Below are 72,089 nucleotides of genomic sequence, written 5' to 3'. Positions count from 1 at the left end.
CTACGAAATGTGACCTTTCCGACAGGAAATCACGAATCCAGTCGCACAACTGAGGCGATACTTCGTAGGCACGCAGTTTGATTACAAGACCCTTGTGAGGAACGGTGTCGAAGGCCTTCTGGAAATTTAAAAATATGGAATCAATTTGACATCCACTGCCGATAGCACTTATTACCTCATGAGTATAAAGAGCTAGTTGTGTTTCACAAGAACGATATTTTCTGAATCCGTGCTGACTGTATGTCAATAAATCGTTTTCTTCGAGGTACTTCATAATGTTCGAATACAGTATATGTTCTAAAACCCTACTGCAAATCGACGTTAGTTATATAGGCCTGTAATTCAGCGGATTACTCCTACTTCCCTTTTTGGATATTGGTGTGACTTTAGCAATTTTCCAGTCTTTAGGTACGTATCTTTCTGTGAGCGAGTGGTTGTATATAATTGCTAAATATGGAGCTATTTTATCAGCATACTCTGAGAGAAACCTGACTGGTATACAATCTCTACCGGAGGCTTTGCCTTTATTAAGTGATTTAAGCTGCTTTGTTACACCGAGGATATCTACTTCTGTTTCTCATCTTGGCAGTTGTTCTTGATTGGAATTCAGGAATATTTACTTCGTCTTCTTTGGTGAAGGAGTTACGGAAAACCGTGTTTAATAACTCTGCTTTAGTGGCACTGTCATCAGTGACTTCAACGTTGTTATCGCGGAGTGAAGGTAATGATTGTGTCTTGCCACTGGTGTGCTTTATGTATGACCAGAATCTCTTTGGGTTTTCTGCCAGAATTCGAGACAGAATTTCGTTGTGGAAATTATTAAAAGTATCTCGCGATGAAGTACGCGACATATTTCGAACTTCTGTAAAACTTTGCCAATCTAGGGGATTTTGCGTTTTAAATTTGGCATGCTTTTTTCGTTGCTTCTGCTACAATCTGACCCGTTTTGTGTACCATGGCGGATCAGTACCATCACTTATTAATTTATGTGGTATATATCTCTCAATTGCTGTTGATAATATCTCTTTGAAAACATTCCACAACTTTTCTACACTTACATGATCATATCGGAAGGAGTGAAGACTGTCTCTTAAAAAGGCGTTAAGAGCATTTTTATCAGCTTTTTTAAATAGATATACTTTTCTTTTCTTTTTGATGATTGTAGGTGTTACGGTATTCAGCCTAGCAGCAACTGCCTAGTGGTCGCTAATCCCTGTATTCGTCACAACACTTACTATTTGTCCAGGATTATTTGTTGCTAAAAGGTCAAGTATGCTTTCGCAACCATTTACACTTCGAGTGGGTTCATGAACTAATTGTTCAAAATAATTTTCTGAGAAAACATTCAGTACAATTTCGGATGATGTCTTATGCCTTCCGCCGGCTTTAAGCGCATAATTTTTGCAGCATATCGAGGATAGATTGAAGTCACCACCGACTATAATCGTATGAGCGGGGTACTTATTTGAAATGAGACTTAAGTTTTCTTTGAACTGTTCAGCAACTATGTCTTCTGAGTGGGGGTTCGGTAAAACGATCCAATTAATAGTTTAGTCCGATTGTCAGGAACAACCTCTACCCATACTATTTCACATGAACTATCTACTTCAATTTCACTACAAGGCAAACTACCTCTGACAGCAATAAATACGCCACCACCAACTTTATTTAATCTATCCTTTCTGAACACTGTTAGATCGTTTGAAAAAATTTCGGCTGAACTTATTTCCGGCTTTAGTCAGCTCTCTGTACCTACAACTACTCGAGCTTCAGTGCTTTCTATTAGGGCTTGGAGCTCTGATTCTTTCCCAACACAGCTACGACAATTTACAGCTACAATACCAATCGTTTCTACAACTACCTTACTGTGTTTTACCTGCCCACGTTCTGACGGACGTCCCTTCTGTGGTTCCCTGAGACCCTCTAACCTAACAAACCGCCCAGTCCCTTCTACATAGCCCCCGCTACCCGTGTAGCCGCTTCTTGTTTGTAGTGGACACCTAACCTATTAAGCGGAACCCAGAAACCCACCACCCGATGGCGCAAGTCAAGGAATCTGCAGCCTACACGGTCACAGAACCGCCTGAGCCTCTGATTCAGACCCTCCACGCGGCTCTGCGCCAAAGGACCACAGTCGGTTCTGTTGACGATGCTGCAGATGGTGAGCTCCGCCTTAATCTCGGAAGCAAGACTGGCAGTGTTTACCATTTCCGCTAGCCGCCCGAAACCAGACAGAATTTGCTCCGATCCAAAGCGACACACGTCATTGGTACCGACATGAGCCACTACCTGCACTTGGCTGCACCCTGTACTCTTGATGGCATCCGGAAGCACCCTTTCCACATCCGGAATGACTCCCGCCGAAATGCACACAGAGTGTACACTGGCTTCCTTCCCCTCCTTGGCAGCCATGTTCACAAGTGGCCCAATTACGCGCCTAACGTTGGAGCTCCCAACTACCAGCAACCCCCCCCCCCCTCCCCTCTGTGAATGCCCAGACCTTGTGGGCCGAGACGCTTCCTCTGGAACGGGGTGGACGACTGCATCCGGCTCAGAGACATCGTCAGCCACAAATAACGCCCGAAAACTGTTCGTCAAACGAACCGGGGAGGCCCTACGATCGGCCCCACGGAAAGTTTTTCGCTGCCTGCCAGACTTTGGAATGATCGCCCACTCGACCACGGGTGAAGGGTCAACTTCAGTGCAGGCAGTACCTGGGGAGGTCACAGCAGTGGACCGATCTGAGGACACGTGGGACGTGCTCAACGTTCCTCGCATCCCCGCATCCTATCCCCCACAGTGATGTCCCTTGGCAGCAGCCTCAAGTTGTGTGACTGAAGCCAACGCAGCCTGAAACTGTGAGCGAAGGGTCGCCAGCTCAGCTCGCATCTGTACACAACAATCACAGTTCCTATCCATTACTGCACTCCTCCTGTTTGAAGCTCGTAAAAATATGGTAGCCTATTTAATTCAGGATATAATCTATCTCCATTCCAAATTTCATCCAAATCCGTCTAGCCGTTTCAGTGCCAAGGAGTAACAAACATACTAACACACGCACTCACAAACTTCCGCATATATATGAGATTACTTTCACATTCTAACTGTTGAATTAAATAGCATAAAAGCTACTAAAATATTTTCTCATTATACGACGTTTCCTCATTTAAGAGTCAGACTCTATTCGAGATAAAGCTGAATTTCCAAAGCCACTGCAACTATCAATAACACGTTCTTCTTTATAAGTCCCTGTCCGTAACAATATTTTCAAAATAATAAGCTGCCTTGTGACAGTCACTTTGCGACAATTAGTTGAGGTGATAGAGCCCGTTTTAGGTTTTCGTACATCTCTACGGGCATATCACTCGGTGTATTATAATTTAATGGAAAATACTTAAAATTAGCTACAAATTCGAAATTTTATGCACTACTTTCTTCTTCTCGGTGCTGGCGACTGTAAACACCGAACTCGTCCAGTTCAGGCTATGCTCGGTATATCTATTTGTTTATAGTATTCATACCAACAGGTTCAGTAGTGAGGTACTCAAATAAAGGTGAAGAAAATATCTCCGAAAAAGTGTGCCCTTCTCTTCCCCTATCCCAAGAACTCCCTCTACCAGATCATACTTCACTGGTTGACCGAAGGGCAGTAATTGACGCCGACCGCACAGAATGGTATCCAACAGCTTCACTACCACAGGCCCTGGAATTTAGCTCTATTTCTATACTGTTGAACATCCGCTAACTACCAGCAAACCTCCATTTCAAACTATCATCCGCACCTGTCTCTCACTGTCCCTAACATTTTGTACAAAAAATGTACGCTTTTCAAATAGACCGGTTATGTCTCTCCCAAACACATGCCTGATTAACACAGTAACAGTACTTTGTGCTCATTCACTTTTATCTAGAAAGTGATAGACTGCTTGAAACCAAAAGAATTCAGTACAATACAACACCACCTAAAAATATATGATACAAACTACTGGAATGGACAAATTCCGTATATGCTTGTGGCTTCAGTAAGCATATCAATCAAAAGTTATTGATATATCTACCAAACCACAATTAAATTCTTGATTTTTATAGGCGTCTGGCTACCTTGCTTCTACTCCAAACCTTTTTCTTCTTCTACGTCTTCTCATTTTCTTACTAACAGTTAATTTTCTTTTCTTAACCCGTTTCTTTCACTTGCCCCATTTAAGTCTCAGTGGACAAACTGATCAGACTTTATGATTCAGCCCCTTAACCATCCGTAATATTTTGCAATGTAGATTAGTTATCACAAATTCTATAGACTCCGCCTCTGCTTCATTAGTTAAACCTACTCCTTCGTTACCTTCTTGACCGTGCGAATATGACCGTTACAACGCACTTTGTTTATGTCTCAAGCTGAGACATAAACAATATCCGCTTATCAACATCTCCCTGAAATAGTTCCATTATAGCTTCATTATGATTCTGTACATTTTCCCCGTGTTTTCCTAAATGAGTTCAGGTACCTTTTTACGTCCTGAACGTGATATTTACCTACTTCTACTTCCTACAATACCACTGTATTACCCTAACCTCATAAAACCTTCATGCAGAGAGATAAAATTCTTTATATGTTTATCCATTAAAGGCGCCTAGCGCCAGCCAAAAACCAAATGTTACATCAGGTGTGCTCGAGTACTTTGCACTAAGTAATCTGACAGACATCTCCTCCATAGGGATTGGTCTGTTTCTTTCTATCTCAATTAGTTTATTAAAAATGTGAGCACCCATCACCAATCTAGTATCATCATTAGGCTTCCTTAATGCAACAACTGAGTTACGATATGGACTACCTGATCTTGTAAAATTATTCTAATTAATCATTCGATTTATCTCCATGTGCACAATCTTTCTCACACACAGTTCAATTGGATAAGGTGATTAAAAATGACATGTACTCTTTAATTTTTAACATACATTCGTAACCCCTGGCCTCTTCCTAAAAACCTGGGTGTGACTCGTCAAAATTTGCTTTAACTTTTTTCCTTCCCTCTCTTTATATCCTAACAATTTACTACATTTAGTTGTAACTTTATCTTCCCATTTGTTTTACAGATCTTCCACAGCACTTCCACACGATTAATCACCACTAAGGGATTCCACGCCTCTTTCCACTTTAATCTTCCAACTGTTGGTATATTCTGTCAGATCTCCCTGAACGTGTCTTTTGTTTAACCTGTCCCAAGTTATTTTACCATTTAGATTCGCATTATTTCTCTTGGTAACTCTAGCAACACATAATAACTGCTCATCCACTCCATAGCCAATAACAGAGATACATTGATATCATTTACTACCAACATAGATCGTTGGAGCGTAATTCCTGATATTTGTTATATCGCCAGCACATCTTCTTCAGCCATTCTACCTTTCCATACAGTCTAACACAGAACTCGTAAATGAATAACAGGGAAGGAAAAACATCTCGAGCCATTTTATTTCATTTCCATTTATTCTTATCTCAGTAGCTAATGTGTTACCTACCGTTAATGCGTCCCTGACCGACACAGTTGGGTTGTGGGGGTATCAAAGACCCAAACAATACACGTCACTGCTCCACGTTCCAGAGGGTCGTTAGCCACTCTGCTCACTCGGCACCTCTCTCATAACCTACAAGTAGAAGGCACAAGTCTCGCAACTTCAACAAAACATTGAAATGACTCCACAGTAAACATTAAATTCATGTTCACACATCTAATAATCTATACAAGTATTTGTTGTTACCATCTCCAACTTCCCACGTTGCTACATCTTGACCGCAAGCTCTGCTATTGTTCCACAAACTGCAAGCATAGTCTCTTGGAATAACATAAATTTCACAAAATAATTCCTCATGCTTTCCCAATAATTTTAGCAACACTTCATATTCATCAGAACCTGATATCTGACGCAGAAATTACATAATTACGTATATAATTAACATTATTCTTCAACTATGTAAAGTTACATCTTACTATGCATGTTCTAAAGTTACTATTCTGTTTTATCATGTCACCAACAGTATTGCCTTTCTCACAATCTGTTTATTTATGTACTCCTCGTCAATGTTACATTTATTTGCCATAATTATGTGACTACTTCCCTTTGTACAACAATTAAATTCATTTTCCCTTACTTCATCACTAACATTACTCTGTTTATATTTTTCAACGCATTTTTCCATATATTGCACCACATTTTTGCCCTTAAATGATTCTGCTCTCATACCTTCATTTACGAAAGTTGCATCTGACATTAATTCACAGTTCTTATTTTGACTTTTCTCCATTCCATTGTCGTATTCCTGGACATTATTTTCACCACAAATAACTTCTCCATACGTTTCTGGTTCAGTATTTTTAACCACAACTGTTTGGTTTGTTTCAAGATTTTCAATATTGCGGTTCCTAAAAATTGACATGTTTTTCCTATCTGCCAGTTCATGTTTCGTTTCCTTATGTGAGTCTTCAAAAACATTGTTTAACTTATCAAGTCATTCAATAGTTGCAATATTAATTTGTTTTAATTGGTAAATCTTCCACAAGTTGTTAACTAAAATGTATAATTCTGTTTGACAAACGTCAAGCCATTATTTACATCCTCATTTCCAGTTACCTTAACTGTGAAATCGCCCTTCAATTCCTGAACTTCACTAATTTCAAGTTTAGCATCACATTTATTATAAATATTTTAACGTTACTATTCAGATAGACATTTCCCTTCATGGGCATCTCGTTCCCGTATTCTCATTGCCTTAGTTAACTCTATAGCAACACTGCATATAAGTCTTCAAATGGCACAGTAAATTATCACAAAATCTCATTAAAAGGCCTTATCTTGAAAAAAAGTCACTCATTTTTTAAAACAGTGTTGTCATACTCTACTTTCTGATCGCAACTTCATGAAATAAATAATCTTTCTCACTGGTAATTAACTCGTTAATACTTTTATCGTAATTGACAGCACTTACCTGAGTGACAATTTCACCACCTGTAATTTTATTAACTGAACTCAGCTTACCTGGTTTTCAGTAGCACTTATTTACAAAACAGAAAATTTATAGGGTCTAACATTGCAAAATTAAATCCCTAAAACAACAAGAATGGCTCGTTTCTTCCATAATCTTGTAAATACTACTTACATTAATTACTGCGAAGTCAAGCACCCTCTCCACGCTGTTACAAAGTTGAAGCCACACGTGTCGAGCTGTTGGCCCGGTCTGTCAGTTGCCGGAAGTCTGCTGCTGCCGCCTACCACACTCAAAAGTCGTGTGTGTAAACCACCCGCTAAGAGCTGCCAGTGGCACCAAATTGACGCTGCGCCACCGGTTTAATTTGTCAGCTGAATCACTGTCAAGGTCATTACGTATGTGATGATCGTTAAATCTGATAGTTTCAACAGTTTTATACGGATTAAAATGAATCGTCTTGAACCGATGGGAATGGTCAGCTGAGAATCTTGGCTGGCCATATTGTCCGTAGTTGCTTTACAGTTATTGAGCGTAATTTAATTCCATATTTGTAACTACAAGAAAATGCGTGTTTTGTCACCAAATGCGTTTGAAATAAAACGTCACCGTTTGTCTGTACTGAAAGATATGCACAGTTCACCGTCACTCGTTAGGGTGAGTGGCACAGTGACGGGTCGATGGGCCCAGCGACACACTGGTGGTCGAAAAGAGTGTTTCTCTCTCTCTCTCTCTCTCTCTCTCTCTCTCTCTCTGTCTGTCTGTCTGTCTCTCTCGCCCACCACCCCCCATTTTTTTATGCGATCTGCCTCTGCCAACCTATCCATCATGTAAGAGAAATGTATTCCAACCTCTGTCTTCCTCTACAGTTTTGACCCTCTACAGCTCCCTCTGGTACTATTTTTTCCTTACAACATGTTGTAAGGAAAGCATGTAAACCGTCTGAAGATGAATCATAACAATTCGAAAGCGGTAATGGTACCCTTTGAATAAAGGAAGTGAAAGTAAATATGTGGCTGGTTGCTGTCCCAACACCATCAACATTTGTCTTCAAATAACAGCCACGGTCTCCAATCATGTCATCATATGACAAAATTGCATATTCCGCTATTGTTCAGAGGCCGGAATTTCCTAGAAATACATTTGATATCTGCAAACCTGAAACACTATATCATTGTCAGCCCAACACCGGCCAAAGCAGAACATTACAAGCAGATGGATCACTTTCTGTACCATCAGTCAGAGGTTGGAACAGACCTGGAAAAGCAGAACCACTACCTACTGGAGGGTTCACCTGCAGAGTGGAAATCGTATATCATTGTGAATCCAATACCGACCTAAACAGAGCCCCTGCAGTGGATGGACCTTTTTGTGTACCATAAGCGACAGGTTAGAACAGGCCTGGGAAACAATTATCACTATCTACTGTGGGAGGAAAGGGAGAAAGGAAGGGAGGTAGGAGGGGAAGTAATATTGATTCTAAGCTTCTTAGTCTGTATCTACACATCAAGGTGAAGGCACATGCACTCTTTTTGTGGAAGATTCTCTTTTTTTGCTTTTTTTTTGCCAGTTCTGTGATATTATTACAGTGTTTTATCTTCCTGTAGGATCAAGGACGGAATGCACTTGAAGCTTAACATTGCCGCTGCTATTGTGTTTTTGTAATATTTGTTAGCTTATAAGAATATTATGTCTTTCTCCTCCTATGACACACTGGTACCAATCAGAAGAAACACACATCTATCAATCATGGAATGTTCATTTAATATTGGTTATCGTGTTGTTGTTTGGTCCTACAACCTTTGTGTTATTGCCGAAATCTTCTGCTCACCGTAGTGTGTGGGACTTGCTAGCTAGATGTGTGTTTCAGGTTGTGCTACAGTGTTAAGTGTTTATTTTATAGTACATTCAAGGCAAGATTAAATGTTCTCGGTTCAATAATCATTGTAGTAATCATAAGCTCATACCACGAGAGTGAGTTTACACTTATTTAACTCTGGAGTCCATTGATTTTAATACTACATGGGGTATCAAAAAGAATCATTCGATTTGGCACAACTATATTTCTGAAACTAATAAACATATAGAATTAATTTTGTTTTTTGATGAACGGGGAACTCAAAAACTTGTTTTCATACCTTTTCATAGGTGTTCACTATGCCCCCTTGAGATGAATGGCATATGTCGATGCAGTATTGAGATTGTTCCCACACTGCAGCGACCATGTCTTCAGTTACAGCTTCCTCAGCTCTTGTTATGCAATGTCTTAGTTCAGTCATTGTTGTTGGTAACAGAGGCACATTAACAGTCTTTTATAAACCCCCACAAGAAATAATCACATACAGTCAGATCCGGTAACCTTGGAGGCCAGTAATGTACGGCTTAATCAGTTGGTCCAGTGCAACCTAATCACCATCCAATAGCCCTTTGATTTAAAAATTTCCACACTTCCAAATGCCAGTGTGGCTATCTGGCGGGATCCATGTAAAACTCGAGAGTTCTTTCTTTCGACAGTTTGTGCACATATTTCAAATAACATAATAGTTTTTTTTTAATCGGATGTTTGTTTTTGAAACCCCTGTACATCTGCTGTTTGAACTGTTGCCATCACAGTGTTTATTTTAAAAGTGTAACACTACATAATATGAGGTGAGGCCTGTCGCAACTGTTTACACTTTCACAGTGTTTGTTTTAAAAGCAGAAGACTATACAATTTACACAGTGCGACGTGAGGTCTGTCAGTACAATATTCGCTGTAGCAAGCATAAGAATCACACCTGGGGAATACATGATGGTAATATTTCATGCACCAAGTGAGTGTTCATATTTATTTAGTCACTTAAAAAAAAGTGCTGACATCACAGCAGTTAGGCTGTTAAGAATGGCAAACTTAAGACAGATATGCAGTGTGTTACTCCCAAAGTCTGTACAGCAGGAATCTCATTCTTCCACAGTATATGAGAACAACACATGCCTCTACTGGACAGCCTTCAGGCAGTTTACCTGTAAACAAAGAAGAAACTAGAGCAATGATGGGTTACAGCTGTATGCAGCAGCAGAGGCTAGTGAATGTGGACACCATTCTCCAGCAGTCGGGGCCAGACCACACAGATCAGCACATAGTGAGACGACTAGCATAAAGATTTGTGTGTATCTCATTTATGAAGGGCATATTATTTCAAAGTTTTTACTACGTGATATTTATTTTACTTAGCTGAGGACCACTTTCAGATAGTGCTGGCACACAGTTCTTCATCTGTGATGGATAGTCAGGTATTTTGCTATTGTTCCAGGGGGGACAGTCCTTGCAAGAAACGCATTTAATGACTTGCAGGAACCGTCCTGTTCTTGAATCTTCTGTCCATCTGTGACACATTTCTGCAGACTGAAAACAGTATATCACTGCCAGCTGGTGGGTGTCTGTGTGTACCATCAGCGATAGGTTAGAACATTCCTGGAAAACAGGTATCCCTATCTGTGGGGAAGGAGAGGGAGGGAGGAGAGAAGGTAGGAGATAAGACTGCTTCTAAACTGCTTAGTATGCATCCATACATTGGGTGAACACATGTGCAGCTGCCACCACACTCTCCTAGCAAGATCTTTTAGGGTCGGTTTTTGTGTTAGTTACAGTGTTACAATGATTTTTCTCAATTCCCAGAGTGTATGCTGCATTATGATCCATAGTTTATGAGTGGCGGTTTTTTCACAACATGTCAGATGTGTATTTAGGCAGTGAAGCATTTTCCATCAGTTGCGATAGTGTGTATTGGCTTTCTACACTTCAGTGATGGTTTGCTGCCCTATCCCTTCTTACCATGTATCTGTGCACAAGTTCCTCAGCAGCTACATGCCTGTAGATTGGTAGGAGACAATTCTTCCAGCAGTGGCTGTGGGATGACTTCCCACCAATTTCGAGTTGTGTTGTGGACTATGGCACACAGCAAGGTGAGCATATACACATGCACAAACGATCGGCAAAAGTGGGGGCAGGGGGTGGTGGGAAGTGAGTGTGGCTGGGGTTGGCTGTAGAACAGTTTCGAGCACCCTCTGGTGATGGTATTGTCGACTAGAGCAGCCGGTCTTTAAACTTTGAGGTGAACATAACCATACACTATCGGAAAAAGTGGGGATGGGAGGCAGCAGAAAGTCGGAGGGGCCGGGGGGAGGGGGGGGGGGGGAAGGAGGGGGCAGCGGAGTGTGGAGAGGCAGCTGTGAGATAATCCTGCAGCAGGATAACATCCTCAAAAATAAATAAAGTAAGAGAGGAGGTGGAGGGACCACCAAGGAAGAGCTGCCATCTTGAATAAATTTGGCAACAATGTGGACTCGACCTTAACGAGGTTTGTTCCCCTAATCATATTTTCCTCCTCCTCCTCCTCCCCTTCCCCCACCATCTACTCTTTTGTAGACTTTCAGCTCCATTGCCACTCTTTCATTTCTCTTAGACATTAAATAAATACATTTTTACATAGTTAAATGGATAAGGAACAAATGACAAACAACAGGAAAAAAGTACCGTTTTAGGTCAAAGAAAAGCTAATGGCAAAGTTGGCAACAGTACACAAAACACACGAAATAACTTTAGCCAGATGGGTACATATAAACAGTGGTAGTACTGCAGCTCATAGCGCTGTTGCCGTCGGTTGACTGTGAAGCGCAAACAGCTGCAGGCGTAAACAGAGCTGTGACAACACTGAGGCGTTTCCATAGAGATGTTTACAAATTTGCGTTCCATTATTGGCCCGCGAGGCTGCCGCTCCTAGTCCACTGCAACTGTCAAGGATCAACTTGTATACCGACTCAGCTATACATTGTGTTGAACATGAAAAAATCCTTAGTTCAGCAAAGCAGTGTGGGATTAAGCCGGAATCAACAGTTCCAAGAGAAGAAATGACCCTAAAACGTGCAAGCAGACGGCGTTGCTAGATGTGAGCAACAAACTAGGCAGGAAATACCGTAAGTAAAGATCAACATCCTGTAACGAACTGTTTTTCGATCTAGGAAGCAATTCGAATTGAAAATATGTTTCATTAAAAATCACTAATGATGTCTTATTTCATTAAAGCGAAATGCTTCAGTTATGTAATATCCTCAATCATTGGCCGACTAAACCGACCAAACAGAAGTAACACGCCTGTGCACGCAGACGCGTCTCTGAATGGTGAGTGTAATCAGCAATCAGAAACACACCTGCCTGCACAGGGCGTGTTATTTCTATTTGGTCAGTTTAATCGGCCAGTTACTGAGTATATTACATAAAATCCTCATTAGAAAGTGAGCTGGATTTTGATGTTACTGAAATCGTGGTTACGTAATTGTCAACGCGGAAAACACCGACAGTTTAGTTGGAGGTGTATGTAAACAATCAAGTAGTTGATATTAATAAAAGAAATTATAGGTTTGCTGCCAAGCCTCACACAGTGAATCACTACATTCCCTGTACACTTCGGCACGACGCAACTCCTGTTTGTATGTCCGTTCTCACATTCCGAGACCATCTGCCGTTTTATGAGATGGGGACTGCTACCGATCTCTTTAACTCACAGGTGCCCTTCCTTTTAGCCTACATGGGCCACAGTGGAAGCAGACGAGTATTTGTGGGGCGCACATAATAAACTTCACTCTACAAGAAACAACCACTGCCCAAAAAACGAGAAAGAGAGAGAATAGTACAGTACGGCGAGAGTTTCAAATTGAAATTGAAAATATTCAATTTAGGTTAACTTTAGATAAACAGATATTTTTTTTTTTTTTTTTTTACCGGTCGTGCGATTTATGCTCACTTCTCGGCCGCATTGATGCCCTCTTCTCGGGCCGCGGTTTGTAACACCCATATCTTAACTGCTCGCTGACGTACAGCAGCATTAAGCTTCCTACAATGTATGATGAAATCTAATAACGTATGGGTCGACATGGGACATAAAGGCACCACCTAAGGGTTCACAATCTGCTCCACTCATAGTGACGGATATCGTACACAGTTCTATGACTATTATCATTTGTGTTTTGTTATCTACGTCTACATCTACATCCATATTCTGAAAATCACATTTAAGTGCCTGGCAGAGGGTTCATCGAACCACCTTCACAATTCTCTATTATTCCAATCTCGTATAGCGTGCGGAAAGAATGAACACCTATATCAACAATGTACTCCACAAGCCAGGGAAGGCAGCTGGACAGCAGAGTGTATTCTCCTACTTCATCCATCTGTATATGTAACATCAAATTCTTGGTACACTCTTAAAACCGAAGAAATAAACTCAAACTCTATCCCAAAAGAGCTTGAAGGTCCAACAGTATCGACCAGCCACCGACTCATCTTGTAGGCGTCACTGGATGCGGATTCTGAAAGTCATGTGGTCTGCAAACCGCTCTCCAGGCCGTTGTCAATTTTCGTAACCGAAGCGGTTATTTCTCGATCCAATAGCTCTTCAACTGGCGCCCAAGGGCTAAGTGCACCCCACTTGCGAACAGCGCTCGGCACACTCGGACGGTCACCCGTCCAAGTGCTAGCCAATTCCGACGGTGCTTAATTAGGTGATCTGACGGTAACCGATGTTGCCATTGGGAAAAACACATCTAAACATTTAACCCGCAGTACGAGATTTCTTGCAGTCTGTGAAGCTTAAAATCACTCCGGGTCTCTTAAGACACCAAAGTGGCAGTTTGTTCCATCCCCAGCTCGTTATTCTGTGGTCTTATGCGTCCAGATCCACAAGACATTCTTAGGGTCTTGAGAGTACACCTCCAGACAATTAACTATAATGCTGGGATAAGCTGAGTCCTGAAGGCACAAAATCAGGTGAGACACCATCGCAGTAGAAAGTTTCTCAACTGTTCTGACTCTCTCACTGCCCTGTAACGTGTACAAGAAGTCTATCCAGCAGAAAAAATTATTCAGACTGTCCAAGATGCCTTACAGCAGATGCAAAACCAATCCAGAGAGGTTGTATTCTGATTGATAACAGGACAAGACTGCATTTAGTGAAATAAATCGCCCAACAAAGCAGCCAACAAAGCTTGAAGAATAGGTTTTCAGGTTCGATGAGCCGCGCCCTTTCCTAGTGTCATTTTATTATACTAGTTAACAAATTTAAACTTTCTTTCTGCACCTGGTTTGTAAATGGCTGGGTTTGCCCCATTTTGGGGTGTCGAGTACACTGGTAAAATCATTTTTTCTCTATGACGTCACATTTCCTAGATACACAGCGGAATAAAAAATGGTAATAGCGAAAATTGACACAATTAAGTCAAACAAAAATATACATTTAGAACGTTTGAAATCAATACTATTTTGTATGTATATATGGGCATGATGATAATAAAAGTTGGAAATTAGTTCACAAGATATTTTCACCTTTCATCGTCTTTAGTTATTGAAAAACGCGACGACGGAGCTCTTCTTTTGTTTGCCGTTTCATCACCCTCCCTAACAAGACCCCAGCAGTAGTCATCCATCATCGAAGGGTTCCAATGGCCTTAGTAACGGTGTTCCATGGTAAGAATGTCTTGGTGAAAGCGTTCACCATGCTCATCGCTTACGGCTCCCAAATTTTCAGGGAAGAAATCAAGGTGAGAATGTAAGAAGTGAATTTTAAGCGACATTCTACACCCTATGTTCTTAGTTGTCCAACAGATCATTCACAATGGTGACATAGTTTTTGTCTTTTCTGTTACCCAAAAAGCCTTTCACAATTCCTTTAAAAGAAGAGCAAGCAGCTTATTGGATATCCGTGAGTTTGGTATCAAACGTTGGACCTTTCAGCAATTTTCTTAGTTGTGGCCCAACAAACATACCCTTTTTCAGCTTTGCCTCACTTAATTTGGGAAACTTTTCTTTTAAGTGATTGATGGCCTCACCTTCTTTGTCCAGAGCTTTTACAAAGTTTTTCATAAGGCCCAACTTGATTGAAGGGGATGCAAAATGATTTTATCGAGCTCAACCAATGGGGTATTTTTCACATTTACGTTTCCAGGAACATATGACTTCCTTATAGGCCATTCCCTGACTGTATAGTGGTTCTTGGTGTCACAGATATTCCAAAGGCACAAAAAGCAGCAGTATTTCATGAATCCAGCCTGTGAACCTGTAAGGAGTGCAACAACTTTTAAATCACAGCAAAGCTGCCATTCATGATCCTTATATTTGATTACCTCTAGGAGCAAAGCCATGGTTTCATAAGTTTCTTTCAAGTCTACTGCGTAATCCAAAGATACCGATGGAAATGCATTGCCATTATGCAATAGCATTGCTTTCAAGCTGGTTTTACTGGAGTCAGTAAATAGTCGCCACTCCAGTGGATTATGCTGTACACCTAACTGCATCATCAGACCATTGAGTCTTCACATAAACACATTGGATTCTGCATATCGAAATATTGAGCGAAGGAATCTCTCTTGATCTGAAACAGTAAATCTTTATCCCTGGAGCTAGAAGGTTCCGTCGTTGCAGTCTCGACCCCAAGAGTTCAGCTTGCTGTTTCGATAGTTTTGGATCGCGAATCAAATCGTTCAATTCCTTTTGACTAGAGAGCTGAAGCGAAGCGTCATGATATTGAGGGCAGTTCTCTTCTATATGTTCAATACTTTCTGATTCACTTGACATGGTGTCTGGATCCGTTGCTTTCAAGTTACAGACAGGAACAGGTAACCCCTCATCATGGGGTACAGGCAAATGCACTGAAGATACTTTTGGATACTTTATTTTATGTCTAGCTTTGCTTGAATGTCCCGAAATATTTGTAAGACAGAAGTAACAGTCTGAATAATGGACATTAGGCTCACACCACACCATCGAAAGAGAAAATGGCATGGCTCGGCGTTTTCCTTTCAACCACTCGGTTAAGGTTGTAGTACAGGCTACGCAGGCAATATGAGGTGCAAAATTTTTATCTTGATCACCAACAGGATCATGAAAATAGAATTTATATTCCTTCTTACCCAAATCAGTGATTGGTTTTCTTTGGGCTTTTGGAGTGAATTTCCCACATACATAACAAAAGTTGTTGGAGTGGTTTAGCCAGCAACGAGATTTACTAGTTGCCATTTTTCTTACAATTACTGTAAGTTTTAAACACTAAAAGTTTGCACTGTCTTTCACAGGAAACACTCATTGCGGATCTCTTTCACACCACTGGGTTACCTCACTAACCATTTACTGACGATTTGTAGATCTTCTAGCTCTCCTCTGCAAATCAAAAACAAACAATTAAACATGAAAACAGAAGAACAGCAAAAAGTGAAATACTGAATACGAAAAATAAAAAACCTTCAAAAACTTAAAAATGGTACCTACTACAACATTCTGAAAGGTATATTTGGATTCTACACACCAACATACGTACTAGGTGATGTATCACATTCCAGACGCAAAATGGCTGTTGACTAGTGTTACCAGACAAAAGAATCTTGCATCATGGGAAAGACAACTGGTTGGATTGTGGTCCTCAAATCGCGCTCCACATGTTGCACACACCTACGGAAGGAAGTGGTTATCACCAGATTACGAATAGAAGTCATTTCCTCCTCCAGTGGGATGATCCACCAGTATGTGGAGCCTGTGACCGTACAACTTAATTTAAAAACATTTGTTTCATATGCTGACCTAGGGACAATTGTCTGCTTGGGTGGAGACTTGTAGATCACCATTGCTGATAGTGATAACAATATAACATACGTCTGAAAATTTCGCAAAGTATCGGGACACTTACCTTAAGTGTTGTAGAGAAGAAATGAACAGTTTCTGAGTGGATGGATCGCCCACTGTTTTTCTTATTACGTGGTCAGCCATCCACGTACGACAGGCAGTGGGTCATAAGAACGTTTTTCCGAACGATTTGTCGATGTTAATACATGACATGGTAACCAATAAATTCATTTTATGAGCGACGACCACAGATTTCTGTCAACATGGTCAGACATTCTAAAGAAAACTGCTAGGATGAGTTCCCGGAGAATTGTCGCAGCAATTTCGTTTCTGAGAACACAACGTCATTCAGACCACGATTCGTGAATGTTGACATTAGTAGGGGCGCTGATGATCACACTGCTGAGTGCCATAAACATCACCATCATCACGGATCAGTGTACGTATAGTACCACTATCATTTCCCTGTCTGCCCGTTTCATTCGCCGACGGCACGACGAAATAAAGGTTGGCGTTACCCTTCGGTATCTTTCGTTACTCGAGATATACACACATCAAAAAAAGTTTTGTATCACCCCAATTCCCAGAACTCCCGAAGACAGACGTTGACTGTGGCTATTGTATCAAAGACACAGTCCCCTTGACTGTTCAGAGATGTCACTAAACCCACCCAAAGATGTAAAGAAGCATGCATGAGCAGCGCTTATTAGACGAAGGGGGTCCGACAGCCGATCAGTTCCTGTCATTCCACCAGGAAGGAGGTACACGTCTCGTGTTGTCTGTAGTTCAACCATGCCTACACGGTCAATACCGCGGTTCGATCGCTTCCGCATTATTACTTTGTGCCAGGAAGGGCTCTCAACAACGAAAGTGTCCAGGCGTCTCGGAGTGAACCAAAGCGATCTTTTTCGGACATGGAGGAGATACAAAGAGACGGGAACTATCGGCGACATGCCTCGCTCAGGCCGCTCAAGGGCAACTACTGCAGTGGATGACCGCTACCTACGGATTATGGCTCGTAGGAACCCTGACAGCAACTCCATCATGTTGAATAATGCTTTCCGTGCAGCCACAGGACGTCATGTTACGACTAAATGTGCGCAATATGCTGCGTTATGCGCAACTTCACTCCCGACGTCAATGGCGAGGTGCATCTTTCCAATCACGACCCCATGCAGCGCGGTACAGATAGGGCCCAACAACATTCCGAATGGGCCGCTCAGAATTGGCATCACGTTCTCTTCACCGATGAGTGTCGCATATGCCTTCAATCAGACAATCGTCGGAGACGTGTTTGGAGGCAACCCGGTCAGGCTGAACGCCTTGGACACACTGTCCAGTGAGTGCAGCAAGGCGGAGGTGCCCTGCTGCTTTGGGGTGGCGTTATGTGGGGCCGTCGTACGCCGCTGGTGGTCATCGAAGGCGCCGTAACGGCTGTACGATACGTGAATGCCATCCTCCGACCGATAGTGCAATCATATCGGCAGCATATTGGCGAGGCATTCGTCTTCATGAACGACAATTCATATCTTGTGAATGACTTCCTTCAGGATAACGACATCGCTCGATTAGAGTGGCCAGTATATTCTTCAGACATGAACCCTATCGAACATGCCTGGGATAGACTGAAAAGGGCTGTTTATGGACGACGTGACCCACCAACCACACAGGGATCTACGCCGAATCGCCGTTTAGGAGTGGGACAATTTGGACCAACAGTACCTTGATGAACTTGTGGATAGTATGCAATGACGAATACAGGCATGCATCAATGCAAGAAGACGTGCTACTGTATATTAGAGGTACCGGTGTGTACATCAATCCGGACCACCACCTCTGAAGGTCTCGATGCATGGTTGTACAACACGCAATGTGCGGTTTTCGTGAGCAATAAAAAGAGCGGAAATGGTGTTTATGTTGATCTCTGTTCCAACTGTCTGTACAGGTTCCGTAACTCTCGAAACCGAGGTGATGCAAAACTTTTTTTGATGTGTGTGTATTAGAAGAAAAATATATTTCTCGATTTGATTAGGAACGAAGGCTTTCGTTAGGAGAGCTCTTAGTGATGTGCAATGCTTTTCCTGTAGCGTATACCACTGCAGTTTCTTTAGAACTTCTATAACACTCCACACTAGCTGAGGGGGAGCTGAGAATACTCGGTAGTACCTGTACTTGCTAGCTAACGTAAACAAATTCTTCCTTCACAATCGCTCAACGAGGTCCAGCGGAAGAATGTTTATTAACGACAATGCAAATACAATGTTTATCTATATTTATACAGTGAACAGACACTTGCGGTTCGGAACTGACTCTTGTCCATGTACTCATTGCTGAGAGTCCTTTCGACACCGTCAATACGATCGATATAAGTGCACCACATACTTACACGCCTCTTTAGATTTATATCGCAATTAAATTACATTCAATATGTCCTCCTGCTTAGCTGGGTGGTAACGTGCTCGCCTTCTCTGCAAGCGGGCCTGGGTTCGATTCCCGGCCGGGTTGGAGATTTTCTGCGCTCGGGGACTGGGTGTTGTCTTGTCCTCATCATCATTCCATTCTCATCACCGGCGCGCAAGTCGCCCAATGTGGCGTCGAATGAAATAATACTTGCACTTGGCAGCCGAACTTCCCCGAATAGGGGCCTCCCGGCCTACGATGCCATACGCTCATTTCCATTTTTTTTTTTTTTACATTCAATATTTCTCGAAATTTTACAGATTTGACCTTGCTTAAAGATTTGGTAAAACTGTCTGCTAAATTGTTTTCTGAGTCAACTTTACAAATGCCTGTAATTCTGTTCACATAACATTCTTTCACACAGCGGTAGTGTACTTCAGCATACTTTGAATTTTTAGTAAAGTTACTGTATTTAGCAATTCTGACCGCCCCTCAACTGTCTTCATATACTTCAGCACACTCTTCAGATTATCCATAAAAATGCTCAAAATAACCAGAAATAACTTTATCTCAGTGACACCTTTTGACAATACCAGATACGCGACAAAAGAAGAAGATTTTTTAAGACTTACTTGTATCCCAGATTTCCAAAATATCTCATTTCCAGATAATTTAATTACATTTACTGATCTAGACTTAAGGTCCACACGGTCATCTACCCAGTCCACATCTGCAAAACATTCTAAGAGATCAATATTTTCAATGTTTTCATATGTGTTTTCTAAACCTTTTGTTTAATACAAATTTTTCGTACTTCCAAAGCTTACTTAAACTGAGTATCGTTGTAATTATTATGAAATCTACTTAAATAGTTTATTCTGTAACTTATCTCTGGCGATGTTTCTGAGCTAATGTGGAAAAGACCACCTGTCAAGCTTCTGTACATATCTTGACTTGCATCTTGTGTTGGTTTGAATTACAAATTAAATTCCATTGGTGTACTGTACAATTTTGAATGCTCATTCTGATATTTCCTAGCTAGTTATTCAATACAGCTTTCCTGACTTACTGTAAGAATCATTGCATTCTTTGCACAAATACAGTCAGTATTTATCTCAAGATTATTCTTTTCTTCAAGTTAGTCTTCAGTTTGAAATCACTTGGATAACAGATTCTTGATTTCTTGTATTTTCCCTTTAGTTCATCAAAAATTAGCAAATCATCAACAACAACAATTATACAGCTCACATAGTCTACAGTTATCAACATATAAAGTGAATCATCATATTTGCTTCTTTTAAAAATTTGACCCTTTAAAAACTCATCCCAAAATACCGTGATATAGGCCTTTCTTTCAGACCATATAATGTCTTAAACAATTCACAAACTCTGCTTGCTTCCTCTCGATAGCCTGGTGGCTGCCTTACATAAATCTCTGAGAAAATTTAACAATTTAGAAATGCAATCTGTACATCCATTTGTTCTACAACTAAACTCTTTCGAAAACAGTATGACAACGGAAGTTTCATAGCATCTAGTGAATAAAAATTATCAACAATTTCCTTTTGTTAAAAACCCTTACAACTAAACTTACTTTAGAGTCTTATCTGATTTACCTGTAAAAACCCATTTTACATCAAGAACGTTCACATTCTCTGGTTTAGTTACTAGTTCCCAAGTTTTATTTTTATTTAAGCAATTTCCTTATCCATTGCTTGTTTTCAAGCTTTTGACTCACTCCTCTTCATCGCTTCCTCAAAATATTCTGGGCTGCCGAAAGAAACGCAATTTACATAAATGAAGTTACTGATGATCTAATCATTAAAACTGTCAGGCACCCTACATTCTCTAGCTCACCTTCTCAACTCGCATTATTGTCCTTTTTTTGATTGCCTTAATCCCCTTCGATATCCTTCTCCTTCATTTGCTTCTATACATGTTCATTGTCTACGCTTTTACACTCAGAATCAATAAAATATTCACTTCCTGAATCAAAGTCCTTTAGATCAATACTCCTCACATCCTCACCCAAATTGTCAGCATGTCTGTCAGTGATAACTTTATTGTTAATCAGTACTCTGCAGCTGTCTTCACTGTAGCTTATTAAAATTCCAAAATCTGTTTTACGATTCCATCTTGACCTTCTCAGCTATTTGGGTACACATACCAAAATTCTAGTTCCATACAACTTTAAATATTTAACATTAGGTTTCTTCCCAAGCACTAACTCGTAAGGGGCTTTCTTTTCATTAGTATTAGATAAAGTTCTGTTTTTAAGGTATGCAGCTCCACAGATTACATTAGGTTAAAATCTTCTGTCTACTCTTGCTTCAGCTAAGAGGCACCGTGACATATCCGTAATCAACCTGTTGTATCTTTCAGCTGCATAATTTTATTCACGTGCATAGGGAAGACATGCATTTAAAATGATTCCTTTCTGTCTTACAAAGCGATTGTCCCTTTCAATTATTTAATAGTTTTGCCAAGTAAATTTTCGGTTTCAGTTACGTAATACATAAAACAATCATAAACTTGATTTTTAAATTTAATAATGTAGACTCTAGCTACTTTACTATAAACATCAATAAAAATGAGAAAGTGTCATACCCCATGAAAACTGTGAGTTGAATGTGGCCCATTCAGATCACTATGAATAACTCCTAATGTATCAGTTGCTTTATTTCTATGGTTCTAGGCGCTCAGTCCGGAACCGCGCGACTGCTACGGTCGCAGGTTCGAATCCTACCTCGGTCATGGATGTGTGTGATGTCCTTAGGTTAGTTAGGTTTAAGTAGTTCTAAGTTCTAGGGGACTGATGACCACAGATGTTAAGTCCCATAGTGCTCAGAGCCATTTATTTCTTTGGTTTTCAAAAGGCAAATTGTGCTTTTTATATTCGGTATAAATTTTGCACTTCATAAATATTTATTCTAAATTTGTTGGCAATCTATCAGCTAACTGATGTTTCCACAACATATTAAAATCGTTAAAATTTTCAAGTCCAAGTGTACGACGCCATTTTTACTTTATTGACATACTGTAAGCGTATTTTCATATCGCTGGTTTAGTTGTGGAGTATCTTTGCGGGCAGCCGCGTCTAGAGAGTCAAGCACGGGACACGAAACTGTTATGTTGTGTAGTGTGTAGCTCTGCATGTAAGAAGCATTGTTAGTATTCAGGCTGAAGTGTTGCTACATGTGCTATTATAGTAAAGTGATTAAATATGGAAGTAATTCAGAGGAAAGTACGTCAAGTTGTAAATAAAAATGAGCAGTGCCGCCGATAACGTATTTGTGTAGCCTCTCGTTGCGTGTCGCACAGTATCCATCATCCGCGCCGTGTTCGGTCTCCCAGAATGAACTGATGTAAATTAGTTACCATAAAAGAGTACAGTCAAGTGCCAGTGTCTTGTAGCGAGCGTGAGGACGTGCGTTCGATCATCGCGTTTACGCATTATCAACAATCAGCCGCGCCGTGACGGTTACGCGTAGGCTCGTACAAGTAAGAACTGAGAACTGAAAAATTAACTTTACGAACAGTGTTATATCATTACTAGTGACAAGGAGGACTATTAACAGATATCTGTATGTGTGACGAGCGTAAGAACTTTCGTTCGATCATTCGGCTTTCGCATCATCAACAATCACCCGCGTCGTGTCGGTTACGCGTACGTTCGTCTGAATGATATTTTGGACTGTTAATCATCAGGATTGTTAATTGGGATAAACATTTACGATTTAAAGTGTAAACAGTGCAACCTGTGGTTTCCATATCGTCTCAGAATATAGATGTTCATACCAGACATAGGACAGTGTTTTGTTTTAACGTTGAGAGGCTCCCCTAAACCCGCTTGCATATTTCGATAGATAATTTCAGGCAAGCCAACAGCAGCATGGAGCAGGACAATACGACCGCCTCGGAATTATCAGGTACGTGGTGTGGACAGGGCGCACGGTCAAGAAACGGTCGCGAAACGACAACAGTTTAAAAGATACCACCCCACCCATTGTACCCCCGGGCGTGTTACAATACTATCTTTACCACTTACGCTACTTACATTAACCTCTTCCTTATAAATTCAACCTTTCATTTTATACAATCTGTCTTCCTTCAAAGCAGTCGTAAGTAAGTTATCGTCTTTGTCAGAAACTTTTATAACTTACAGACACAGTTTTATGTTTTTCTGTTCCTTTAGCATAACTAATCAAATTTTTCCTCACGGCAGCTTACGCACAGGACGGTAATTTCCAAGTCTGTCTGCTGACCTCCAACCAAAGGTGCACGATAACACAGAACGTTGCAGGTGAATTACTTGATCTCGTATTGCAGGTGGACATGTGGAGTGGTTACGACGTGCTTGACGATCTTCCCTTTCGGTGGTCGACGTGGTCGATCGAAACCTTGCCGAATATTCCTGCTCTCAAGTTCCCAGGAAGTCCAACATCGAGCCGCTAACACATTCGAATGTCAAAAAATCCGGATAATGCACGATTCGACTAGTCGGCCAAATGTAGACCTACAGTGAGGCCCCTTCCAAACTCTGTTAAGTGCGACTCACACGAGGAAGTGGGATCTCCATAACCATCACAGTAATCACTCATCATCTGACACTTTTCATTTTCCTTACCTTGGTAGCAACATCAAACATGAACAACACGAATGCATTCTAACCATCACAGAGAACTGCAACCCTACTCATTTACATACCGCTGAAAGCTGTGTACGTATCGAAATTTCACTGACTCCCGACCATGCCTTATGGGTATTCCACTTTTTTTATCAAACAGTGTATATCCAACAGTGTATTTCTTCTAGACGACTGTGCAGTTCCTGTTCGTCTTATTCTTTTTGTATAACAGTTTTTATAGATAATTCTTCAGACATTACTGACGATATGCTGATATTCTTGAGTTGTCGGGTGTACAGGCGAATGTCGTCGTTTCCTTGCACGGTATTTCGGTGACGCGACTCACCGCCTTCATCGGGACCTATCTGATGGAGACGAGGAGACAAGTCACAGAAATACCGTACAAGGAAACGACGATATTCGCCAGGACGCCCGACAACTCAAATATAAACATTCTTAGAGGTAAAACGCTGTGTTGACTGATTCTTAAAGGAATCTTTAAATTTATACATTTTGTACCTGTAGAATAACAAACAGCGTTTTTATTTCCTAGCTTTTACAATCTCATAGTAGATTAAATATTCATCCTTATTTTGCTAATCTCATTGTGTTTGGAGTTAAAAAAAGATTTATACCAAGTTCCATAATCTTTGCCGCAGCAGTACTTAGTCTGTCGGAAAGAAACCTTGGTCTGTGACTGAGCCATTTCTTCGCAACATCCATTCTTCCTGGAGTCCTAGTAGGGGAGGTATGCGGGAGCCCTTCTGTGAACTTTTGAAAGTAGGAGAAGAGTACCTACTGGCAGAACTATGTCGTGCTTCGAGAGTTTGAGTCCATTCTGGCAGACGGTTTTAACCTGCCAGGAAGTTTCTTTCAAGATATACATGTAAAGTTTAGAGAGAAAGCCTGTAAATTTAGCGTATCATATTTCGATTAGTTTACTCATCCATTTCTTGTTTTGTTAATGATCTCTCTTATGTATCGATGGTATAAACAAAATGCGTTTCCTTTTATATCATGGTTCTTTCCAAGCCGCACTGCTTATTTTTCTCGATGTTCTAACTATAACTGTTACTCTACTGTCACGTTTTCTGGAAGAATTTACACTAAGTGGCGTTTAGTAACTATATTGTAAACCACCGTAATTGAACAGATAGCACTTTGACCAAGTAAATACTTCTGACAAATAGCGATATGAGAACTAGTCTACCAGAAGCATTCACACGCAGATTATGAATTTATCTGCAAGTAAAAGATTCATTGCAGTACAATAATTTAATGTGGAGATGGTGATGCGGGAAAGTGGATACAAAGTCTGAACAGCTTGTATGAAATCCGCATAATATATTATCGAGAAGACTGGAAACACTAGGTCCTTCTCAAAGGCTGCTCGGCTTACAGAGGCATACCACATGTACAGTCATGCTCAAAAATATCCGAACGACCTGAATTACATTTCGCCTGATTCTCATGCAACCCACATAACGCAGCTGTCTAGCAGGTCCTCTAATCGCTCCTTGGTACAGTCGTTTGACTATTGAAATGGTTCCAACAAGTCACCACAAGAAAACACTGCTCTGTATCGTAATAACTCAAGACGTAAAGAAATACCACGATACTAAAAATATCAGGGATCACCTTATCACAGATAAGACTGTCCTTAAGGCTTGTAAGCTCACATTTATTACAATAAATGATACCTGAAATGTTACCACTCTCATTATTACGTCAGATAGGTAATGCACGTAGTAAGTTCGTCGTATTCATGATTTCCTCTTCAAAGTAACATACCGTACATATTATTTAACACAACATGAGATTAAAATTTTAAGTTATTCATGAGCTGTTAGTTGAGAATATGTATGAACTTCAAATGACACTACGAACCGTCTCGTTCTGCATATGGATTCAAACCCAGGTCATGTAGACTAAGCAAAAATTTCGTGACTGACGGATACTAACAGTCATTCCTGATTAGGCATACAGAGAGTGATATACCTCGGTTTTAGACAGTATAAGTCAGCAAATGTCAACTTTAAATTGCATAACGCAAACATTTTTAACGGACGCGAATTCCTACCCAGCATCTATTGTCCCTGTTAACGAACTACGAGAGGTCTTAAATATTACGTCTTCGCAAGTAACTTACTGGAATTGCCGTGAGGTAAAGCTTTGTGTTGGACAGGGATTCGAACCCAGAACCTAATCGGATAGACGCACAATCAACTGTGACATTTCGGATTTTCTCGGCAGTAGCTAGATGTTTTAACTGAAATGACGAGACGAAACATTAATTTTTGCCTTCCCAGGACTCCAACCCGGCACCTATCGCTGTTATATTCTGGAGAAAATGAACGTATATGGGTTTGTTGCACCAGCAGCGACATGTGAGCATGTTTGAACTAGAAATAATATGACGAAGAGTTCAGTGCTGAATGGGAATAGAGCTTGTTGTTGACTACGCACAAAGAGACGTCAGCTACCGAATTTTTCTCCAGCTCGGAATAACATCTTGAAGTTACAGTGATCTCGCAAATAGTTCTGTGTCTCACTGGGAGTCAAAACCGTCACATATCGTTAGTGTTGACAGCGAATGAAAATACATTAAAAATCAAAATTATTATCTGTTGTGACTTGGCAAGACAGCCAAGCCACTAGGAGGTGAAGCCGAAAGGCACGCGTTTAAGTTCACGCAGGCTGGCGTGAGGTCTGGAACAGTTAAAGGATTTCAGTCTAGCAAATAAAGTACGTAGCTGTTGGAATACTTAACTTTAATCCATAATTGGTGAACATCGGTTTGACGGTACATGCATCACAAGATAAATAGCAATTGATAATGGCGCCTTGCTAGGTCGTAGCAAATGACGTAGCTGAAGGCTATGCTAACTATCGTCTCGGCTAATGAGAGCGTAATTTGTCAGTGAACCATCGCTAGCAAAGTCGGCTGTACAACTGAGGCGAGTGCTAGGACGGCTCTCTAGACCTGCCGTGTGGCGTCACTCGGTCTGCAATCACTGATAGTGGCGACTCGCGGGTCCGACGTATATTACCGGACCGCGGCCAATTTAAAGGCTATCACCTAGCAAGTGTGGTGGCTGGCAGTGACACCACATTATCCACCAGCAGATAGGTGTTCTCATGCTAGAGCTTGATAATACATAATGAAATCTCTAGTGCCGGGCCAGGATTCGAACCCATTCACGCGCAATATGTAGAGATGTTGAGGAATCTGCAGTTTTGAACAAACAACAAGTTGTAGCCGAGCTGTATTGTCACGAAGGGATCAAATTCCGCGTTAAGGACGGTCTGAGTTGCATTCCCAGTTCAGAACCAATTTTATCGACATACAGAAGCTCAGATAAAAGATGGAATAAGTGTCCTGTGAGCCTACATAGCGTTTGTTTCGTCACTAGAAATAAATAACTAGTATAAGAAAGGTTACTGGTGATCGAGTTTCTACATGTCGCCACTCCAGACTTTATTGTGGTTCAACATAACGTCTACTTGGTAGAGAAGGAATATCATTTTTAATGTTAATTTCAGACCACAATGCCATTATATCTTCTTCACTTGGTGTAGCCAGAAGAGAATGGAATCTGTCTCTACCTATCTAAAATCATTGACAGAAGTTGGAATCGAACCCATACCATAGATATACAAACATATCCTCAGTCCAGCAGACCACGAAACCATCTTCTCTGTGTCTCATTTTTCTATCATAACGCCATTGCGCCACACTGGTTGAGAAATCCTGGCTGCCTGTAGTAATCTGCAGCATGTTCAGTAAATTCATTTACTTGGTTGACTGAATCACCATGAACTAGCTGACTCGGCTACCCAGTGCATACATTCGACTTTATTTTGTAATTACCGAAATACAATCACGTAACTGCCACCTACACAGAACTGCCGACAGTGTAGGATGCAGAAATTTAAATAGAAAGTGTTTCTTTTCACTTGAGCTACTCTATTGCGCTATCTCTTTGTTGAAAACGTCGTGCAGTGCAAATGTGGCATTTCAAAAGTTTTTTGTTCCTAGAAACCCAAAATTTGCTTGGCAGCGGCGGGAAGAAGAGTTACCTGTTGTGCAGCATTGTAAGTTCTTCACCATTGCACTATGAGCCGAAAGTATTTTCTTGCGACTTCCTTATCGATGTTTGATCTGACTGCTTGTAGCTCTATCACAGAAAGGATAAAAACTGTACAGTCAGTGAGACTGGCACTGCGAACCATAACAGACGCTTTTTCACAGAGCCAGCGAAGAAGTACGTGTCTTATCTTCCTCTTACGAGATCAATAGTGGCTAGAACTCGTAAACCACTATTTAAAGGACGAAATTAGTTGCGATTTCCACGTGCAACGACTTTCCTGGGCTGAAAACCGTAAATTTACAATTTTTTGTTACACCTCAAGCGATAATAACTCAGATTATTCAATGGAAATGACAGGAAAAATCAAGTGAACTTCGAGGCTTAATTCCGTGCACACCAGAAAGTAACTCGTCGAGCACAGAGTTGCCAAACGTACGTTGCCTTGTTGCCAAATCTCAGTTACAGTACCAGCAGGAAGAAGACGAACCGATGTGATCGTACAGAGGGCTGGGAAGTGACCATAGCTGGTGTCTCCAAGCCGCAGCTGGTGCGGCCTGGAATACGTAAAGCATCTGATTCGCATTTCTGGAACTACGTTTAGGGATTGGAGCGTAGTTACTAATAATACTAAGAACTGACTGCAAACTAAGCATCATAAATCAGTAACTCTCATAGTTGTTTTTATATTTCTTTTGTATGTGTACTCAAAACTAAGAAACTCATTCACAGACGTTTTCGTGCCTCGCTGATAGTCGAGCACAACAAACAAATAAAAATAAAAAAAGTATAAAAAGTATGTGTGTGTGTGTGTGATAGAGAGAGAGAGAGAGAGAGAGAGAGAGAGAGAGAGAGAGAGAGAGAGAGAGATAAAAATCAAGAAGAATCAGAGAGAGAGAGTAAAAAATTGTTGTACAGAAATTGAATCATGGTATGTAAAGAAATCTTTCATTAAAACGACACGCTCTACATTATTACGAAATATCGTATTCATGAGCTATGAAACAAGGCTTGATCTAATGTAATATAATCTAATCTAATCATATCATATTGATGACTAGCCATGAAGAGTCATGAATTACCGAAATTTTGGCCAACACCACTAACAAAATCTAAACTTGAAAATAAAAGACGACAATTTTTCTAATAAAGCGGGACTTCCATCAAGAGTGAGCCTTTCGTCCCTGTTAACTAACCACGAAAGATGTCTGATATACCTCCATTCTGAAGTAACAAAGTGTGCATGCATTTAAAGATGAAGTGCATGATGTGCAGTTCTGTGACTGAGATACGAACCCACAACGTAATCAGATTGTTAACTAAGTAAAATCAAATGTTACGTGTCGGTTTTTCTTACTAGCTGCTAGGTGTTTGAATCTAAAATAATGATACAAACTTTTGTGCCTAAGCGACAATCGAACTGCACACCTACTGTGCATCCACGAACATAGCTTAAATATCAGTTACTTACTCACCAACAGTAAGATGCGTGCGTGTTTGACCAGAAATAACGACACCTATTGTGATTGTCAGCAACACATGAACAGACATTAAAAATGCACGTCAATTTTCACTAGCAGGCCGGTGTGCACGTGATAGGGCTTGAAATGACATTATGGATATTTTTGTATTGGATCAGGATTCGGACCCACATACTTACCTTTGGAGGAGACCTAGAGAAGATTGCAGTCTTGGGAGAAGGAACGAAATGATTGAACTATACTGTTCCGAGAGATTCAGATCCTCGGAAGAGGAGATATGAATTCGAATCAGAGTCCGGTGAGAAAGAACACTGGTAAACAGTGTTCGCTACATTAGGTTACTTAATCTGGTGTCACTCTGAGCTAGAATTTATGGTCAGCGACTAAGCGTAAGGTCAGTAAGTCGGATGAGGGTTTTGCAACTGTGAAATACTTTCCTACATTATAGAAGCGAATATTAAATTTGTACTAATATTGCGAGAATTTTGTACTTGGATAGCTTAGAATGAAAATCTTTCTGTTTATTGCAAAGGAAAACAATAGATTTTCTAAAACATTCTCTGTCATACACAACTTGAAACAGGTCACGTCGACGAAATCATATGGAAGAACTGACAGCGATGTATATCGGCAGGCAGTAACATGACATAGCGGAAGTCATGGTAAACAGAAATACAGTCGCCAGTAAACTTACATTAGAAAATTTTACTTTATTTGTTGAACCGATGGGCATTTAAAGGAACAGGGCTCTTATTTTACTTGTGCTTGATTGAACTAGAGACGTTGAAAAATTTGGTGCTGGACTGTGATTCGAATTCATATCTCCTCTTCCGAGGATCTGAATCTCTCGGAACAGTATAGTTCAATCATTTCGTTCCTTCTCCCAAGACTGCAATCTTCTCTAGGTCTCCTCCAAAGGTAAGTATGTGGGTCCGAATCCTGATCCAATACAAAAATATCCATAATGTCATTTCAAGCCCTATCACGTGCACACCGGCCTGCTAGTGAAAATTGACGTGCATTTTTAATGTCTGTTCATGTGTTGCTGACAATCACAATAGGTGTCGTTATTTCTGGTCAAACACGCACGCATCTTACTGTTGGTGAGTAAGTAACTGATATTTAAGCTATGTTCGTGGATGCACAGTAGGTGTGCAGTTCGATTGTCGCTTAGGCACAAAAGTTTGTATCATTATTTTAGATTCAAACACCTAGCAGCTAGTAAGAAAAACCGACACGTAACATTTGATTTTACTTAGTTAACAATCTGATTACGTTGTGGGTTCGTATCTCAGTCACAGAACTGCACATCATGCACTTCATCTTTAAATGCATGCACACTTTGTTACTTCAGAATGGAGGTATATCAGACATCTTTCGTGGTTAGTTAACAGGGACGAAAGGCTCACTCTTGATGGAAGTCCCGCTTTATTAGAAAAATTGTCGTCTTTTATTTTCAAGTTTAGATTTTGTTAGTGGTGTTGGCCAAAATTTCGGTAATTCATGACTCTTCATGGCTAGTCATCAATATGATATGATTAGATTAGATTATATTACATTAGATCAAGCCTTGTTTCATAGATCATGAATACGATATTTCGTAATAATGTAGAGCGTGTCGTTTTAATGAAAGATTTCTTTACATACCATGATTCAATTTCTGTACAACAATTTTTTACTCTCTCTCTCTGATTCTTCTTGATTTTTATCTCTCTCTCTCTCTCTCTCTCTCTCTCTCTCTCTCTCTCTCTCTATCACACACACACACACATACTTTTTATACTTTTTTTATTTTTATTTGTTTGTTGTGCTCGACTATCAGCGAGGCACGAAAACGTCTGTGAATGAGTTTCTTAGTTTTGAGTACACATACAAAAGAAATATAAAAACAACTATGAGAGTTACTGATTTATGATGCTTAGTTTGCAGTCAGTTCTTAGTATTATTAGTAACTACGCTCCAATCCCTAAACGTAGTTCCAGAAATGCGAATCAGATGCTTTACGTATTCCAGGCCGCACCAGCTGCGGCTTGGAGACACCAGCTATGGTCACTTCCCAGCCCTCTGTACGATCACATCGGTTCGTCTTCTTCCTGCTGGTACTGTAACTGAGATTTGGCAACAAGGCAACGTACGTTTGGCAACTCTGTGCTCGACGAGTTACTTTCTGGTGTGCACGGAATTAAGCCTCGAAGTTCACTTGATTTTTCCTGTCATTTCCATTGAATAATCTGAGTTATTATCGCTTGAGGTGTAACAAAAAATTGTAAATTTACGGTTTTCAGCCCAGGAAAGTCGTTGCACGTGGAAATCGCAACTAATTTCGTCCTTTAAATAGTGGTTTACGAGTTCTAGCCACTATTGATCTCGTAAGAGGAAGATAAGACACGTACTTCTTCGCTGGCTCTGTGAAAAAGCGTCTGTTATGGTTCGCAGTGCCAGTCTCACTGACTGTACAGTTTTTATCCTTTCTGTGATAGAGCTACAAGCAGTCAGATCAAACATCGATAAGGAAGTCGCAAGAAAATACTTTCGGCTCATAGTGCAATGGTGAAGAACTTACAATGCTGCACAACAGGTAACTCTTCTTCCCGCCGCTGCCAAGCAAATTTTGGGTTTCTAGGAACAAAAAATTTTTGAAATGCCACATTTGCACTGCACGACGTTTTCAACAAAGAGATAGCGCAATAGAGTAGCTCAAGTGAAAAGAAACACTTTCTATTTAAATTTCTGCATCCTACACTGTCGGCAGTTCTGTGTAGGTGGCAGTTACGTGATTGTATTTCGGTAATTACAAAATAAAGTCGAATGTATGCACTGGGTAGCCGAGTCAGCTAGTTCATGGTGATTCAGTCAACCAAGTAAATGAATTTACTGAACATGCTGCAGATTACTACAGGCAGCCAGGATTTCTCAACCAGTGTGGCGCAATGGCGTTATGATAGAAAAATGAGACACAGAGAAGATGGTTTCGTGGTCTGCTGGACTGATGATATGTTTGTATATCTATGGTATGGGTTCGATTCCAACTTCTGTCAATGATTTTAGATAGGTAGAGACAGATTCCATTCTCTTCTGGCTACACCAAGTGAAGAAGATATAATGGCATTGTGGTCTGAAATTAACATTAAAAATGATATTCCTTCTCTACCAAGTAGACGTTATGTTGAACCACAATAAAGTCTGGAGTGGCGACATGTAGAAACTCGATCACCAGTAACCTTTCTTATACTAGTTATTTATTTCTAGTGACGAAACAAACGCTATGTAGGCTCACAGGACACTTATTCCATCTTTTATCTGAGCTTCTGTATGTCGATAAAATTGGTTCTGAACTGGGAATGCAACTCAGACCGTCCTTAACGCGGAATTTGATCCCTTCGTGACAATACAGCTCGGCTACAACTTGTTGTTTGTTCAAAACTGCAGATTCCTCAACATCTCTACATATTGCGCGTGAATGGGTTCGAATCCTGGCCCGGCACTAGAGATTTCATTATGTATTATCAAGCTCTAGCATGAGAACACCTATCAACTGGTGGATAATAATTTTGATTTTTCATGTATTTTCATTCGCTGTCAACACTAACTATATGTGACGGTTTTGACTCCCAGTGAGACACAGAACTATTTGCGAGATCACTGTAACTTCAAGATGTTATTCCGAGCTGGAGAAAAATTCGGTAGCTGACGTCTCTTTGTGTGTAGTCAACAACAAGCTCTATTCCCATTCAGCACTGAACTCTTCGTCATATTATTTCTAGTTCAAACATGCTCACATGTCGTTTCTGGTGCAACAAACCCATATTTAACGTTCATTTTCTCCAGAATATAACAGCGATAGGTGCCGGGTTGGAGTCCTGGGAAGGCAAAAATTAATGTTTCGTCTCGTCATTTCAGTTAAAACATGTAGCTACTGCCGAGAAAATCCGAAATGTCACAGTTGATTGTGCGTCTATCCGATTAGGTTCTGGGTTCGAATCCCTGTCCAACACAAAGCTTTACCTCACGGCAATTCAAGTAAGTTACTTGTGAAGACGTAATATTTAAGACCTCTCGTAGTTCGTTAACAGGGACAATTGATGCTGGGTAGGAATTCGCGTCCGTTAAAAATGTTTGCGTTATGCGATTTAAAGTTGACATTTGCTGACTTATACTGTCTAAAATCGAGGAATATCACTCTCTGTATGCCTAATCAGGAATGACTGTTAGTATCCGTCAGTCACGAAATTTTTGCTTAGTCTACATGACCTGGGTTTGAATCCATATGCAGAACGAGACGGTTCGTAGTGTCATTTGAAGTTCATACATATTCTCAACTAACAGCTCATGAATAACTTAAAATTTTAATCTCATGTTGTGTTAAATAATATGTACGGTATGTTACTTTGAAGAGGAAATCATGAATACGACGAACTTACTACGTGCATTACCTATCTGACGTAATAATGAGAGTGGTAACGTTTCAGGTATCATTTATTGTAATAAATGTGAGCTTACAAGCCTTAAGGACAGTCTTATCTGTGATAAGGTGATCCCTGATATTTTTAGTATCGTGGTATTTCTTTACGTCTTGAGTTATTACGATACAGAGCAGTGTTTTCTAGTGGTGACTTGTTGGAACCATTTTCAATAGTCAAATGACTGTACCAAGGAGCGATTAGAGGACCTGCTAGACAGCGGCGTTATGTGGGTTGCATGAGAATCAGGCGAAATGTAATTCAGATCGTTCGGATACTTTTGAGCACGACTGTACATATAATACATACACAGGTAGAATACATATGCTTCAACATTTAAGTCAAGCATGCATTTGAGTCACAGTCGGCATCGAGCAGACTTAAGCTGCACTGTGCTCTGTCTGTAGAGTGATAATAGAAGGACAGTATCAGAAATTAATTGGATAAGTGCGTTCGAACCACAGTCGAGTACCGCTTCCCACCGGGAAGTCAAGCATCTAGAGTGTTTCCAGTTATTGATGATGAAGTTCATCACACCCAAAAGCCTTTATCTTTAGATTTGAGGTAGTTAAACCTTATTATTTACTTCCGTGACAATCATATGAATGTTTTTTATTCAGACTTGTTTTTTTATAATTTCAAATGCACGTTTCTGCAGTGGCATAGGCAATAAATTTGTTACTCGAGGAGAATACAGATATGGGCGTCCTTCACAGAGATGTCAGTGAGACAGACGTACCCTGAAACAGTCTTCGTGTAACGTTCTGCAAAAACAGTTACTGTTTATCCTAAAGGAAAAAAGAAATTGTAATATGTTTTGGAATGAACTGATGTTATTTATCACAAAAGAAAATGTAGTTTAGCAATCCTTTATTAGGAACCCAATAACTGACAAACATACACACATTTTCTTCACTCTCTTTGTACATCTTGGATAAAAAACGTTGCATTGTCCATATTTAAACAACTTCATGTAAACATGCATAATGTCATCAAAATGATATACAGAATTTCATTCGAACAAGCAGTAAAAAATTAAAACTACGTACTGACGTAAAGCATTAGTCTTTTTATAAGCACACTTGTACTTCATCAATGAGAAGTCATATTTTATAACAAATATCACAAAAACGCTATGAAAATTATGACATGGAGAAACAGGTTTTGCAACAATATAACGTAACTTACAACTTAAGGGGCTTAACATTACGCTTCTTCGCCTCTCGGTACTATAATGCTAGATTTCCCAGATGTGTCTTGGTATTATAGTTTTTACCTTTAACGCACATTTTTGGGTAATTCCAACTTTTTTTTTTTTTACATTTCTTCAGTCTTATGCATTCCTTTGAGCAAATACATCTTCGTGAAATCATTACTCCATTACACTGGTCATTACCGATGAGAAAACAGAACAGTGATATCATCTGAATTACGTTCCACTAAATTATTGTACTCGATTCATTTTATCGCTACCACAAAAAAAGATTTCATATCAGCAGTAGCACCAATAATCAATACACACGCTTTGAAGTGAGCACAGTGACTCTTTCTTTTTTTAATTTCTTACAACATCTTCAGAATTAATGCTTGCCAAAACCTGGGGGAACTGTGTTGGGCTTATTTTTCGCAGCCTGTATGTAAGTGCCACGAATCAGTTCACCGATACCAAGGCCGTCGTACTTAACTCCAAACTCGGCGCAGGTCTTCTGGAACGCTGGGTAGAGCTTGTGCAGGAACCTGTGGTCAATTGTAGGGAACAGGTGGTGTAGGCCGTGATGGCCGAAGAACGTAAGAGCGAGGAGGTCCGAGCTGGATATGACTGGCCTGTCCCTCACTGCGTCCAGCTGTTGAACACCCCAGTCCATGTCAGGCCTGGAACAGCGTCATTACTTCGATATAAAAACCTGTAGGCTAAAGTCTACAAAACTCCTTGTTTAAGTTAATCAGGTTTCTGTGAACTATTCATGTGTTATATAATATCTGTCTTTCTACACTACTAGCCATTAAAATTGCTACACCAAGAAGAAAACAGACGATAAACGGGTATTCATTGGACAAATATATTATACTAGAACTGACATGTGATTACATTTTCACGCAATTTGGGTGCATAGATCCTGAGAAATCAGTACCCAGAACAACCACCTCTAGCCGTAATAACGGCCTTGATACGCCTGGGCATTGAGTCAAACAGGGCTTGGATGGCGTGTACAGATGAAGCTGCCCATGCAGCTTCAACACGATACCACAGTTCATCAAGTGTAGTGAGTGGCGTATTGTGACGAGCCGGTTTCTCGGCCACCATTGACCAGACGTTTTCAATTGGTGAGAGATCTGGAGAATGTGCTGGCCAGGGCAGCAGTCGAACATTTTCTGTATCCAGAAAGACCCGTACAGGACCTGTAACATGCAGTCGTGCATTATCCTGCTGAAATGTAAGGTTTCGCAGGGATCGAATGAAGGGTAGAGCCACGGGTCGTAACACATCTGAAATGTAACGTCCACTGTTCAAAGTGGCGTCAATGCGAACAACAGGTGACCGAGACGTGTAACCAATGGCGCCCTATACCATCACGCCGGGTGATACGCCAGTATGGCGATGACGAATACACGCTTCCAATGTGCGTTCACCGCGATGTCGCCAAACACGGATGCGACCATCACGATGCTGTAAACGGAACCTTGATTCTTCCGAAAAAATGACGTTTTGCCATTCGTGCACTCAGGTTCGTCGTTGGGTACACTATCGCAGGCGCTCCTGTCTCTGAAGGAGCGTCAAGGGTAACAACAGCCATAGTCTCCGAGCTGATAGTCCATGCTGCTGCAAACGTCGTCGAACTGTTCGTGCAGATGGTAGTTCTCTTCCAAACGTACCCATCTGTTGACTCAGGGATCGAGACGTGGCTGCACGATCCGCTACAGTCATGCGGATAAGATGTCTGTCATCTCGACTGCTAGTGATACGAGACCGTTGGGATCCAGCACGGCGTTCCATATTAACCTCCTGAAACCACCGATTCCATATTCTGGTAACAGTCATTGGATCTCGATCAACGCGAGTAGCAATGTCGCGATAGGCTACAATCCGACCTTTATCAAAGTCGGAAACGTGATGGTACGCATTTCTCCTCCTTACACGAAGCGTCACAACAACGTTTCACCAGGCAATGCCGGTCAACTGCTGTTTGTGTATGAGAAATCGGTTGGAAACTTTCCTCATGTCAGCACGTTGTAGGTGTCGCCACCGGCGCCAACCTTGTGTGAATGCTCTGAAAAGCCAATCATTTGCACATCACAGCATCTTCTTCCTTTCTGTTAAATTTCGTGTCTGTAGCACGTCATCTTCGTGGTGTAGCAATTTCAATGGCCAGTAGTGTATTAAGCTTTCATCTTACTAATAACCTCGAGTCCTAAAACATATAAAAATTTGTATTTTACTCAGATAAAATACAAGTTGCAATAAAATCCGACATGATATTTAGTTTAATGCAGGTTACAGGGCTATTCAAGAAGATGGGCCGAATATAATTGAATTGTATTTCATCGTTATCATATCCAGTTTTGGTTTAGGCTTCCGTGCTTAATTTCAGGTACACAGTAGCTGATCTTTCGGTCGTTTCTAAGGACTCCCAACATTTCTTTTCCCTTGAAGTGTATTTTTGTATCCTTCGTATACATTCATGCAATTTCTTTCTGTACTCTTTTTATTTTGTGAAATATGCTATGATGCTTAGTTTATTTTTAATTTCACTGTTCTTTTTCTGGCCTAAGCGTTTGTAAGTAGCTAGTGGCTGGAGTCTCATATTTGCTGCTTCAATTTCCTCCGTCGTTTGACGTTTAAATTGTAGGTCTCTGATCTATACATTAGAAATGATACTGCCATCACATTCTGAAATCTTAGTACTGCCTCCTTCGTAACTTTTTTTGAGGACAGTGCGATTTATAGTATCTGCCAACTGTTGAAACTTTTACAGTTTGTATTCTTAATCATTGGATGAAATAAATTGTATCTCACATCCCAGGTATTTAAAATTATTTATTTCTTCTAGCACTTTATCATCAATTACTATTTTTCCTCGTAAATTCTCTTTGCCAAGAAACATCATTATCTTAGTTTTATTTTTAGATACTGTCATATTGTAATAGTTTGCTGTATTGTGCAAGGACCTAATTGCTCTCTGTAATTTATCTTCCGAGTCTGCTAAGATTATCTGATCATCTGCAAACATGAGTATATTTATAACCGTATTGTTAAACGTATAATGGTGCGCTACTTTATTCTGCTATGTCTTTATGACGATGTCTACGTAGGCCTATGAATTAAATAATATGGGTGATGTACTAAAATAATGTGGATGATAAAAAACACCCTTGTATCATTCCTTGAGAGATGGTTCTCACAAACGAACTTCCTTTTTGTACTTTGATAATGTTGTGTATGTACATACTTTGAATCACACTTATTAGAGGCAGAGGTACATGATTCTTTTCTATCATTATAATGTAACTCTGTTAGCTTTATCAAAGGCTTTCTCAAATCTGATGAAGGCTGTGTATGTGGAATCTGTATTCTCTTTGTCTTTTAGTAATTTAGCAGACTGGAAAAACAATTTCTAAGAGAGATCTTCGCATACAAAACGCATTTTATTCTTCTGCGAGAATCTTCAGTGTATCCACCTCCTGCAGCATAGCAAACATCTAAGCAGGTGTGGAACACGTGGTCAGTCTGTGGTTTATCTTTTGCAAAGACATCTTGTTTGAAAAATTGATGAAATCACTGACTTATGTGTTCCCTACTTTGTCGCTCAATGCCGAATCAGAGATGAAACGCCCTCTGCTCCGGAATTGCCATATCACTTCCTGTAAGTGAGATCAAGAAAGCGGAGCACCCTATGCTGCACAGTAACCATCCTACTCACCTCACAACTTAAACATTTATTGACTGTTTGTTGGTGCAAGCACTCTGTCGGTCGCTTACTCAACTTTCAGCGCTCTAGCGGTGGTAATCGAACCTTTAATTTCTCATCTTTCCAATGATATGTATATTATTCACATCGAATTTGTATTTCGTGAAATAAATCTTTAGTAAATTGTGTCTGTGTTTTAGAATGACCCTGTAGAATTACAAACAGTTTTAGTATTTTTTAACTTTAGCGCTAGTGTCAAATATTAAAGAAACCCTTAACAAAGAAAAACGCAGGCAATATCCATATTGTAACGGAGATGGAGTAGAAAAAAAAGGCAACTATTATGGGTGATTTAAAAGGAAAGAAGTAGAAAATGAAAAACAAGAAGAAGATAAACACTATATGGAAAAAAATAAGGACCTAATGCCAGAAAAGGTAAAATACACATGGTACTGATTGATGATACATAAAACATAACAAAACTACAGAAGACAGTTTTTAATATTCACAGCTGGCGCTGCAGTGCTCTAAAAGTAATTTCTTACACAATAAGACAGGCCAACGAAATGCTGTAAAATCATACCGCAAACGACGAAATCATTAGAGAGGGAAAACAAACTCAAACGATGGGGAAGGAAATTGATCGCAGGGATCATTCCAGCACTCGCCTCCAACCCAAGACTTACCTTGGAGTATCTCCGTCGTGGAAAATAACTGGATGGTGGTGAGCAGCAGTGATTCCAATGAAGTTGAAAAACAGACTTGCAGAAAGTGTGATGTACAGCCACATGTAAACAGCATCTTTCACTGACGCTCCAGCGATAAAGATCATAGATGCTGGTATTATCAGAGGTATGAGTTCTGCTTTCCGTATTTCGAGCCCACTGCCAATAAATCTGTCAAGAATCCTAAAAGAAAGGAAGGACGCGTTCCATTAATACCCGACTAGTAGTAAGAAATAGTTAGTAATCTGCTGTATGCACGGCTGATCTTAGCACTCACCTGCGTACGAAGCTAGCGTGGAAACTAAACGTCCACACCAAAGGAGCGTAGAACCAGCTTCCGTAACGAACAATGAAATTTTTCTCTTCAAATGGGAAAAAGTTGAACAGAGGTTCAAACACAGACAGTTCCAGATCAAGGAGCGTGTTGGGGTAGAGGTGATGACTCAGAACATGACTAATACGCCAGTCTCTGGAATAAAAAACATGCAGTAAGTAAGAAGTGAGACAAGGGATTGCCCCAAGTGTTTGAAGTATTTTATATGCAATGATCCCCCTACCTGGATGACATCATGGAGAAATCGAGGTAGTACATGCGAATGTTGTCCTTCATATGAGTGAAGTTGTGCGCACAGATGACAGTGAAGCAGAGCATCAGACCAGCCAAGGTGCCCACCAGGTAGCTCTGCGTCCACGCAGCCAACACGCTCAGCGTCAGCATCGACGTCACCAGGAAGTCTGCCAACAGCTGGACAAACAGCAGACGCATGAGACAGAGTAATGTGTTCTCCGAGTTAAAGAGCTAACAGCGCAAAAATACTCCTAATGAAGCACAAAAAAGGTGAATATGTTCTTGTTTGAAAAAGACTCTGACTGAAAAGTGGGGTACCAGTTGCTCTTTTAACACGCACCTCAGCTCTCACTACCATAAATTCCCCTAACTGTAACTCGCTCACATCGCTATCCCGTCGTTGTAAGTCACTCATATACCAATCCACTCCCACTTACGCATTCTCACTCACTTATTCAGCCAAACTCATTGTCATCATCTCTTTGTGTCTCTCTAATCTCTAATGTCTTCTGTTCCACAGCCACAAAAAAAAATGGTTCAAATGGCTCGGAGCACTATGCGACTTAACTTTTGAGGTCATCAGTCGCCTAGAACTTAAAACTAATTAAACCTAACCAACCTAAGGACACCACACACATCCATGCCCGAGCAGGATTCGAACCTGCGACCGTAGCGGTCGCTCGGCTCCAGACTGTAGCGCCTAGAACCTCCACAGCCACAGTTCCTTTCGTTCTGTCCTACTACTACTGTCTCCTTTCAATGTCATTGTCTTCCTCTTGATTTCTCTTACTGCTACTATCACATTCATTCTTTCTCACTGCTGCGGTCTCCGCTCACTGCCACTATCTCTCCTTTCCCTGTTGTCACTGTCATAGACTCTGTCCCTTATTATCACTGGCTCTCACCCACTTCTACTTCTTCCTTCTCCTTTTTCCTCCATATGTGGCACTGTCTCCTTCACTCTTTTTCTAGCACTCTTCTGACACTGTCTACAATGTTCCACTGTCACTGTGTCCCTCTCCTTCTTTCACAGTGCCATTGTATCCTCTGATCTTTCTATAGCACACCCACTGTCCAGTATCGTCCAGTATTTATTACTTTGCCGTCTCTTTCCCACTGGCATTGTCCTCTTCTCACTCAGCTTAAAAATGAGTGAAGATGTTCAAATGCCAAAACTTTCAGGAAATTTTTAAACGTGCTGAGGAAGGTAGATTGAAGCAGCTGGAAACCCACTTTTCAGTCAGAATCTTTTAAACAGGAGCATATTCCCTTTCTTCTGTTCCGATAGGAGAATTTTCCGCTGTTTTCCATCTTTCCTTGACTAGCAGAGCATATCACTCGTATGAAAAGAGCTTCATGGGTCAGTAAAATTGTTATAGTTTAATTACGTGATATTTAAATAACGTAAAACTAGTTTTACTACTCAGACCGGATTTTACGTGCACGAAAATTTTGTATGTGCTGCGGTATTATAACATGAGGTTTCCCACAACACTTCTAAGGATAATGGAGCCTCTTTACACCATATTTCTCCGTGATACGTCTCTTCATAAACTACGTTTTCGTCTCATTTCAGATTTTACGTTTGTGCCTTACGTGTACAATTAGGGTAGCTTTGAATATCTGTATCTCGCTAACGAATAAAGATACCAAGAAAATTTTCAAGGTTGTTCGACATCTGGGTCTCAGGATTACTGCGTAAAAATTACAAGCATTACCTGTGCAAAGGCATCTTGGAATCTGCAGCTTGGTTTTGGTATAAAAAGCCATGTTTTTCGCATATTTCTCGATCACGGATAAAGATTTCGGAAATGGAATGTGACACTTGTAGATAAATGCCTAGAGAATACACCGTTAAAATTTGAGAAACTCTCTGCTATTGATCATTATTTAGATTTTGTCTCCTATCGGATTTTATGTGAGTAGTTTACGTATAGAAGTAGGGTAATTTTGAACCTCTATATTTCGGAAACTCAAAAAGATACCAATGAAATCAGAAAGGTTATCCTAAATCGGGATCTTAGGAACATTGAAAAATTTCAGCCATTTGCTGTACATAGTAGTCTATCCGCAGTTCGGTTTTGGTCCGAAAAATCGTAAAAATCCTTTTTTGAGTTTTCTGACTAAGTAAGCATTAATTACTAATGGCTCCATAAGCCCCTTAACGCCCACCATGGACCACATCAAATGCAAAAATAACCAACCGCTTTGCTACATTTGCCCAATCAGGAGGAAGTGCGTAATATTCAAACTTTGACCCTCTAGTATAGGATAGTGACGATCCTTCTATTGTGTATACAAATGGTGCCTGGCCCAAGGGCTAACCAGAACACTTGACCCTACTTTTGTCACCAATAGAACCCGAAGTATGACGCCCGGAAGAATCGCGTTTTAATGTGCGGTGTTTTTGAACAAATTAGGTAGCGCATGCTGTCCCATGCGTACCGACAAGACAGTGAAATAAACGTGCAATTGTAAAATTAAGATCAGTGTATCTACATCTACGTCTATGCTCTGCAAACCACCGTGAAGAGCATGGCACAGGGTACGTCCCACCGTGGGGACCCAACCCCTGACTCTTTAACTTATACTTTGATGTGTCATTTTAAGCTTGTCAAATCCTGTCATCTGGGTGTGTAAAGTTCTTGCTGTATTGCAGTGTTCCACAAATGCATCTTTCAAGTGGTTCGACAGAATTCAATCGTGAAGGCACTGAATCCGCATTTGGGAGAAGTGGAGTTCAAATCTTCTTCTGTGGATCCTGGCTGAGGTTTTTCATCATTTTCATAAGTCACTCAGTACGAATGTTAGCATGGTTCCTTTGAAAAGGACACCCCTGACTTTTCCCCCCGTCCATCGCCGATTCATCGGACCGGTATGGCAAAAGTTTCTTGCTTCTTAAAATCACAACCCTGCAGCAAGCTACGAAGTTACTGTACAGTCCACTGTTTCATTTCTGACCTATGGAGCGGATGTCATGTTAATGAACTGTTATTTTCGAAAAAATTGTGCACTTTACTTAGTTCCATTGGATGCTTTCAAATACTAAATGGACAAGTGCAATGCAAAACGAAAAATTTTTTGGCAGAATGGGAGTAAATTAAGTTTTTGAAGATACACTACTGGCCATTAAAATTGCTACACCACGAAGATGACGTGCTACAGACGCGAAATTTAACCGACAGAAAGAAGATGCTGTGATATGCAAATGATTAGCTTTTCAGAGCATTCACACACCTACATCGTGCTGACATGAGGAAAGTTTCCAACTGATTTCTCATACACAAACTGCAGTTGACCGACGTTACCTGGTGAAACGTCGTTGTGATGCCTCGTATAAGGAGGAGAAATGCGTACCATCACGTTTCCGACTTTGATAAAGGTCGGATTGTAGCCTAGCGCGATTGCGGTTTATCGTATCGCGATATTGCTGCTCGCTTTGGTCGAGATGCAATGACTGTTGGCAGGATATGGAATCTGTGGGTTCAGGAGGGTAATACGGAACGCCGTGCTGGATCCCAACGGCCTCGTATCACTAGCAGTCGAGATGACAGGCATCTTATCCGCATGGCTGTAACGGATCGTGCAGCCACGTCTAGATCCCAGAGTCAACAGATGGGGATGTTTGCAAGACAACAACCATCTGCACGAACAGTTCGACGACGTTTGCAGCAGCATGGACTATCAGCTCGGATACCACGGCTGCGGCTACCCTTGACGCTGCATCACAGACAGGATCGCCTGGGATGGTGTACTCAACGACGAATCTTGGTGCACGAATGGCAAAACGTCACTTTTTCGGACGAATCCAGGTTCTGTTTACAGCATCGTGATGGTCGCATCCGTGTTTCGCGACATCGCGGTGAACGCACATTGGAAGCGTGTATTCGTCATCGTCATGCTGGCGTATCACCCGGCGTGATGGTATGGGGTGCCATTGGTTACACGTCTCTGCCACCTCTTATTCGCACTGACGCCACTTTGAACAGTGGACGTTACATTTCAGATGTGTTACGACCCGTGGCTCTACCCTTCATTCGATACCTGCGAAACCCTACATTTCAGCAGGATAATGCATGCCCGCATGTTATAGGTCCTGTACGGGTCTTTCTGGATACAGAAAATGTTCGACTGCTGCCCTGGCCAGCACATTCTCCACATGTCTCACCAATTGAAAACGACTGGCTCGTCACTACACGCCAGTCACTACTCTTGATGAACTGTGGTATCGTGTTGAAGCTGCATGGGCTGCTGTACCTGTACACGCCATCCAAGCTCTGTTTGACTCAATGCCCAGGCGTATCAGGGCCATTATTACGGCCAGAGGTGGTGGTTCTGGGTACTGATTTCTCAGCATCTATGCACCCAAATTGCGTGGAAATATAATAACATGTCAGTTCTAGTATAATATATCTGTCCAATGAATACCTGTTTATCATCTGCATTTCTTCTTTGTGTAACAATTTTAATGGCCAGTAGTGTACATTAACCGAAGAAATATCGTAGTGATCAGGTATACATTAGAACTGCAAAGTCATTTTCCGAAGCCTCAGAGGAGCATTGCCGCTACGTTCAGCGGAGGTTGTCGGTTTGAGTTACGCGTAGGGGCATATGTGAATGTGCAATTCACAACGGATACATCTATTTCGCAAACGGAAGGAATGCACAATATCTACAAGTAAACAAACATCACTTTCAACACAACGTTACTTTCTTTAATTGCCACATGTATTCTTTCTTTCTACAAAAAGGGAAGCTAGAGATACAATTAGTGATGGCAGACTTGGTTTGATTACTCTAAACCTTATACGTTGTCGAATACTTAGACTTTAAGCAATAGGAACGGTGCTATTGTTTCTACCGTAATGCTGTAATGCGGTAATGCGGGTTGCCTGCCCGGTCTGAAGGCTGTTACAAGCAACCATTCCTCTGCATATCACGGCAGAAACCGTGGCGCCGTTACCATCGTTTAAAGTCTACGTATTTCAGAAGCTCTGAGGTTGAGAACAGTGAAAACAAATCTACCGTCACTACTTCTATCTCTTGTTTTCATTTCCCTAGGATAAACATGTATGTGCTATTTGAAAGAACGTAACATTGTGGTGTTTGTTTATATTTATGGATTGTGCATACCTATCCATTGTGTGAGCCCCTGACACAGATGTATCTCTGTCATTGTATTTTTCACGTTTTGTTTCGTTTCAAAAATACATGAGATGTAGAGTTAGGTGGGACACCCTGCATATTACATTATAATTCTTAACCTATTGAGACTGAAACTTCATGGGTGATACAGAATAATAAAAATAATAGTAAAATACAATTTATGATGAATATATCTAAAGATGATAAACATTTCAACACTGGTATTTTGCCTACATTAACAAAAGCCAAGTAATTAGAAAAAGAGCAATAACTATCGTCGTATCTTATTTGAACTATACACGTTCTTCTTCAGGATGTCACAACTGGAGGTCTAACATAATCCAGCGAATGAGAAAGTTAGTAATAAATAGCCCCTGACCTACGAAGTGCTCTCTTCCAGGACGCGATTTGCTTATGTAACAAAAAGTAGCTCTAAAAATTCTTAGTATCTGTTTCTGTATAATTGCTTCAAGACGGGTTCTTTCTGTGGCTCCTGTTTTCTCGTAAGTATCGTGGAATGGAAGTAGCAGAAATGGTAACTGTAGAGAAGCAAACTGAATACGTCCAAGATACATTTTTTTGGTGTAGGTATCTCTTGAATCTTGTGAAAGAAAGATTGGGGTTTGACATACAGACAACTATAATGTGCTTATAGAGCATGATCATATTGGAAAGGCATGGAAAAGGATAACACTGTTAAGGGAAACCATGGTAAATCTAAATGCGAATGATCTGACAGAGGTTTGAAACCTGCTCCTTCAAAAAACGAGCTCAGAGCCTGAAGTCCTGGACTCTCCTTACAACATAGCACGTCCAGCCCCTTGCATCTTCAATACACGTGTCTGTGCCCAGACTGCTTACCTTGGAGTACACGGTGCCTGTGGAGCCGACGTACTTCTCGTTCGCCAGCGCCTGGCGTGCGCGTTCCTTCAGCGTGCAGTAGAAGCCTTTCGGATCAAAGACGTACGGCGAGTTGCGCCGCGTTTTTGCGTCTCGCACGTAGAAGTCCTTCAGCTTGGTTTCCGCAACATTGCGCACATGATGTGCTTCGAATGCTTCTGTGATGTCCGTTCCCTGCAATCAAACGAAAGGCAGCATGAATGTACATACACTACAAACACACACACACACACACACACACACACAGAGTCACGAGCCCCACTAGATTAAAGTACGAGGGCCGTTCAATAAGTAATGCCCCACGTTCTTTTCTCTAAACATATTTATTGTTAAGAGTCTGAATTTGGAGAACAATAGACAAAACATGTCTTGCCCGTGTCCTATTTTTCTAAGTAGTCTCCATCACGTTCTATGGCCGTACGCCAACGTTTTGGAAGAGCATGTATTCCCTGCTGGTAAAAGCTCTTGTCATGTAGGTGTAGCCATGTTTTCACTGTATGGCTGACTCTCTCGCCATCTTTGAAGTGTGTTCCCTGTAGATAATGTCGAGTTGTGATCCTCCGGTCGGCACGAATAATGGCATCCTCAAGATTCAGCATGTCTGGAGCAGTGGCTGTGACGGGACGTCCCGAGCATGGTTGATCTCGGAGCCCTGTTTCTGCGGTTCCTGAGGCGGTAATATTCTTTACCCATCGCCCAACTGTAATCCTATCCACTGCAGCATCGCCATACACTGCACACAAACGTTTATGGATGTTCACCATGGTTTCTTATTCTGCACACAAGAATTCGATAACATCGTGTTGCTTGTAATGTGAGTCGTTTGTAGACGCCATTTTGACGCTGAACTTCGGCACTGCCATCTGCCACAATTATTCGAAACTTCACCGGCGCACAGAACAAACATCATATGTCAAGCACCAACAACGAAGTTTGCCTATGTATATTATTGGCTTTTAAAAAGAATGTGGGGCATTACTTATTGAACGTCCCTCGTGTATTTCTAGCATATATATCGTCCCAGTCAGTAAAGCAGAAAAGGATTCTTCTCTACAAATTTCATTCAACGTATCGGGGAGAATCCCTGGCTTATAAAGCAAATCAACTCAGGAGCAGCAAATCATCTCCTGCATTATTCACAGTTGAGATTCCTACCACTACAGTCTCGTATTTTTAGGGAAATAATGTTAAAACGAAATTTTCCACCATTACTACTTCTTACTAAAATAAAATTTCCCAACGTTACTAATTCTGACCGATATTTTCAGGAGGCTTATCATGGGTTCCATACAAGCACTGGGACCGAAAATATTTACGAACTATGAACTCTTGGAACACTCACTTCTACTTCATTAACAGTCTTCCGTATGTTGTAAAGTTCGAACAGTAACGTTAGCTACTAGTGCCACTGACATTGATGAAGTAATGAACACTATTTTTATAAAATTTTGTTGTTTGTGATGATTTAAATCAGTGTTAACACTGGATGCTTTACGGTTCGTCAAAACGGGAAAATTAATGATTGCTAGGCAAAAGTTTAACAAAATGAGAGCCTTACAAAAAATCTGTTAAGTGCTTAGGCCCCTCATTTTTGTGTTTCTTTGCTTGACTTTAAGACAATAACATTAGATAAAATCATCCTCAATCTGTTAGCGTCCGCAGACGAAAACGTAAGTGTGCCAGAGGACGATGAGTTGAAGAGAACAGTATAATGGTTCGAATTCAATCAGATTGTAATGAAACACAAGAGTTGAGAAAATCACTTATTATTCATAGTTAAGTTAACAATCAAAATATGCATCTTTGCCGTTTACATGGCGCGCGCAGCCACGAGTGCCCATTCACCACTGTCAAATCTCTCCTTCGCCACGGCCACCCCTCTACACACTCTGTCTGAGGCACTGAGAGAATCCGGTTATTTTCGGGTGAAAATAAATCACAATAATAGAACGAAAAAGCCAAAATTGCAGGTCCGCCATATAGAGCAGGGAATGAACCAATTTTAAACAAGATTTATAGAGTTATCAAGCTGCAGACGTCATTATGGATCGGATTAGGGTTTCCTAGTGTACATTTTGAAGGGGAAATATTTATCTACTGTAATATTTCTGTTGGATGTAGGTTGAAAGTTTCAGGTTAATTTAGGGTTCAGAGATCGTCTGAGGTGCCCTAGTACAAGAATTTTTGCTGAAATAGTGCTTTGAAATTCTGAAAGTAGCAGGAGTAAAATACAGATAGCAGAAGGTTATCTACAACCTGTACAGAAACTAGACTGCACTCATAGAAACCGAAGAACTAGAAAGCACTCCGTCCTCAGGCCACAAGTGGGCCAGGGGACCATCCGACCGCCGTGTCATCCTCAGTTGAGGATGCGGATAGGAGGGGCGTGTGGTCAGCACACCACTCTCCCGGTCGTTAAAATGGTTTTCTTTGACCGGAGCCGCTACTATTCGGTCGAGTAGCTCCTCAATTGGCATCACGAGGCTGAGTGCACCCCGAAAAATGGCAACAGCGCATGGCGGCCTGGATGGTCACCCATCCAAGTGCTGGCCACGCCCGACAGCGCTTAACTTCGGTGATCTCACGGAAAACAGTGTATCCACTGCAGCAAGGCCGTTGCCCGAAGAACTAGAAAGGGAAGCAGTTTTTGAGACGTTAAAGGTTTGTAGCCGGTGCTCAGGGTTATTCTGTCTGTACAGTGACCAATCTGTGAAGGAAATCAAGGAGAAATTTGGAAGGAGAATTAAAGATCAGGAGAATATATTAAAAAATTCAAGGTTACAATGAATATGGACAAAAGTACAATGTCAGTAATGTATGTAGCTGCATTAAATAGGCGATTCTTAGGGATTTAGATTAGGATATGAGACACTAAAAGTAGTAGATGAGTTTTCTATCGCCGCAGCAAAATAACTGACAATGGCTGAATCATGGAGATCATAAAATGCAAACTGACAACAACATGAGAAGTGTTTATGCGAAAAATCTATTTAGTATTGTCAAATATACTATTTAAAGCCGGCCGGAGTGGCCGAGCGGTTAAAGGCGCTACAGTCTGGAACCGCACGACCGCTACAGTCGCAGGTTCGAATTCTGCCTCGGGCATGGATGTGTGTGATGTCCTTAGGTTAGTTAGGTTTAAGTAGTTCTAAGTTCTAGGGGACTTATGACCACAGCAGTTGAGTCCCATAGTGCTCAGAGCCACTATTTAAATTTATTTTTATTTTTGTGGGTGTCTATAACCTCAACGCATTTGGAAAACGAAAGCATGTCCCAGGAACGCTGTATTCTTCTTATTATCTATGTGATTCGCGGATTTCTGCCTTTGGTCATTTTCAAGCACGTATCAAATATAAATGTATGTCTTAGGAAATCCTTTCTGAAGGTATCTGTCTGGATTATCTTCCGCTGCAGTCAGCTTTTTAAACGCGGAATCTCTCAAGGAATGTCAGTCACCAACTGCACAAACCACTGATCCAATCTGTAAGATTGTATGGTTGCAACACTTGGAGCACACACAAAAAAGATTTAAATAGCCTTCCCGTTTCCGAGCAGAAAGTCTTAAGGAAGGTTTACGGTCAGTACGGTATTAGATCATGGAGGAGGGAGGATTCGTCGTAAAAGTGAGTCAGATGAGGTTCAGAACAGCCGAGACATTGCAGGCCTGCTGAATGTGTCTTTGAGCACTATGGGACTCAACTGCTGAGGTCATTAGTCCCCTAGAACTTAGAACTAGTTAAACCTAACTAACCTAAGGACATCACAAACATCCATGCCCGAGGCAGGATTCGAACCCGCGACCGTAGTGGTCTTGCGGTTCCAGACTGTAGCGCCTTTAACCGCACGGCCACTTCGGCCGGCGGGCCTGCTGAGAACCAAGGCTTGTACAGGTCGGTCATCTAACTCAGATAAATAAACACCGATGGCTTTTGAAAAACATGGATTTCACTCTCCTTGGAAGAAGACCACTAGGTAGGTCAAATAAAAGATGAAGAGATGGTATCCGTGAAGACTTGCTAAAAATCGCCATACACAGTATTTGGCAGCAAAAAGGAGGAAACAGAATCCAGTAAAAGAGAAGCTTTGTAGCTGCACGCTGTCCTCTAGGCCTGATCGCACTAAGTAAGTAAGTATTTGGCTATATTGTCGTCATGTACGGGAGTCAAATGTGAACGATAAACAGTTCAGACAAGAAGACGATAGAAGCTTTTGAAATGGGTTTATAGAGGAGAATGCTGAAAAATAGGTGTCTGTATCTGATAACCAGAGGAGGAGCACTGACCCGAACTAGGGAAAAAAGAAATTTATGTCACAGGTTGTCTAAAAGAAGGGACTGGTTTGTACGACACGGGGTTGCGACACTTGCACGGACTGACACTTCTGTAGAGAGGCTTTTCTGTGGACCCTAGGACTCTTGTTGGGATAAGCGGCTTTTCGCAGGTAGTCTGTTCGTGAACTGACGAATCCAACGAATGTGAAGACAAAGAATCTGTTTGTGGTGACAGACTGATCTGCTGCTAGCCTGAGGTCTAGGTTACCTTGGAATGTGACAGATTGGTTGTGAGATGGTGAAGATAATGCACGTGAAAGAAAAAAACTACTTGATGTGACTTGGACTCCGGAGAAATATTAACACTTCCCATCTCCACACAAGTGTCACTCCAGACAATGGTTCCTAGATCGAAGGATGCACCCTGAGGCACTAAATAATCGTCGAGTTCGTAATGAAGGGGAGGTGTGTTTGGGTGGGAGAGGGGAGGAGGCCTGGCTGAGGAGTGGGGAAGAGGGAGTAAAATATGTAGAGGAGGACCGAATACTGAATACAGAAGCAGGTTCAGATGAATGTTCGTAGCAGTAGATATGTGAACTGGAGAGCTGCACCAACTAGTCTTCAGACTGAAGAGCAAAATAACAATCTAACTGCTGGGTGATAAATGGAAAGGTGAAAGTGATACTTCACTGTGCATTTGCGCTGTTTGAGGTAGGGAATCAACCCATTCCAAGCTAAGGCTAGATATCGGCACCGGCTGAAGCCCAGGCGTGGGTGCCGCTGTGCATCATACCTTGGTGAGTGTGATCCAGTCAGAGCCGCCGGGGTGCGACTTCTCCCAGCCGGCCAGGTCGTAGAGGCGGTCGTGGACGCGCCACAACCCTTCGGCGCCGTCGTCCTCGCGCCGGCCCTGCAGCCACAGTCCTCCGGAGTGCAGCGGCACATCGCGGAGGGACGGGTACTTCCACAGGCCTGGCAGCGACGACTTGGGCTTCTCTCTACGCACACAGAAAACTTTCATTGTTGGCAACCGGAACAAAATAATAATTGGATCTTTTTACCGACCTCCCAATTCAGATGACACAGTTGCTGAAAGGTTCAAAGAAAACTTGAGTTTGATTTCAAACACGTACCGGTCTTTTACGATAATAGTTGGTGGTGACTTTAATTTACCCTCGATATGTTGGCGAAAATACATGTTTAATTCCAGAGGTACGCATAAAATACCATCCGAAATCGTGCTAATCGCATTCTCTGAAAATTATTTCGAGCAATTAGTTCATGAGCCCAAGCGAATAGTAAACGGTTGCGAAAACACACTTGACCTCTTAGCAACAAATAACCCTGAGTTAATAACGAGCATCAAAATCGATTCAGGGATTAGTGAACACAGAGTTGTCGTAGCGAGATTGAATACTGTAATCCCCAAATCCTCGAAAAATAAGAGAAAAATATACCTATTCAAAAAAGCAAATAAACATTCACTTGACCCCTTCCTAAGAGACAATCTCCACTCATTCCAAATTAATAATATAAGTGTAGACCAGATGTGGCTTAAATTCAAAGAAATAGTATTGACAGCAATTGAAAGATTTATACCAAATAAATTAACAAACGACGGAGCTGGTCCTCCTTGAGACACAAAACGGTTTCGAACATTCTTGCAAAAACAACGAAACAAACATGCCAAATTTAAACAGACAGAAAATCCTAAAGATTGGCGATCTTTTACAGAAGCTCGAAATTCGGCGCGGACTTCAATGCGAGATGCCTATAACAGTTTCCACAACGAAACTTTGTCTCGAAACCTGGCAGAAAATCCAAAGAGATTCTGGTCGTATGTTGAGTATGTTAGCGGCAAGAAACATCAATGCCTTCTCTGCGCCATAGCAATAGAGATACTCTCGAAGACAGTGCTGCCAAAGCAGAGTTACTAAACATAGCCTTCCGAAATGCCTTCACAAAAGAAGAGAAAGTAAATATTCCAGAATTCGAATCAAGAACAGCTGCCAACATGAGTAACGCAGAAGTAAATATCCTCGGAGCAGCGAAGCAACTTAAATCACTTAATGAAAGCAAGTCTTCTGGTCCAGACTATATACCAATTAGGTTCCTTTCGGAGTATACTGATGCATTAGCTCCATACTTAACAATCATATACAATCGTTCGCTCGACGAAAGATCCGTACCCAAAGACTGGAAAGTTGCACAGGTCACACCAATATTCAAGGAAGGTAGTAGGAGTAATCCACTAAATTACATGTCCATATCGTTAACGTCGATATGCAGCAGGATTTTAGAATATATATTGTGTTCGAACATTATGAATTACCTAGAAGAAAACGGTCTATTGACACACAGTCGACATGGGTTTAGAAAACATAGTTCCTGTGAAACACAACTAGCTCTTTACTCACATGAAGTGTTGAGTGCTGTTGACAAGGGATTTCAGATCTATTCCGTATTTCTGGATTTCCGGAAGGCTTTTGACACTGTAGCACACAAGCGGTTCGTAGTGAAATTGCGTGCTTATGGAATATCGTCTCAGTTATACAACTAGATTTATGATTTCCTGTCACAGACGTCATACTTCGTAGTAATTGACGGAAAGTCATCGAGTAAAACAGAAGTGGTTTATGGGGTTCCCCAAGGTAGTGTTATAGGCCCTTTGCTGTTCCTTATCTATCTAAACGATTTGGGAGCTAATCTGAGCAGCCGTCTTCGGTTGCTTGCAGATGACGCTGTCGTTTATCGACTAATAAAGTCGTCAGAATATCAAAACAAACTGTAAAACGATTTAGAAAAGATATATGAATGGTGCGAAAAGTGGCAGTTGACCTTAAATAACGAAAAGTGTGAGGTCATCCACATGAATGCTAAATAGAACTTGTTAAACTTCGGTTACACGATAAATCAGTCTAATCTAAAAGCCGTAAACTCAACTAAATACCAGGATATTACAATTACGAACAACTTAAATTAGAAGGAACACGTAGAAAATGTTGTGGGGAAGGCTAACCAAAGACTGCGTTTCATTGGCTGGACGCTTAGAAAATGTAACAGACCTACTAAGGAGACTGCCTACACTACGCTTATCCGTCCTCTTTTAGAATACTGCTGCGCGTTGTGGGATCCTTACCAGATAGGACTGACGGAGAACATTGAAAAGGTTCAAAGAAAGGCAGCACGTTTTGTATTATTGCGAAATAGGGGAGAGAGTGTCATTGAAATGGTACAGGATTTGGGATGGACCTAATTAAAACCAAGACGTTTTTCGTTGCAGAGGAATCACTAAATTTCTCCTCCGAATGCGAAAATATTTTGTTGACACCGACGTACATAGGGAGGAACAATAACCACGATAAAATAAGGGAAATCAGGGCTCGTACGGAAAGATATAGGTGTTCATTCTTTCTGCACGCTATACGAGATTCGAATAACAGAGAACTGTGAAGATGGTTCGATGAACCCTCTGCCAGGCACTTGAATGTGATTTTCAGAGTATCCATGTAGATATAGCCTGCACCATTCGTTACAGAATACACTGATCGACAGGACACAATTCGAAGGCCGATGTCAGTAAAGAAACGAAGGATTTCCAACCTCTAAATATTGCACACTAGAAATTTCTATCAGAAAATGTTGTGAGTAGCTCAACACCTCTGTGCGGAAGATCTCATATCGGCTGGGGCTAAGTGTTACTGCTGTGATCCGTGCGGCACAGGATAGTACAACTAAATTTGCATCCAGCATGGCGCAGTGGTACATTCAGTGTGAATTGGTCATTCAACTCAGGTAATTTAGGCTCTCTGTACTTAGTGAGTCCTTTGCTCCGGGGTCACAGTGTTACAGCTTGATGACCGACTTGTACTCACAGTTTGGTGACAAGAAGACTTACAGGGTGAAGGGTATTTTCCCATTAAGATAGAAGCACAATGACCTAAGGAACACTGTTTTTCCCTGGCCCCTAGCGAGCCGTTGATCCTAATCCTACGTACCCTGTATGTCTTCTTCTTGGTATGGAATCACTGCTACCCAGCATTCGCCGCAGATTTAAATAGCGCTGTCGTCTAGCGGAGATTGAACTTATCACAGATAGTCTCTGTTTGTCCATCTTTTTTGATAAGCGTGCGGTACTTGGCTATTCTATACAGGATGTCAAATTAAAGACCTCCTAGCCGTCTAGTTTCCAACCTTATTTTATTTGGCAACCAGTTTCAACTTTTTACTACACAATCTTCAGATCGCTGACCGACGTGTTGAAAGAGTCTACCTCGCTTGTGATCAAAGCAGGGGCCAGCAATACGGATATCAGTAGATTTTTGCTATAGCGATCTGCCGACTCGGCATCACTATAGCAGAAATCTACTGATATCCGTATTGCTGGCCCCTGCTTTGATTACAAGCGAGGTAGAATCTTCCAACATGTCGGTCAGGGGCCTGAAGATGGCGTAGTAAAACACTGAAACTGGTTGCCAAATAAAATAAGGTTGGAAACTAGACGGCTGGAAAGTGTTTAATTTGACATTCTGTATCACAGATAGAATGTTATGTTACAGCCCAGGATTGGTTTCAGTATCATCAGTGAGTGTATTGGCGGACTTAGATGGCGGTAGCAAACCGACCAAACCCATATATTGTAGGGATCATCCCCTGCATTCCTCTAAAGTTATTGAGACAAAAGAAATAGGGAGTGTAAAAGAGGATGTTTAGACAAGACTATGAGACCTGGTATTCTATCAATACTCGCCCAGAATCTTAACTGCTACATCACTTCGTTCGGCGGCATAGCGTAAAGTTGTGTTTATAGTCCACAGAGCAATAATTCGGCTTCCTGTCATTGAAACACCAGGTTTCACTATTCCCGTTTCTTCTCACGGGCGAAAATAGACATTATTATCACATGAAGGGGAACACCGATCAATTTATGTCTGTCACGAATCCAAATAAGCGCTTGAATCCTCATTGACGAAAGACATAGTTACATTTTCTGTTGTGTAGTGGTAAATGGCTGAAGGGTACTTAGCAAAATAAAAGTGGATGACAGAGGCGTGTACGACGCATTACACCCTGACCAACGTACTGTTCTTTCATTTGAGAGTGAGGCAGTCACTGGGTCCACTCATAATCTAAGACGAGTGTGATCTTTGGGTACATAGCATATATAAGACAGTGCAAAAGAGCAGGAAGCCTCAAGTCGATCCACAATTGATGAGTTATTAGCAGAATGCCAACAGAAAGCTTGTATCTCACACTTATGTTAATAAAAGATCGTCAATAAAAGAATATATTGGAAGCCTCTGCTTCATTCTGAATACGTCTCTAAAAGAGAAATTCGAGTTTCTGTTGGACTAAGAGCTTTTCTTAAATTCATGCCACCGCTGTAATAGCATTCACTAGTGCTGCAGAATCCCTAATAAATCACCTTTATAGTGTAGCTCTAAGGCCTCGCAAAACTGTACCATCTTCCTGGAAAACACCTCAGGCGTACGGTTTACTCTGGTGACCCTAATACTTCCGCAGAGATTTGCCACATACTGGTAGTTGCCAATAGCGCTTCAAATCCCACCAGCAGAATTGTTGTATTAACGCATGTTTTCGTACTTTGTCACTGAATGCCCACGAGAGACACAGAACTGTCTTTCATCTTCAAAAATTGAAAGAGAGCCACTAGCACAATCATTCGACCGCTAAATTTGTAATTGATGCTGCCCTTCGTATGTGCAATAATTATGAAGAAAGTGTCAAATACAGACTGGATTTACACTGGATATAATTATAGAAATAAAAGCGGTAATTTATTCCACTTGTACACTGACCAGTCACATTAATGCGACCACCTGTCAAACGCCTGAATAACCGCCTTTTGCAGCCGAGACAAATGCGAGATTTTCAGGAAGAGAGAGTGGGAAGGTACCGTCAGGGATGTGCAACTATGCTGACTCCAGTGACTCCAGTGCCGTGGTCAGCTGCAGTAGGTTTCCCAGTTGATGATCCACGGCGCGAACAGCCAGATCTGGGTGGAGAGAACGGTAAACTCATACTGGTGCTCTTCGAACCATGCGCGTACGCTGTGACTGTGTGACACGTTATATTGTCCTGCTAATAGATGCGATTGCGCCGAGGAAAACCCAACTACAAGTACGGGTGCACGTGATCCCCAAGGATAGACGTATACCTCTGTTGATCCATTGTGTCTTCCAGAATGACGAGATCACCCAGGGAAAGCCACGAAAACATTCCTCAGGCTATAACGCTCCCTCCTGCGGCCTGGACCCTACCGACGGTTGTTTCAGGGTGACAGCCTTCACACGTTTCACGCCGTATGCGCCAACGGCCATCTGTCAGATGGAGCATAAAAGGTGAGTCGTCACAAAAGGCCACCTGTCGCCAGTCAGTGGACGTCCAGTTGTGGAACTGGTGTGCAAATTGCAGCCTTTATCGCCGATGAACAGCAGTCAGTATGGGTGCATGAACCAGACACCTGCTGCAGAGGCCAATACGCAGCAACTTTCTCTGAGGAGACACTGTTGGTAGCCTGTTTCTTTCGTCTGGGCGGTCACTTGCGCAACACTTACATGCCCATTCACCCTTACACAACTCCGCATCTGTCTTTCTCCCCTGTCATCTATGGCCAGTGTTGCACCACGGATCAGGCGAGTACATGTGTCCATGGGAAGAGGTGCTGAAGGCTTCCTTCGCATGAACGGTGGCCGTGTAGTGTGTAATGTGTTTGTCCTCAAGCATATATTCGCAATTTGGACCTCTCAAACTGTGTTATAAGGTATTCTCGTACTCAGTTGTAATGCTTTGTAACGGGGAAACCATTGATTTCTGGACCTATGTTTATTGGCACGCCGGCCGCGGTGGTCTCGCGGTTCTAGGCGCGCAGTCCGGAACCGTGCGACTGCCACGGTCGCAGGTTCGAATCCTGCCTCGGGCATGGATGTATGTGATGTCCTTAGGTTAGTTAGGTTTAAGTAGTTCTAAGTTCTAGGGGACTGATGACCACAGCTGTTAAGTCCCATAGTGCTCAGAGCCAGCCTTATCTCGCAGCCGCCTCCATGTCAGTTGCGGTTTAATGTCTTAGGTTAGCAGGAGGAGATTCTATATCGCATGCTGGAAGACCCTCGTTTCTTCAGTAATCAGTTACCAGAGGACGTCACACAGTGTGATAAGACAAGTGGCAGAGGTCATGCCCTGTCTCCCTCGCTGATAACCCTCGCCGACATCCTAGCAGCTTATCGTTGGCAAAATAGTTTATGTAAACGTTCCAGAAAAGGCACGACGCGTGACTGCAACTCACGTTAGTCGCTTGTATTTGCAGTTTCATTGATTTTCAACGTTTCATTCCGTGTATTCTGCGATGCACAGGAAGAAGAATCTCGAAAGCAATAATGGATTTGTGTCGCGGTAGAGAAACATTCCTGAAATGGTCCCATCAAAAATGCCAGAGACGATTTGTTTCTTAGGAGAGTGACACAGTTACACCACACATACTGAACAAGTCATCCACTTTACAATATATGCACAAACACATACATTAGTCTTTCACTTTTGTGTGGCGCGCGTTATCTCGGAAATAAATTAAAAATATTTCTCATCGCTGCTTTAGTCCAACATTTTTCAGAGGTTTCCATCGATTGCAAACAGATGCCAGATGACTCTGCTAAAAGAGGCCTAACACTGTCACTGATGACTAGCATTTTACCGTTGTTTGATGAGAGCCTTGCAAATGAAAATCAAATTCTTGTCTAAAACTGTAAATGAAAGTGCAATACGATCCGCCACTTGAGGATTTTTTAACGAATGTAGTGTTGTCTCTTTTTAATACAAGTAATCTGGATTTCAATGGTATGTGGTGCCAGTGCATGCATGTAGAATTGCTGGTAAACTAACTAATAAGCGACGTAACGTATTGTATTTAAGGTATTTATAAATAATTACTTGCTTTATATATCTGAATAATATCGTAAAGCGAAGTAAGAATTGCTCGTTTAGAAAAAAGCTATGGTGTCCATTTGTCTACGATTAATTGATTCTTTATGCTTTTCGTTGATAAATTTTATTGACCATAACTAAATTAAGGGGGAATTATTTTGGCATTGATGAGCATTAGGGGGTGACATTAAGAGCCACATACTTACGAAAGCATTGTGTACGTGTAATGAAATATAGCTTTGACAGAGGTGATATGAGATTCCAAACCTAATTTTCATCAGTATGTTCATCACTTTGAGACAACGGGATGTCAAGTGAATAGAAAAAAGTGCGTTTAGACAAGGGGGCTTTCTGCTTAGAAATTAATATTGTCAGTGCTGTTGGAATACACGGCGCAGGAGAGCAACGACGGCATTTCTGAAGGATCCATCCTGGCATTCGCTTTAATTGATTTCGATAAACCGTCGAAGACCGAAGTTAGAATGGACAAACACAAACACCGTTCCCCCCGAGAATCGTCTAATGGCTACTGTCCTCTGACTTTTTAATCAACCAACAAGTGAAACGCCCCCTTAGAAAAATTAATGAATTACTGTGCTGATAAACCTCTTACATTATTTGACTTTCAAACAGCTGAGCAGAACTGAACGTACTCAGACATTTCGCTCTTTACCTATTCTGATCAACACTAAACTGACAGCCAATATTTTTAGCGCAACTCAATCTGACTTCCAAAAATTCCTACAAGAGAATGGCCCTGACTAACATTAACCTATACGTTTCACAAATCACTTACCTCACAAAAATCTTCGTTACTCGAACTACTGCAATACAGCGAGCGCCACTACTGCCAGCTAAATAAAAGATTCAAACTACTGAAGGCACTAACTACTGAAAGGCATAGTTAGCAAATGAAAGATTTTGACAGAGAACAAGCAATGTATTTACCTTAATAGTGTTCAAAGTCATTATATATATATATATATATATATATATATATATATATATATATATATATATATATATATATATATATCAGTCCATGATACCCAATATTAGAAATTTACAGTCCATGATACCCAATATTAGAAATTTACTCTTTCTGATGGACACACGTCCAATTCGTCCTCTCTCAAAATTCCGCCATCTCTCTCCCCACATCCACCACTGCTGGCGGTTCACCTCCAACTGCGCAACTCTACGCGCTGTTCACATCCAACTGCCAAACACTATAACAGCAAATATTGCAACAATGCCGACCAGCCTCAGACTGCACACAGCACACTCAGTGATTTTCATACAGATCGCTACGTGGCGTTACCAACATAAAAACCTAAACAGCCTACTTACACAAGAAAGTTGCGACAATCCGGCTTGATTTCTGTTGGCTATCTGTTGTGCCAGAATTACAGGTTCTGCATTGAGTAAAGACAATATTATTTTTCCATTTCACGTAACTTAAGTCGAAGACGACGGGAAAATGGAATGTAAGAATCTGCTTAGCACTTGAGAGAGCCGTCTTGGAATTGAACACAATTGTCTTCACCCAATATCAAGATTACTGATACTATAAAACGATAAATTCGTATATATGTTGTACCACTGCTACAATAAAATTATTGAAGTGGTACGAACAAAGACAGTTATGACTGACAGACAAGCGCCCGCACGCACCGAAAACGCCAGTACAGTCAGTATGCGCGTTCACAATATAATCCTGTTAATCATTTGTTACAAAAGAACTGCGAGATAAAAAATGGTTAGAAGAGAATTCGACAAAAAGCAATCAACCGCACAAGTAAAAAGTTTCACAATTACAGGCCTAAATTAATACCGTGTAATTACGGTAACATTTTCTGATGCTACCACGAAGTGAAATAAATATTTCTACACGCCATAACTTCAAATTAAAGAAACGTTTGATGCTTTATGATCTGTTGGTAGCGACTGATACGATCCAGGTCCACCGTTCATCTGAGTGCGAGGGTACACAGCCATTCAGTTGCTGACTGATCACAGGCAATATGTTACAAGAGTTCGACGGTGGGATGCAGTATGAGGAATTGACTGATGGCATGGTATGAATTTAGATTTTGGAATTTTATGATAAAATGGCTGCAACTCAAGGTTCCTAAGATTCCTGACATTCTTCAACTTCACCGGTGTGTCATGGGCTACTCCAATAGGCATGCTCGAACGTGGCACTGACCCGTCGATGCCTAAAAGTGAAATAGTTGCACAAAAACTGTCATGGCGTACAGGGTTGCAAAATACCGTGTCGTCCAAAAACCTATCACAAACGAAGTTATTTAAGGAAAGCAATGAAAAATCTAACCGTACGTGATCCGACAGGATTTGAATTCTCTCCTCCTGACTGCCTTAACCGCTGCGCCACGTCAGTTCTTTCTAGTAACACTGGCGGCCACGTAGGCACAGTGTTTCAACTGTGTACATTCCGTAAATCCCTCGTGTCCGCTGGCGTAACGTGTTCACTGAATTCGGTCATCTGGACACTGTCTTGGAGTGTCCGCAAAACTGAACTGTAGACTCGTAGCTGGAAAGCGCGAAAGATGATGTCTCACCGATTCACTGGCTGGATACTTTATTGTGGATCAGGGTACTGTCACAAGATAACAGAAAAAATATTTGGTTTTTACCGTAATATCGTATTTTCAGCTATGACTGATCAGTTCATTGTTTGTGGCTTGAGACCAGTAGATTAAATATATGTTAAGCTAGCTTTAGTTTGCTGTCAACACTGTTTTCGTCTTTTTGCAAAATGTCTAATTTCTTAATATTCGACTATATACAGGGTGATTATAATTAAACTTTCAAAACGCTGAATAAATAACACCACTGGTCAGAATGACGTCAAATTGCAACAGAGTATTATCGGAGAAGGGGGGAAACGTATGGCAGAAGATAAAAAATAGTGTGAAAATTGATCAATACATAGCGCTGTGTGCATCAGATTACGCAAATGAAAACGCCTGTCATGCGCCGGTCGCGGTGGCCGTGCGGTTCTAGGCGCTACAGTCCGGAACCGCGGGACTGCTACAGTCGCAGGTTCGAATCCTGCCTCGGGCATGGATGTGTGTGATGTCCTTAGGTTAGTTAGGCTTGAGTAGTTCTAAGTTCTAGGGGACTGATGACCTAAGATGTTAAGTCCCATAGTGCTCAGAGCCATTTGAACCTGTCATGCGCACGCCCCATTGAAGTTAGTTTAAACACGCCGGGTACACGGCTTTTCCTCCTTTAGCGTCTGCGACGTTCGCCATGACGGTCTCAATGCAGGATCGCGCTCTGCTTGTAAAGCTGTATTACAAGAATAATAACTGTGCACACGTCGCTCTGCAGAAGTTTAGGACACTGAAGGGTTTGAAAAAAGACGTTGGTCCGATGACTGCCGTGGGTCTACAGAAAATGATTCGGAAATTAGAAAAGACTGGTTCTTTTGTTGTGCAACCTGGTAGAGGGAGGAAACGAACTGATTCGACGTCAGTGGAAGCAGTGGCCACAGCAGTGCAGGAGGAAACGAGTGGTGGTGTGCAAACGTTTAGTGCACAGAGAATTGCCCGAACATTGGACATACCCTTGTGAACGGTGCGTAAATACCTACGAAATATCCTTCTTTGCTATCCATTCAAAATTACCCGTGTGCACGAGTTGCTTCCTGTTGACCTGCCAGCAAGAGAGACCTTTGCTTTAGAATTTCTTACTCACAGGGATGTGGATAATGATTGGCCGTGGAAGATTTTGTGGACAGACGAAGCCCACTTCCATCTGACAGGATACGTCAATATACAGAATTTTCGAATATTGGCAACGGAAAATCCACACGCAAATCAGCCAGTAGCACTTCATCCTGAAAAGGTCACTATGTGGTGCAGGTTTACGGCATCATTTATCATAGGGCCACATTTTTTCGAAGAGACAGGTTCTTCCGGTCCTGTTACATGTACTGTCACTGGAAAGTGCTATGAGTGTCTTTTGCGCAACCACGTCATTCCAGCTCTCCTAGAGCGTGGATGCGTGGATGGGATCATTTTTATGCAAGATGGCGCATCTCCGCACATTGTAAGTCCAGTAAAGTACCTGCTGAAGAGTCATTTCGGAAATGCTAGAATTACCAAAGCCATTTCCCTATATCCTGGCCGTCCCGATCACCTTATCTTAATCCGTGTGACTTCTGGCTGTGGGGCTATCTGAAAGATGTCGTGTTCACTGTTCAGATTGCAGACTTAGCTGCACTGAAGGCACGCATTGTTCAACACATTCTGAAAGTCACCCCAAAAGCACTTCGATCAGTAGTGGAACATGCTGCTTCACGATTTCAACTAATTGCAGAAAACGGTGGACAGCATATTGAACATGATTTGTGCCAGGCCCACGGAAGTTAATAGTCCGATCTGATTTTGATTGATGCTTTTTATGCGGTTTTTGGCCTCAGGACAATCAAAAACCGACGTGAGTGATGCTTTTTATGCGGTTTTTGACCTCAGGACAATTAAAAACCGACGTGAGTGATGCTTTTTATGCGGTTTTTGGCCTCAGGACAATTAAAAACCGACGTGAGTGATGCTTTTTATGCGGTTTTTGACCTCAGGACAATTAAAAACCGATTTTTTGCATCCGATTCCATACGATCTTGCCGTGGTGGATGGGCTTACGTAACTAACAGTATCACACCTGTACACCCTGTTTAACTGCACACTGTAACCAGTGTACAGTTTCTTGAACGTCAAACATACACCTTAGGCTAGGCATTGCTGTATATTTCAATTGTCATTTGTGGTCGACCACTATTAAATTATAATGCTCACAGCGCCATCGATTGCTACATTTTATAACTATTTATTTTTATCTGCCATGCGTTTTTCCGCTTCTCCGATAAGTTTCCGTTGCAGTTTGACGTCATTTTTACCAGTGGCGTTATTTTTACAGCGGTTTGAAAGTTTAATTATATTACTCGGTTTATTTTTTTATCTTGGCATCAAACAGAATGCATTCATAAGACTGTGTATGGTTTACCTACACATAAATTAAATCACAGTATATTCTATTTAGGAAACACACCGTGGAAAATTACCTCTGCACTGGCTATCGTTAATGAGACACCTGCTGACTGTGACAGAGAGGAAATTTTAAATTAACGAATTCGTTACTCTTCTGAAGCATCATAGTCCCTAATGTAACTGCTATTCACATTCTACAGCTGTTTTCTACCTTAATTTTCAACCTTTCATGTTTGACAAATATCAGGTATTTTAAAAGCAAACCAAAAAAGAAAAACGGTGATTTTAAAACTTGAACAACTGAATGAGCTTGTATTAGTACAGCCCGCGATTATCCACAGGTCAAATAAAGCGGTAATATTCACTCTGTCATATGGTCGCCGCTAGATTAAGTCTGGCCCGGTGGCATGGTACTTTCCACTTCTAGTACAACAATCTGTAGGCTGTTTCAAAGAAGACAAGAACAACTCTTGCACAGTTTGACCACTGCTACTGACTGTCAGGTAAGTATTCGTATAGATAACTAGTAGTTGATCGTATTTAATTTATTTACTAGTACACTCAGTAAAATACACACATCAAAAAAGTTTTTCATAACCTCGATTCCGAGAGTTCCGGAACTTGTACGGAAAATTGGAATAGAGATCAGCATAAACATCATTTCCACCCTTTTAACTGCTCATGAAAACCACACATTGCATTTTGTTCCTCCATACAGCGAGACCTTCAGAGGTGGTAGTTCAGACTGCTGTACACACCAGTACCTCTAATACCCAGTAGCACGTCCTCTTGCATTGATGCATGCCTGTATACGTCGTGGCACACTATCCACAAGTTCATCAGGGCACTGTTGGTCCAGATTGCCCCACTCCTCAACGGCGATTCGGTGTAGATCCCTCAGAGTGGTTGGTGGGCCACGTCATCCATAAACAGTCCTTTTCAATCTAACCCAGGCATGATCCATAGGGTTCATGTCTGGAGAACATGCTGGCCACTCTTAGTCGAGCGATGTCGTTATCCTGAAAGAAGTCATTCACAAGACGTGCACGATGGGGGGGGGGGGGCGAGTTGTCGTCCATGAAGACGAATGCCTCGTCAATATGCTGCCGATATGGTTGCACTATCGGTCGGAGGATGGCATTCACGTATCGTACAGCCGTTACGGCGCCTTCCGTAACCACCAGCGGCGTACGTCGGCCCCACATAAAGGCATCCCAAAGCAGCAGGGGACCGCCACGTAGCTGCACTCGCTGGACAGTGTGTCTAAGGCGTTTAGCCTGACCGAGTTGCCTCCAAACATGTCTCCGACGATTGTCTGGTTAAAGGCATATGCGACACTCATCGGTGAAGACAACGTGATTCCAGTCCTGAGCTGTCCATTCAGCATGTTGTCGGACCCATCTGTACCGCGCTGCATGGTGTTGTGGTTGCAAAGATGGACCTCGCCGTAGATGTCGGGAGTGAAGTTGCGCATCATGCAGACTATTGCGCACAGTTTGAGTCGTAACACGACGTCCTGTGGCTGCACGAAAAGCATTATTCAACATGGTGGCGTTGCTGCCAGGGTTCCTCCGAGCCATAATCCGTAGGTAGCGATCATCCACTGCAGTAGTAGCCCTTGGGCGGCCTGAGCGAGGCTTGTCAACTACAGTTCCTGTCTCTCTGTACCTCCTCAATGTCCGAACAACATCACTTTGGTTCACTCCGAGACGCCTGGACACTTCGCTTGTTGAGAGCCCTTCCTGGCACAAAGTAACAATGCCGACGCAATCGAACCGCGGTATTGATATGGTTCAAATGGCTCTGAGCACTATGGGCTTAACATCTGAGGTCATCAGTCCCCTAGAACTTAGAACTACTTAAACCTAACTAACCTAAGGACATCACACACATCCATGCCCGAGTCAGGATTCGAACCTGCGACCGTAGCGGTCTCGCGGCTCCAGACTGTAGCGCCTAGAACCGCACGGCCACTCCGGCCGACGCGGTATTGATAGTCTAGGCATGGCTAAACTACAGGCAATACGAGCAGTGTACCTCCATCCTGGTTTGTTTCTGTTTTGTTTTGTTTTGCTTTAGGGCGCAAAAAGCAACTGGGGTCAAAAGCGCCCAAATCAAAACTATAGAACACGAAGACAGAGAGGAGCTAAAAGACGACTATATGTCAGTCCCAATTAACATAATAGAAGACAGCTAAAAACAGGTACGTAGAAAAAGGGCTAAAAAAAAGACACCGGACAGAAGTGAAGGCCCAAAACTAAAAATTAAATGGCCTTCGCCATAATGCTTTGGCGGATAAAAGCAATAAGGCGAAGGCCATTTAATGTTTATGACTGGAACTGATCGGCTGTCGGGACCCCTCCGTCTAATAGACGCTGCTCATGCACGGTTATTCACGTCTTTGGGCGAGTTTAGTAACATCTCTGAACAGTCAAGTGGACTGTTTCTGTGATACAATGTCCACAGTCAACGTCTGTCTTCAGGCGTTCTGGGGATCGGGGTGATTCAAAACTTTTTTTTGATGTGTGTAGAATTCCCACAGGTACCCTGCTTTAACTGCCTAAGGATGCACTTATTCTACAATATAAGACTTGGATTACCTTTACTCCGAATTTGAAGTTTCGATCTAAAACACTAAATGACAGCAGATACTCTTTAGTCGGTTCCGAAATCCAGTTTCATAGATGAAGATACGTCTTGCTGTAAACGATATGACCCAATTCCATCACATCCTACGTTCAGACGAAAAGAGCTCTGGAGAAGTGACCCACCTGGACATGAATCCGACAATAACAAAGCGAAATCTGTTGCTGACCTAGACAAGCGTTATACGACATGGAGCACTTGAGGGTCAATTCTCCTCAGTCAGCCTATAATACAAGCTATTTTTACAATATTTTTGGAAAAATTAATGAAGCAATCAACGTATACCTTTTGGATGTTACTTGTTGATTCTTGGGCAACATTGTGTTCAAAATAAGATGAGTCGTTGACAGATGTCCTGCAGTCAGAAAATCTTATGTGAAATAAAAAAAAAACAGTTTTCTTGATCTTTAGGCTATTGCACAAGCCGTAATAGCACAGTTTTTTTTAATTTGATAAAATTATAAAATGTTTGAAACAATGATGTTCATCTGTCATGTGCTTTTGGTGACTTTTCGTAATAACCAATGAGTAAATTAAAATTTGAAAAAATGCCTATTACACCTTGTGAACATGCCTGAGAAGTAATTCAGCTAAGTTTCAGAATGATATCTTTATAAGTGCGCCCGTAATTCATTCCTTCAGTTTGAGATGCAGGGTACACCAATAAAGATATCTTTCTGAAATGTGACCGAATTACTCCTTGGGCATGTCCGCAACGAGTAATAGACTAATTTATTCATTAGTTACCGAGAGAAACGTGTCCAAAGCACATGACGAAACTACATCTTTGTTTCAAGCGTTCGCCATTTTATTATTTTGTCAAATTCCAAAAACTGTATTATTACTTCGAGCGCATTGTTCTATAGATTTTTTTTTATACCAGATACGATTTGCAGATGGCATGGCTTCCGTCATGGACTCACCTCATTTTGGACAGAGCCACTTAAATTCTTGGACGGAAGGTTTAATGATGACTGAATTACTTTCGAAAAATCAGGAAATGTTGTCCAAGAGTAAACAAATAACGTGCAAAAAGATTTAGGTTGATTGCTTCATTTTTTTCCAAGTTATCGTAAAAATCGCTTCTTTTAGAGACTAACTGATGAGAAAGGACCCTTAACAGCCAAGGACTGGAGTGACGTGAAGCAAGGGGAAGCAGGAGCGATGGAGTCATATGGTATAAGAGATATACTCTGTGGCTGTGAGGAACTACAGGATGCCCAACTTCTTCTCATCTGCAGGAAGCTGAACAAAGTTCGAACTGTGGACGATCTGTTCAAAACTATTCAAAAAGCTAGATTTTTGGGCTGCGCGGACTATCTTTTGTTAGTGATCCTGCAGTCTAATCTTTTTATTTATTCTGATTGTGTATTTGAGCGCCTTTGGTTATGTAATGCGTATGTTTTTCCTTGTGTTAGTGTTTTATTTTGTAATCTGATCTTCAAAGCACGAAAATAGCAACAATTACTATTAATGTGCTGTGACACATGTGGAATATGCGTCTGTGTTTTTCGAACTAGCAATTTTCACTGATGCGCCAAATAAACTGGTATAGGTACGCTTATTCAAATACAGAGACATGTAAATAGGAAGAATACGGCGCTGAGGTCGGCAACGCCTATATAAGACAACAAGTGTCTCGTGCATCGTGCATTTGTTAGAAAATGGTTCAAATGGCTCTCAGCACTATGAGACTTAACATCTGAGGTCATCAGTCCCCTAGACTTAGAACTACTTAAACTTAACTAACCTAAGGACATCACGCACATCCATGCCCGAGGCAGGATTCGAACCTGCGACCATAGCGGTCGCGCGGTTCCAGACTGAAGCGCCTAGAACCGCTCGGCCACAGCGGCCGGCATTTGTTAGATGGGTTACTTCTACTACAATGGCAGGTTATCAAGATTTAAGTGGGTTTGAACGTGGTGTTATAGTCGGCGCACGAGCGATAGGGCACAGCATCCCCGAGGCAGCGATGAAGTGGGGATTTTCCCGTACCACCATTTCAGGGAGTTACCGTGAATACCAGGAATCCGGTAAAATATCAAATCTCCGACACCGCTGCGACCGGAAGAAGATCCTGCCAGAACGGGACCAACGACGACGGAAGAGAATAATTCAACGTGACAGAAGTGCAACCCTTTCACAAACTGCTGCAGATCTCAATGCTGGCCCATCAGCAAGTGTCAGCGTGCGAACCATTCAACGAAACGTCATCGATATGGGCTTCCGGAGGCGAAGGCCCGCTCGTGTGCCCTTGATGACTGCACAACTCAAAGCTTTACGTCTCGCCTGGGCTCGACAACACCGACTTTGGACTACTGATAACTGGAAACATGTTGCCTGGTCGGACGAGTCTCGTTTCAAATTGTATCGAGCGGATGGACGAGTACGGGTATGAAGACAAACTCATGAATCCATGGACCCTGCATGTCAGCAAGGGACTGTTCAAGCTGGTGGAGGATCTGTAATGGTGTGGGGCGTGTGCAGTTGGAATGATTTGGGGCTCCTGATACGTCTAGGTACGACTCTAACAGGCGACACATACCTAAGCATCCTGTCTGATCACCTGCATCCATTCATGTCCATTGTCCATTCTGACGGGGAGTTGTGCAATTCCAGCAAGACAATGCTACGGAGTGGCTTCAGGAACACTCTCCAGACATTAACATTGTTGAGCATATCTGGGATGCCTTGCAATGTGCTGTTCAAAAGAGATCTGTACCGCTTGTAGTCTTACGGGTTTATGGACAGCCCTGCAGGATTCATGATGTCAGTTCCCTCCAGCATTACTTCAGACATTAGTTGAGTCCATGCTACGTCGTGTTGCGGCACTTCTGCACGTTCGCGGGGGCCCTATGCGATATTAGGCAGGTGTACCAGTTTCTTCAGCTCGTCAATGTATAACGGTACAATTTCTTTAGCTAGCAACATGTATACTACTTTTCGGCAACCTGCTTTATTTCTGAAAGACGCCAATTACTGTTTCATACACGAGTATATTCTGTAATAGAGAAGATTTTAGGGGTGCTCATCAACGCAACACAATACAATAACAATACAATGAAGCATTTGGAGGTGTGACTGACAGGTACGAGAGGATACATGTACACATTTTCAGTTTCATTTCTGCGACCTATTCGCACAGTATAATGCAGGCAAGTTTTTTCCAGCTTCCAAAGAAACATAATGCACAAATAATTACAACACAGAAACACACCGAACAGGTTATAACAATTCTCAGACGGCTGGAGTACACGATTTTACTATCCATTATATGACCAAGTGGTGACAGGAATGACATCCGACAGCAGAATACCTTAACGTAAACTGAAGGTTAAATGGTACCTTTACATCATAGTAAGGCTAATTATAGGAAAAATAATACTTGTGTTGATGAATAGGGTCCCATACAGCAGTGAAAGATCACAGTCATAACCTGAAGACAATCCATGTCTCGCATTCCTTTTCACAGGTTAGTTACCAGAAATGTGAATGATAATTGCGCGTCAACACTCTTGGAGTACACGCCACTATTAACACACAAAGAGGCAAGACTAATTCTCAACTTGGTAACAGCTTCCGGGAATAAATATCTCTGTTAAACAATGTACTAGTAGCTCAGTTTTTGCTTATAAAATGGAAGTACAGTTCATGTGAGCTGAGGTCGATAACTGCATAATTTGTGGTGCAGGACACGGGCACTTACCCTTTCTCCATGGCGATTAGGGTTGGACTGACACGGGAGCCGATCTGCCTCACTTTTAATAACTACTATGACGGCCAGTCGAGGTCACCGTATCAGCTGTCCTCTAATTGGAGTGTTAAGCTAGTTCGAAATTGGCCGACGCTTATCAGTCAGTGGCACCGAGTAAACACAGGCTCCCCTCCCAGGCGTATCGCGCGCTCTTGCTTACAGAAACACGACCTGCTGACACTTGTCGTCAAAAATTACGCCAGCGCTGGGTGACGCGCTAAGAGGCGAGCAAGCCAGCCACCAGAGGCTACGGACACTCGAAGGATCCGTGAACTTTACGCATACAAAAAGAAATAGCTGGCTCTAATTTTTCCCTAAATACGTAACCTCCACCAGATGGCACTAGATGTCGAGGAGCTACGTAACGATAAACCGGTTCTCTCTCACCCCGTGACGGTTTAGCTATAATTGGACAAATTTAATTTTCCACAATCTTTTTGTACGTTTTTGAGATAAGCCTCTTACCTCTAATATTTTAGGGCACAAAGTACCCCAGAAAGAAAGGGCATCAAGAGTCAATTTTATGTAAATAATAAACGTAACAGACAAAAATTTTACTGTTTTTGAACTATTAAAGTGTAGCAGCTTCACTCGCGTTCACAAGTGCAGTTATTTTAGTTTCACTCAGTCATTTGCATGTTATGTTGATCGTACTGACAACAACTCACCGTGATGTGGTCAATGTCAAAACGAAACTATTTTCTTATTTGAATCTACAACAAAATCTGATAAAGTAATTCAGCCACTTAATTATTATCTACTCCAAGATTCATCTGTTGAGTAGAAGGAGTTGTCAAGTAATAATTATTTCAATTTGATTTTAAAAATTTCATTATCTGCCAGCATTCTGAATTCACGAAGGAAGTGTTCAAATATTTTTTATTTACTCCATTTTGCACAACATTAATGTTAAATTGTCGATAACGAAGGTTGTTTTTGTTCATTACTTTCTGAAAATGCCGGATTCTTCACTATAAATTTCTTAAGAGAATAGATGTACTGTGAGTCTGTTGTTAGTATGTCTATTTTTTTAAATATTTGCCTACACGAAGCTCGAGGATGGACATAAGACGTTATCATCACAGCACGTTTCTGTGTCTGTTTGTGAGATTGCTCCAGTAAATTACTGACGTAGGTTCGAAAGGCAACATCAGTGTCCCATTCCTACTCCAATAACTCACTCATCGTCATTTTTATCTGTTTTTCGTCTTCACTAATGTCGGTTAGACCATCCGCATGATGTTCCGCTCTTCTGGTGTGGTGTTCCAGGTGACACCAGATATTTTTACAATCTAGGTAGCATACAGGTCAGTCCAGATACGTTATTCGCTTGATATTTATCTTATACGTGACGTGTATGTACTGTTCCTTTCTTGTATTGTTAGTCAGTACTTACACTTTTATAAAAAAAAAAACCATAACTTTGTACTTATGTTATAGGCCAATGTGAATATTTAATTTCTGATGAAGGCACTGATAAAAGTGGTGAAAGCAAGTCAAAAGACTGAAATTCTGTGGCCGAGAGCTGTAATTGCTTTAACTTCAATTTGTAAACGGTCGCGAACTACGCAGGGAAGTTCAAAACTTTATCATTCTCAATTAAGTTCCTCGTATAATTGTCACCTGTTAATTCTATGCAGCAGTACTCTGTGGATCGGACTGTTCCTTCACAGAATGATCTTTTGAAACACCCGGAGACCTTCACCACCTTTTGACAGTCCATCAAATCTTCCTAACAAGCTACACTACTGGCAATTAAAATTTGCTACACCACGAACATAACGTGCTACAGACGCGAAATTTAACCGACAGGAAGAAGATGCTGTGGTATGCAAATGATTAGCTTTTCAGAGCATTCACACAAGGTTGGCGCCAGTGGCGACATCTACAACGTGCTGATATGAGGAAGGTTTCAAATCGATTTCTCATACACAAACAGCACTTGACCGGCGTTGCCTGGTGAAACGTTGATGTGATGCCTCGTGTAAGGAGGAGAAATACGTACCATCACGTTTCCGACTTTGATAAAGGTCGGATGGTAGCCTATCCCGATTACGGTTTATCGTATCGCGACATTGCTGCTCGCGTTGGTCGAGATCCAATGACTGTTAGCAGAATATGGAATCGGTGGGTTCGGGAGGGTAATACGGAACGCCGTGCTGGATCCCAACGGCATCGTATCACTAGCAGTCGAGATGACAGGCATCTTATCCGTATGGCTGTAACGGATCGTGCAGCCAAGTCTCGATCCCTGAGTCAACAGATGGGGGCGTTTGCAAGACAACAACCATCTGCACGAACAGTTCGACGACATTTGCAGCAGCATGGACTATCAGCTCGGAGACCGTGGCTGCGGTTACCCTTGACGCTGCATCACAGACAGGATCGCCTGGGATGGTGTACTCAACGACGATCCTGGGTGCACGAATGAATTTCGGATGAATCCAGGTTCTATTTACAGGATCATGATGGTCGAATCCGTGTTTGGCGACATCGCAGTGAACGTACGTTCGAAGCGTGTATTCGTC

General features: G+C 41.6%; 1 protein-coding gene across 1 annotated transcript; it reads right to left on the bottom strand.

Annotated features, from left to right (window-relative positions):
* Positions 1-34,975: 34,975 nt before the first annotated feature.
* LOC124592068 (cytochrome b5-related protein-like) lies at positions 34,976-69,641 on the bottom strand. The gene is made up of 7 exons (XM_047131794.1): positions 69,514-69,641; positions 50,996-51,200; positions 45,894-46,106; positions 39,877-40,064; positions 39,597-39,788; positions 39,281-39,502; positions 34,976-35,559 (listed from the first exon to the last, which is right to left on the bottom strand). Exons 1-7 carry the CDS (start codon positions 69,522-69,524, stop codon positions 35,268-35,270), a joined length of 1,323 nt encoding a protein of 440 aa, XP_046987750.1. The 5' UTR covers positions 69,525-69,641; the 3' UTR covers positions 34,976-35,267.
* Between the last annotated feature and the right edge of the window lie 2,448 nt (positions 69,642-72,089).

This window comes from Schistocerca americana, chromosome 2 (genome assembly GCF_021461395.2).
Source record: "Schistocerca americana isolate TAMUIC-IGC-003095 chromosome 2, iqSchAmer2.1, whole genome shotgun sequence".
NCBI classification, from domain to species: Eukaryota; Metazoa; Arthropoda; class Insecta; order Orthoptera; family Acrididae; genus Schistocerca; species Schistocerca americana.
This window is presented reverse-complemented; position numbering and strand designations above follow the sequence as displayed.

What these genes read in the sequence shown, in the direction of transcription:
- LOC124592068 (XM_047131794.1), bottom strand. An exon ending in ACTGGATCACACTCACCAAG is followed by an intron (nt 46,107 to 50,995) that starts GTATGATGCACA and finishes GTTTGATTGCAG; the next exon opens with GGAACGGACATCACAGAAGC. An exon ending in CACGCTAGCTTCGTACGCAG is followed by an intron (nt 39,503 to 39,596) that starts GTGAGTGCTAAG and finishes CCTTTCTTTTAG; the next exon opens with GATTCTTGACAGATTTATTG.